The sequence below is a fragment of the Jaculus jaculus genome, chromosome 9 (genome assembly GCF_020740685.1).
Source record: "Jaculus jaculus isolate mJacJac1 chromosome 9, mJacJac1.mat.Y.cur, whole genome shotgun sequence".
NCBI lineage: Eukaryota > Metazoa > Chordata > Mammalia > Rodentia > Dipodidae > Jaculus > Jaculus jaculus.
Genome location: NC_059110.1, coordinates 70,263,351 through 70,335,439, shown reverse-complemented (window position 1 = coordinate 70,335,439; position 72,089 = coordinate 70,263,351). Strand labels below are relative to the sequence as shown.

The window sequence follows — 72,089 nt, the reverse complement described above, 5'->3', positions numbered from 1 at the left end:
GTTGGGCAGTAACCCTAAGAACCACAGGTGTGGAAAGATCAATGTAAGTTGGGAAAGAGAGAAATGATGATAAAGGTACTTTAGAGTGTGGGTTACCCTGTGGTCAGTAAAGGCTAAGAACTCTAAGCCCTAACAGAGTTATGTGTTTGTGAGAAGAGATAGAAACTGGGTCATCTTCCCATCCACTTCTACCTCCCTTGGGTAAAGGATGCCTCAGTCAGTGTTATCCTCATTCTTCTGGTTACAGTTAGGTGTGGCAGGGAAGGTCTCATAGTACCTGAGGGTTATATTTAAATGGCAGCAGAAAGATGATCTGTAAGAAAAATAATTCATACTGTTCTTGATCATACATGCCTACTAGGGAAATGTAGCAGAAAAAGTGATTGGGGGATGTGGGACTGAGGCAGTCACTAAGAAGGTGAGTCAATAGGGTCTAGGAGTGATCCTGAAGGTATCTAGGGAGGAGAACCTCAGGTGGAGGAAGAGCAGGTACAAGAGACATATCTGGCATGCTGGGGCAGCTGCTTCCAGCAGTGTGACCTAGAGTGAGAGCAGAGGGGTCTGAGTCAGAAAGGTGTGCCAGGTCACCTCTATGCATCCTAGAATGCTCTGTGTGAGACAGAAAGCCACTGGAAGGGTTTCTAGCAAAGATGTGATGAGATTTAAAACAAGGGAAGAAAGAAGCAGCAGAAATCACCAGGCTTTGCAGGAAGACAAGTGATGAGAGCATGGTCACACTTGTTTGCACCTCCTTGCTCAGGCTTTCCAACCTCTTTCCATGAGGAAGAGGAGGTTGTACAGGGGCTTGATTTCTACATAGCTCTTATCTAGTTGAAGAATATGGGGGCTCTGACATAGGGTCACTTCTACAAGCTTCTCTACAGTTTACATTAGCAGAGAGTTTTAGATAAAAAAGACAGAAGACACACTGCAAATTTATTTTATTTTATTTTATTTTTTATTTTTCAAGATAGATCCTCTCTCTAGGCCAGGCTTACCTGGAATTCACTATGCAGTTTCAGGCTTGCTTTAATCTCACAGTAATCTTCCTATCTCAGCCTCTTGAGTGCTGGGATTAGAGGTGTGCATCACCATGGCCAGCACACTTCGACTTTTATTTGGATACTGTAGAATAAATCTAGAGTTAGATTTTCTTGGAATTTACTTATTCTACTTGTATACCAACAATATTTTTGAAATTGTGCCATCATACAAACTTGTTAGGTTGTTTAGTTTTAAGCCATAAGGACTGATTTAATTGACACAATATAAGGTGGTCTATTTTTTTTCTCTTTCTCACAGCTTTTTTTTTTATTATTTCTCTCATTCAATAGTTACAATTATAAAATCATCAACATTTATTAAATATGACTTTAAGATCTACCATCATGTGACAAGGGATTTCTAACTTTTTAATTTAATTTTATTTTTTTAAATTTAATTTATTAGTTTTCTTTTCAGCAAATACAGGCAGTTTGGTACCATTGTTTAGGCTCATCTATGATCTACCCCCTCCCATTGGACCCTCCTTGTTGATGTAAATGGGTCATGCATTGTGGAGTTAGTCCACAGTTATTGGTATGATAAATGTCTCTGCAAATCATGACCCAACATGTGACTCTGACATTCTTTCTGCCCCCTCTTCTGCAAAATTTCCCTGAGCCATGTTGGTTCATTTTTGGTCTGCTTCAGTGCTGAGGTGTTGGGGGCCTCTGAGGCTCTGGCTCTCTGATTTGGTAGGAATAGATTTTTCTCTGTGTTGGTATCCTTCCCCCTTGTGCTGGTATCCATAGAACCGGGATTCTTAAGCCACATCTGAATAACACTATTACCCTAGGAACTTGTGATTTACTTTTGGTACTTTGGTAGCTATATCCTGACTTTGGGTACAACGCTGACTAACAAGTTACATAACAGGCTGCAGAGTGGGGACTTCATGCTGGAATAAGGAGCTTGAAGAAGACCACTAAGCCATGCTGGTGTCAAGAAGCAGTAGTAATTGAATGGAACACGGGGGTTGGTGGAGGCAGAACTTTGTCTTCTAACAGCTCCTGGCTATAATGAGGTTTTAAAAAATACAGCACACTCTTGCAGAGTGACCATGTGTTGAAGTCAGGTTCACATTGCTGGCATAAAGCACCCAACCAAGAGCAGCTTGTGGGGAAACAAGGTTTATTTTGGCTTACAGACTTGAAGCGAAACTCCATGATGGCAGGGGAAAACGATGGTATGATCAGAGGGTGGACATCATCTCCTGACCAACATCAGGTAGACAACAGTAACGGAGAGTGTGCCAAACACTGGCAACGGGAAACTGGCTATAATACCCATAAGCCCTCCCCAACAATACACCACCTCCAGCAGGTGTTAACTCCTAAATCTCCATCAGCTGGGAACCTAGCATGCAGAACACCCAAGTTTATTGGGGACACCTGAAACAAGTCACCACATTCCATCCCTGACCCCTATAAACTGATAACCATCCATGATGTAGAATGTAATGCATTCATCCAACTTCAAAAGTACCCATAAATTTAATCAATCCTAATGTTTAAACATTCCCATAGAGATGTTTTTACTGAGCCATAACACCAAAATCTCAAAAAAAAACCCACATAATGGCACAGAATACACATTCACACTGCTAAAGGATGGCATTGGGCAAAGCAAAGAAATATTCATCCAATACAAGATTTAAACAGGACAAATATCAACTCTGTAGCTCCAAGTCCAACAACTCTAGTCAGTCACAAGTCTCCAAGTCTGATAATTCTAACCAGCAACAAGTCTGTGAAGTTCCAATTCCATCCTTCCAGCTAGGCTACTCACAGTACTAGAAAACTTCATCTGTGGATGGCAGCCCTCCTTAGCAGCTGTCTTGTGGTCCTGTCTTCGCCACTGAGTCTCCAGGACAACTCACAGTCTATTCCCATGGCTCCATTGGTTGTCCATGCTCACAGTCTATTCTCATGGCTCCATTGGGTATCCATACAGGCATCCAACAAACCTGATTCACACTGCCTGTGGCCATTTCCAAAACACAAGACCATGTTGCAAATTCAATGACCCTCTCTTTTCTGCATTTGTTATACTCCATAATACCAGATGGGGTGCCAATTTGTTAATCCGGTGTGTTGGGGGGGGCTAAAGCAGACTTTGAAGAACAGGATACTCCTTCAGCATTTAGTCCCCTTCAAAAGACTGCATTCTTTCTGCTGTCCTCTTGCAGGTCAGCTGGCCCAATCTCAGTGGTTTTAGTTTCATACAATTGCAGCTGAATGGACAGAAGTTTTAGCTCAAATATTTCATTTCTGTGCCATATCCCTCTGCTCACATCAGTCCATTTATACACCAAGCAACCCTGCACAAGTTCTTAGAAAATGGGCATAACAGCAAGCTTCTCATACAAACTGCTTGTAGCCCAGCCCAGGAAAAGGTCTTTCTCACCTTTGTAAGCCAAACCCCAAACCTCAAAGTCCATAGTTCTTACTGGATTCAAGTCTTTCAACTCTGACCAGAATAGTCCATCAAGCTGTACTTACAGCACTGCAAAGCATCTCTTGGGCCAAGATTTCAAATCCTTCCACATTCATCTGAAAATCAGCTCCTTAAGGCCAAAGTCACACAATTAGGATTCAAGCAGCAAATGACACCACTTCTTGGTACCAACATTACTGTTACAGTCAGGTTCATATTGATGGCTGAAAGCACCCAACCAAGAGCAACTTGTGGGAATAAAAGGTTTATTTTGGCTTACTGGCTTGAGGGGAAGCCCATGATGCCAGAGGATAATGATGGCACAAGCAGAGGGTGGACATCACCTCTGGACCAACATCAGGTGGAAAACAGCAATAGGAGAGTGTGATAAACACTGGCAAAGGAAACTGACTATAAAGCCCATAAGCCTGCCCCCAACAATTCACTCCCTCCAGGAGGCATTAATTCCCAAATATCCATCAGCTGGGAACCTAGCATTCAGAACACCTAAGTTTATGGGGTCACCTGAATCAAACCACCACACCATATAAATGATGTAATGACCAGATACTTTCAGAGAGTGAGACCCTGTTCTTCTCCAGTAGTATTTATATTATCACCAGTCCTGGCTTGTTTACTCTTAGGATTATTTTCAGTGCCAAAAATTACAACATTCAAAAAATGTGTCACAAACACAGTAAAATTGAGAACTTTTCTAGCATTATCAGTTAGAGACATAGCCAAACTTCTTATTTTCTACAAAGGATTGACAGAGAAAACAGCCAACACTAAAAGAAAAGCAAAAATTCTTTATGATTTTAGTTTTGCATGCATACAAGTCAATCTAGAACATTGTTCTTGTTCTACCATCTTTAAAGTATACATTATCAATGTGTAAGATGTGTTATTAAAATTTCCATGTGTTAGGAAAACATTTATTTATCCAATGTGTAAACTTTCATCCTTTCTTAAAGCCCATACTTGGGGACCACCAAACCAAAGCCAGACACTATTAGGTAAATAGCCACAGTGGTATTTTACCTTATTATTTAAAAATAATCATTATGCATTTTTAATCATTTACTTATACAGTTAGCTCAATAACTTATTTACTTAAAAGTCTGAGCATAAGTCTTCCTCAGAGAGTAGGGACTCAATAATATCCTAAGTTTCCACTGCTACTAAAATTAACTGTCCTTTTCTTTAAGAAATAAACCTGCTCAGGCAACTCATGAGTTGGACAGTCAGCAAGTGTGAGCCACCTACAGCTTAACTTTCAAGCTCCCCACTTCACCACACTCTCACAGGTGAATCATTGTTGTTAAATGGATCTTTGACTGAGAGGCATTTAGACAACTACGCTTAAAACAATCAAGTTCTCCCTGGTACTTGTGATCAAATAGGAAATCAAATAGAATAACCCATTGCAGCATCAAGTTATATAGTCAGGGAAATGAAAATAGCTTTGTAACCCACTTATCTAGGTGCCTGGATAAGGGCTCTGTGAGAACAAATCACATGAATGAGCAAATAATAAGCAGCTATATTTTAAACCATTCTTTCTCTAAAGATTCCTTGAGAAATTACTGTCTTCTTCATTGTTGGTTCTAAAGTGAAGATGAAGTCTACTCAGAGTATGTGTACAAGTAATTTCTCATCAAAGCGCGGCAGTGTGTTTCCAATTACCTTCTAGAGAAAAATTGCAACAATTTAAAGACCAATTTTAGCCATAAGATGAAATCAGTTTTTCTGAATTATTTTAAAGCTATTCATTTCTTTGAAATGAGTTTTTCTTTCATTTCCCTACTCATTTTTAATATCTGCTAAGGAGCAGTGAAATAGACCAAATATGAATAGCAGAAATATGACACAAGGGATGTAGAGATGAAATAAAATTATTTTTTTTATTTTTTAGAAAACAAAGTATTTTCTCACATGTCGTAGCTGTACAGTGAATGCTTGTGTGATTAAATATATAAGCAGAATATTGAGAATGAGAATCTTGCTATTTTTAACTTTCCTGGAATTAGAACCCTTCTAGAAATTTTGCCTCACTAAAGGAAACCACTTTTAGTGTTTTGGGAGAAAGAGAAGCTTACCTGGTGCTTATCTGTTAGCTTGAACATGATAAGACATCCTTACAACAAATGAAGGGGAGTAAGCTTCAGAATGAATAGTCGGTCAGGTAAACACTCATATACTTGTCTGCTGTTGTTGAAGGCATGATAGGGCCCACTGAGAGGTTGGCATCATCTCTTGGGATGTGAGGACCGTGAGGTGTGAGAAAAGATATGGGATTCCTCGCTGACTTTGTTCCAAGTGTTACTTCTACCAAGTTAGGGTGTGCACATTGTTCTTGTTTAGGGAATAACGCTAGAGCCACCTTCTCTCTGTCACACGTTTTCTTCCTTTGCTACATATGTGGAAGCTCACATTGTTTTGTTATCTTCTTGTTGGTATTCAGCTCCTACATTTCTATCAAGGTCATTGTTCTCAGCCTTATTTGCTCATAGAAAAAAAACACATAGTAGCTTTTGAAACTACTCATGTGTTTGTCTTAACACTAGAGATCTTGTTTTATTTGACCTGAGCTGCAGCTTATGTTTGAGATTACTTTTTGTGTGACTGGATTTACATAAGTACCAGAGAATTGAACCCTGGGGAGCAAGTCTTTGCAAGCAAGTTCTGTTAACAGCTTGCCCACCTCCTTAGTCAGGATTATTTTTAAGTTCCAAGCTGACTCTAATTTACAGCCAAGATTGCTAGCTATGGTACTAGGAGATAGCTTCAGACACATATTTTATATCAGTGCAGAAATTCTTAGTTCAGAAGCCCTATTTGTCTGCTGTGCACTGTGAGAAGTGAATAGGAAGAAAGATGGTTGACTATATATTAAGCATTTTGTGACACAGTTCTTTAATTAACCATCTTATTTGCAGCCCAAACCTTCCTTCTCCTATATCTCCTGAACTTAAATTGAGTTATCTAGTATTGCTGTATACTTTACTGATTTTTATTTCTCTTAGTTATTTTGGGTGAAGTGCATCTTTCCATGTTTTTCTTCCTCATTTTTTTGAATCAATTATACTCCATTTTCCAAGAGTCTTTAGGGTTTCTGGCCCATTAATATGCACTAGTGCTTATTTTCTGCATTGTTATAAAATTATGTTTATCACTTATTTCTCTTTATTTCATTGAATTTGTTCATACTGCCAAATTTATCCCTTCTCACAGCTCTATTCTCTATTAGTCTCCCACCAAAATAGATTTGTAAAATGTAGAAGTTGTTTTATAATTTATTACAGCAAGCCTAGTTTTGTTTTATATAATGGGTTGGTTTATTTATGAAGCATAAATTCTAGAGAGTATAAATTTTAGGTAATTTTTTTCTTCTTTTCTTGGGAAAGTTTTTAGTTTTTTATTAAATTTTGTTTGAATTAAAAAAGATCTACATTAAAAAAAATACTTACTTGATGAGCTTTTGCTTATCCTTAAAACATATTTCATGTTAACTTGATGTGCTTCTTTATGTTTAAGCAACATTTATCTAGATTTTAAGGATTTCATTTTTTAAAAAGTTTTTCTTTAATTTTTTGTTCATTTTAATTTTTTATTTATCTGAGAGTGGTGGACAGAGAGAGAAAGAGGCAGAGAGAGAGAGAGAGAGAGAGAGACGGAGGGAGGGGGGGAGAGAATGGGCTCGCCAGGGCCTCCAGCCACTGCAAATGAACTCCAGATGCATGCACCCCCTTGTGCATCTGGCTAATGTGGGTCCTGGGGAATCGAGCCTTGAACCAGGGTCCTTAGGCTTCTCAGGCAAGTGCTTAAACACTAAACAATCTCTCCAGCCCTCCTTTTAAATGGGGAATTGAAGTAAGTTAAATTTATTTTCATCACTTATGCACATGGGCTGATATCTGTTATCTGCTCTGTACTTTTAAAAATATTTATTTATTTGCAAGCAGAGAGAGATAGAAGAGAGATGGAGAGAATAAAAATGGGCAGGTCAGGGCCTCTAGCCACTGTGAACAAACTCAAGATATATGCACTACCTTGTGCATCTGTCTAACTTGGATATTGAGGAATCAAACCTGAGTCCTTAGGCTTTGCAGGCAAGTATCTTAATTGCTGAGGCATCTCCTCATCCCCCTAAATCTGTGTTTCACAATTTGTGCTTCCTTGTCCCTGGTGAAGGCTTTCACTTTCGCATCATATATTCTCTGTCTTTACTTGTCTGATTGCCCTGAAAGATAAATGTCTTTATAAACCGTTTTAGTCTTTTAGGTATTTGAAATGACAGTTAATGTGTTATTAGTCTTTTTTTTTTTCCAGTTGAGATTTTTTACGTGCAGATAACAGAAGTAAAATCTAGCTCAGTTATGCAGAATTTCTTCCTGTAATGACATGGCTAAGAAGTGCTCACAGCATAAAGAAGAAGGCAGCAGGTGTGCTGGGAATAACTGCCAGCAGCCACAGCATGAGGTAGGCCACCTCCATGACTAGCAGCTCTCCTAGAACCTCTGCTGCCTCTGTGTGTCCTAGATACTGGCCTTCCATCTGTCCAGACATTGACACCAGCAATTTCTGACTGCTTTCTGCTTCTGGATTCCTGGCTTATACCAGTATCTCAAACAAGAGTCCATGGTGGACATGCTTATCTCTAGCCTGTGGCAGAGCTGAAAGGCCATTTTGGGAGGACAAGTCTCTGGCTTTTTGTGCAAGATCCTGCTCACACTGTTCTCCATGTCTGCCCAATATTCATCCAATCTCTAGTTTTGTTATAGTCCATTCTTAATTATTTGATAAATGATGACAAAACTAGTTATCACTCATAACCACCAGACTGTATAAAATTATGGGGTACATTGAAAGGGAGGAAATGAGAAATCAGTTAAAATATTCATAACAAGGAAGTATCAAACGTTATGGCTTTTATTCCTTCCATTGGTCACAGAACTATAGATTATTGCTCTCAGTAAAAGTTTCCATAGTGGAGATATTTTGCACCTCCATTGTGCAACACAGAAACCACAAATAGCAAGTGAACACTTACAATGTTACTAATAAAGCCAAGGAACTAACATTTTAGTTATGCTTAATTGAAATTAATTTAAACCTCATTTGCAACAATCACATATAGTTGGTGACTATGTTACCAAACAGAACAGCTTGAAATACCATGTACTGTTTTCATTGATGCCCACTATACTTATTGACTCACACCCTTTATTGGCTTTGTTCCTTGCTCAAGTTTAGCATAGTCCCGAAATGTGAGAAAATTTTAAGACCTAAGTAGTCATCTATTCACAATTCATCATTAAACATGTTAGGAAAGTGCCCTGTTATTATGAAAAATAAACAACTTTATTTCATTAAGATGATTCATGTCAGTTACTAGAAAGTACTGTCATACAAATTTTTACCTGTCTACCCAGTGACATAAGAGCACAAATAGCTTCCTAGCAGTTCAGCGAGATGGTTCTATTTTGTTTGTTGTGATCAAGACATTAAAATTAGTGGATAATAGTAAGAGAATATATAGAATTTTTGAAAATATGTTATTAGTTTTCATTCTGAGAGGAATTGGCCCTTTTTACTTCTTGTTTCATGAATACATATTGCAATTATGTGAGGAAAAGGCCATATAAGGCATCCTGTAGAGCTTTAGTCTCTCTTGGAAAGGTTGTGTCTCTCCATTGGAGTGACCATGTTCTGTAGCTCATCATAATATTCTGTAATCCAGGTGCTTTCAGGTGATGGACACATGGTAAAAACAGCATCTGTTTTTATTACTTTTCCCCTTTACTATTAGTGAGTTCCTTGGAAGAGGCGATGTCATTTGGGATCCATGCCTTGGTATAAGCAAAGCAGTAATGATGGTACTTGCCGAATCATGGTAAGAAGAGAAAGAAAATCCAAATAAAAGAATGAGTTGGTACTGTTACCAAGATAGTTAACCTTTAGGTAGCTGGCTGCTATGTAGGTAGTTATCTCCCAGTGTTATAGTGTTATATTTGGCATGGAAATCATGGGGAGTATATGTTGAAACAAACCACTTATATCATGAACCAGAAAGCAGCGAGCCTGAGAGACCATGGAATCACAAGCCCTTTCAAAAGTATATGCCAAGTGACCTAAGGACTTCTTATAATGCTCCACTCCATCTAAGGAGTGGAATTGGTAAACCAGAGACAGTCATCGCTTGTTATAGCTTGTTAGACTTGAACTGCAGATGTTTCATGTTTGTCTAATGGTTATTGAGTTTGCATTGGTCTAGTGTCTTCTTGTTATGCCTTATAGTAATGCACATGTTCATACTGTGCCATTATGTGTTAGAAGTATGTGACTTGTTTTGATTTTATAGGACTCACAGTTAAGAAGGAGGAGGAAAATGAAGAACTATAGCTCTTATTTCTTCAGAAGCATCTCCCTAGGTGAGGGGAGAGGTAGGTGAATGCTTAGGATCCCGGGATATCACTTGAGGAATCTTCCCTTGGATGCTGAGTGTCTTCAGCCCTTGTCTTAGGTATGTGCTGTTTCTTTTGGCTTTGAGTAATATGCTTCCATAACCTACATCCCTCTTCGAGCTGTGGTACTCTCCTTGCCTCCAGCTACAATCAGTGGCTTGTAGTCATCGTCCATTGGGAGAAGTTGGTCTCCTCCCAATAACATTCTTGGGAAAGGTGTCAACATATGTGTGTGGCAAGTCCCTGCCTATGGTGGTTTGAATGTGAAATGTCTCCCATATGTTTCCATAATCCCTGCCTGGTGGCAGTTTGGGAGATGGCACTTTAATAGAGGAGCTGTGTCACTTGGGGAAGGCCTTGGGATGTTATAGTTTAAACCCCCTATCCAGAGAAAGCTTGGTCTTGTGGCCACCTCCCAGCTACTGGGGTAAGATAATTTGCCCAGCTACACTTTCTCCATCATGATGTAGCTTACCCTGGAAACTGTAAAGCTGAAATAAACCTTTTAAACCCTATAAGCTGCTTTAGGTCAGGTGTTTTGTCCCAGCAATGAGAAGGTAACTGCAGAACTGTGTGGGTGAGAGTAGGGGGAGTCGTTCTGTTTATGGCTGTGTGATGGCTTATTACAATCACTATGAGAATAAGGTTTTGGTGCTTAGTATGCCCGATCACATAAGTTGAAGAAATGCCATGGTCCGAAAATGCCCATTATTTTTTCAGGATCTGAGTAAGAAATGGGAAAGAGACATTCCATAAAATTTTCATAAGTTTGAGCCAATTAAAAAAGATTCTTGGGCTGGAGAGAAGGCTTAGCAGTTAAACGCTTGCCTGTGAAGCCTAAGGACTCCCGTTAGAGGCTCCATTCACCAGGACCCACGTTATCCAGAAGCACAAGGGGGTGCACAGGTCTGGAGTTTGTTTGCAGTGGCTGGAGGCCCTGGCGCGCCCATTCTCTATCTATCTGCCTTTTTTTCTCTGTCTGTTGCTCTTAAATAAGTAAAAATAAACAAAAAAATAAACAAAAAAATTTTTTTTTAAAAAAAAACGAGATTCTTTTCTGGCTAGTAGGGAAGGATTATGCCAGTTTATGTTACAGGAGGGATAGGTCCCTAAACACAAGTAATGAACTGTTTAAAGGTATCATAAGAAGTCAATTCAGAGGTATGCAGATAAATGTTAAAGACAGAGAAGGTCATAAGCGAATGTAGTGGACAGAGGGTGTAGGAAAAAACCCCGCAGGGGGCCCCCACGCTCTGCCCAGATAAGGCGACACCCCAAATCACTCACGAGAAGCGGTCTTGATGCAAACTGCAAGAGGATTTTATTCCAAGCGCGCTGGGGCCCACAGTCGTACACCGCACAGGGGCAGAGGACTGCAGAGCCCCGAATGCAGGAACAGGACAGTTTTTATAGGGTTTCTAACAAAGCCTGTGCATTAGACCAATCATTTTCTAATATTAGGAGCCCCGCAGGGTGTTAGCCAGTCAGTTTGTGCCACCCCATAGTTTCTAAGCCAATTAGTTTATGACCTTGGTGGTCAGCACTTGTGCAATTCCCTAGGTGGGGGTAGTGGAGTATGGTATCAGCCTTCTATGACCTTGGTGGTCTGAGGAAGGCTGCTATAGCTTATGGTGCGAGTTACTAAGGCTTACAGTGTGGGCTATTAAGGCTTATAGTGTAAGGCTTATAGTGCAGGCTATTTACAGAAACCAAATAAGTGGTTCACTTCATTACTCATTTCCCATCCTTGAGGGCTATCTCATGCCCTTTTTACCTAGTTTTATATTAGGAGCGGGCTCTGATATAATGAGAAGAGGGATTCTTTACTTGCTTCTAACAGAGAGTAAAGCCTGGAGTTTGAGGTATGCAGGGGGCCCGCTTAAGCTCCCTTTGGAGTGTGATAGTATTTCTGAGCTTCTGAATTCTTGGGCCTTTCATTTCCCACTTTTTCTCTTGTTAATAGTTCTAATCCTAGAACTTGGAAGGACTAAATGTAATTTTTCTCTCTGCCCTGAAGGCCCTTATATTGTATTGTTGTCTAAGCATCATGATCTGGACCGCACTCACTCGTTCTCTAACAAAAGTAAAAATCTTATTAAGTATGCAAGGCCCAACTGAAAGCATCAGGAGCAAAACCATTAAGGGTCCCATCAGGGTGGAAAGCAGAGTAGTCATCCAGGAGGACTTGTTAAACCATCCCTGGTCAGTTTCCCTCTCCCTTTGACACTTTTCTAGTCTTTCCCTGAGTTTGCTCATGGAGTCTCTGATAACTCCTGAGTGATCTACATAAAAGCAACATTTTTCCTTTAAGGCTGTACATAATTTACCTTCTTTTAGGAACAGTAGGTCTAATCCCCTCCGGTTTTGTAAAACCACTTTAGATAAGGAGGTCAGGGACTCCTCTAGATTACTAACAGATTTCTCTAAAGCTTGAAGATCCTCATTTATGACAGCATGTAGTTTACCAAGCCCTCTTTCTAATTGTTGTGGTCCCGTGACCAGGGCTGTGGTCCCCGTCCCCACACCGGCGGCTATCCCTAAGCCAAGTATGACTGCTAGGGTAAGGGTTACAGGCTCCCTTTTGGATCGGGTGGGATGATAGTCATATTCATCGATGACTACTTCCTCAGGATGGTAGTAAACCCGGGGGACAAGCTGGACCATAATACAGAAATTTTTGGGTGGGTTAAAAACTGAAGTAGAAACACAGGGAGTCAGCCCAGTATCACATGCCCACCACCTGTTATACCCTGGCACTAGATATTGGTTGTCTGAAGTCTGACTATAGGTCAGAGTAACATTACAAAGATGTTGGTGGGATGGGGGGGGCCTTTCCTATACATGCCCCCCTTCCTGAGACCTCGGGGATAGTCAACTTGTTTTTGGTCCCCCATGAACACCAGCTATTATGTTCTTTAGTTATATTAAACTCTCCCATAGTTGCCATCCCCTCATAGTAGGGTGGTCCTGAGGATAAACAAAACCAGCAGGCAGAGGTAATGTTGGGGTTGGTGGTGTTTATGGTGAGGAAGGCCCCTTGGATTAGGCTAAAGAGCCTCTGTCTTGTCCCGTGTGGGGCTTCTGAGAGTGGGCTAGTCAAAGGGGTTCTAGTAGTCATTATGTGATGGGTCTTAGTTGCCACTGTGGGTGGGAGCTTGGGTAATGCCATTTTAGGGGGTCCCTGTTCTACTAGAACTTTATTAGGTCCTACTGGTCTTGGGGTGGGAGGCTCTATTTTAAGTCGTATAGTAAAGGTTAGGCCCTTATCCCATCCTGTCATATAAAACCTGAGTCCCCAAGTTTTTCCTTTTATCCAGTCTCGGGACTCTCGACCTTGGGGGGTGAAAGAGATGCTGAGAGGAACTGCTTTTTTCCCATCTAATCCTTCCTGCACAGTAATCAGGTCCCAGGAGGAAGCTGGGTGCCAGTAGGTATTACCTGTAGTTTCATAACCCCAGTGTTTACAGTAGAACTCTTTTGTCCCTCCATAACTTTGTTTAGAAGTTTGGGGGCAGACATAAAATGGAGTATGTTGCATCTTACGTTGGGCTGGCCAAGAGCTGCACCCCGGGTTGTCTGCCATGTATTGGCCTTGGGAGATGACCCCTTGTGTGAGTGCCCGCTTTGCCACATGAGAGTGGACTTCTCTAGAGACCTCCTCTGGGGTGAGCTCTGGGATATCCCAAAATTTTATCTCGGCTACCAGGTCACAGATGTCTGGTGTCAGGACAGGCCACCAAGTCCAGGGGGGCGCTTCCCTAGTTGCAGTCCATATTATATCCCCCGTTTGAGAAAGCACTTGCTAAGTCAACTTTTGGGGGGCATGGGGATTGGAGGCATCACCTGGCTGGAGAAGGAGAAGCCACATGGCGAAGCCTAAGTTTAGGGGGATTGTCTGTCCTCTGGGCTTGCCATTCGGGGCCCGGTGGCGGAGCAGGCTTGACATGAGATGCATGGATCCAGGCGGGTATTCCTTTAAATTTCATGGCCGTTGGAGTGGTCAGTAGGATGAGGTAGGGGCCCTTCCACCGAGTCTCAAGGTTTCCTGCGCGGTGGCGTCTGACAGACTGAATCTCCCACCTGGAAGTGATGTGGGACCTGTAAGTCTCCTTTTCCTGAGTAAGCCTCCCAGAGTCGCTTCCACGCTCGTTGTCTCACCCACTCGAGCGCCTTGAGCCTAGAGAACAGAGGCTGGGGAAGCGGCACATCAGTACTATGTATAGAGGTTATTTCTACCAGTGGAGGAGGCCCTCCGTATAGCAATTCATAGGGGGTCAGTCCAAATTGTCCAGGTGTGTTTCTAACCCTAAAGAGCACAAAGGGTAGGAGAGCTATCCAATCATTAGCGCCAGTCTCTGCGGTCAATTTGGTGAGGGTCTCTTTAATGGTTCTATTCATCCTTTTTACCTGTCCTGAGCTTTGGGGTCTGTATGCACAATGTAATTTCCAATCAATCCCCAATACTTTGGCCAGTCCCTGACTTACCTGGGCAACAAAGGCTGGACTGTTGTCTGATCCTATTACCTTGGGTATCCCAAATCTTGGGAAAATTTCTTCCAGTATTTTCTTAGCCACCACAGTTGAGGTTTCTTTCTTGGTAGGATAAGCCTCTACCCATCCTGAAAAAGTGTCTACAAAAACTAGTAAATACTTATTACCATACTTAGCTGGTTTTACCTCAGTGAAGTCCACTTCCCAGTGAGCACCTGGGCTGTCTCCCCTTAGCCTCTTCCCAGGAGGCATTCTTGAGGGATTAGCATTGACCATCTGGCAAGGTACACAATGCTTGACTACTAAGCCAGCTATCTCTGGCAACCTCAGAATATGGTAAGGAGACGTCTGCAGCAGTTTTTGTAGATGTTTGGTTCCCAGATGGGTTAGGCGGTGTATTCGTTGAACGTACTCTAGTCTCTTTGCTTGAGGTAGAATCTCTTTTCCCTCTGAGGTAAAACAGGCCCCCTCTGGAGTTTCAGAGAACTGGCCTAACTTTCTAACTTCTTGCCAGTCACTTGGGGTATATCGTTGCTCACTTTTTTGGTTCTTTGGCTTTTTTATTATGGGCAGAAGGTTGACCCCCTGGGCAGCCTGCTTGGCCACTTGGTTAGCCATCTGGTTTCCTTTGGAGATAAAATCTTTGGCTTTTTGGTGGCCAGGGCAATGCATAATGGCCAGTCTTTTGGGTAGATGTAGGGCTTTTAGCAAACTTAGAATTTTTCTTTGTTTTTAATTTCTTTCCCTGCTGAAGTAAGTAGCCCTCTCTGTTTGTAGATGGCCCCGTGTACGTGTGCAGTAGCAAAAGCGTACCTGCTGTCCGTGTAGATATTTACAGACTTTCCTTCAGCTAGTCGTAAGGCCTGTGTGAGGGCCATGAGTTCAGCCTTTTGTGCTGAAGTTCCTTCTGGCAGACTGCTGGCCCAGACTGTTCGTGTTCCATTTACTATCGCCGCCCCAGCCATCCTCTTACCTTCTACAATGTAACTGCTTCCATCTGTGAACCAGGTTAATGTTCCTCCAGTCAGTGGGACATCTGTGAGATCCTTTCGGATCCCAGTTTCCTCAACCAGCAGCTGATGACAGTCATGAGTCACTGTCTCATCAGTTTCTTCAGGCAGAAGAGTAGCGGGGTTGAGGATGGCAGGAGGGGCAAATGTTATCCTGTCGGTGAGGAGCAGGCTCTGGTAGTGAGTCATACGGGCGTTAGTCATCCATCGGTCTGGGGGCTGCCGGATAATGCTCTCCAGGGCATGGGGGGCAATGACAGTTATCCTCTGCCCTAGAGTTAGTTTATCAGCATCTTTGATCAACATGGACACCGCCGCTATGGCTTTTAGACATATAGGCCATCCATTAGCCACGGGGTCAAGTTTCTTTGATAGGTAGGCAACGGGTCTTCTCCATGGCCCTAAGGATTGTGTTAGGACTCCCCGGGCTATCCCCTTACGCTCATCTACGTAAAGGGTGAATGGTTTGGTCACATCAGGGAGGGCTAGGGCAGGTGCACTTAATAGTGCCTTCTTGATGGCATCAAATGCCCCCTGGTGTTCAGAGGTCCAAATGAATTTTCCTTTCTCTTTAGTTAGTGGATAGAGGGGGGGCAGCTAGGGTTGCAAACCCTGGGCCTCGGGGAGGGGCTCCAAGCCCCGTCCTCCCTAGTCTTTATCTTCTCCAAGGGTTAGGACCCTAGGTCTTTTGCTGTTTTTCTTAGGGCAGTCTCTTGTCCAGTGCCCTTTCTCCTTGCAACAGGCACATTGATCTCTATCAAGTTGGGTCCTGTTGCCCAGGTTCCATATCTACCTAGGGCCTGTTCTAGACTTTCGAAAATTTCTCTCCCTTTCTCCTTTTTTTCTACCACTGTGGCCAGGATCCTGGTCAGATTTTTCTCTTGTCGTCTATTGCACCTTTCCTCTCTCTCTTTCTCACATCTCTCTTCACGTTCTTCTCTCTCTCTTTCTCTCCTTTGCTCCTTTTCCTCTTCTGTCTCCCTTTTGTAATATACCTTTTCTGTCTCTTTTACTAAATCACGCAGCTCAACTTCCTGTAATCCCTCCAATCTCTGAAGTTTCCTTCTGATATCAGGAGCTGACTGTCCTATGAAAGCTAATGTTACTGAGCCTTTTTGAATCTCAGAGGTGGGGTCAAAGGGTGTGAACCTCCTAAATGCTTCCATGAGCCTCTCAAGAAACACTGAGGGAGCCTCCATTGGCATCACCTCTCTTACCTTGACCAAATTGGTGGGCCTTCTGGAGGCACCTCAGAGACCCGCCACCAGAGCCTGGCGATAGATTTTTAAGCTCTCCCTACCTTCAGCTGTATTGTGGTCCCAAACAGGGCGAGTCAGAGGGAACCCCATGTCTATCTCATGTTGCAGCTGCGTGGGCCGCCCGTCGGCCCCAGGGACATTTTTTCTGGCCTCTATTAAAATTCTCTCTCGTTCCTTGGTTGTGAAGAGTGTCTGAAACAGCTGTTGGCAATCATCCCAGGTAGGCTGATGAGAAAACATAAGAGATTCCATCAGCCTCGTGAGGCGTTGGGGTTCCTCTGAAAAAGGGGGATGGTTAGCTTTCCAGTTATAAAGATCTGCAGAGGAAAAAGGCCAATATTGGAGGGGTTGTAGTTGGCCCCCCAGCATGGGAGGACCTGCCTCGCATAGCGGCAGTGTTACAATTCCATTTGCTCCCCCCAGGGTAGCATCTCTCCGGCTCCGCATCCTTGCGGCCGGTCTTCCCATTTCCAGGAGCTCGGGAGGGGCAGAGGAAGGAAGCCCGGGCAAGCCTGGAGGCAGAGGCTCAGGGAGGAAGGGGGGCGGAGGCATGGGAAGGGCAGAGGGCGGAACTTCGGGAAGGGCGAGAGGCAGAGGTGTGGGAAGGGTGGAGGGCGGAACTTCGGGAGAGGCCAGAGGACCTCCCTCAGCTCCCTGGACTAGGTAAGGGGGGGAGGGGCAGGCTGAGTCTCAGGCCAAGCCAGAGGTTCCTCGATCTCAGGATAGATGCAAGGGGGAGGAGAGGGTTTTTTTGCATTCTCAAGAGTCAGGACTCTGGAGCTTGAGTTCCTGGGTTTATTCAGCCATGGCCTGACCCATGGCGGGGGGTTGTCCATCAAATCCTTCCAGGTGAGGATATAAGCCTCTTGGTTGGGACAGGAGCCTGGTCCATTCTGAAAAATAATATCTTTAACAGCCAGAATAGTCTCAGAATTAAAGGTTCCTTCTGATGGCCATCCGACCTCATAAGTTGGCCACTCAGAGGTACAAAGCATTTGCCAGGGTCTCCTTCTAACCTCAACTGACAAATTATGGGCCCTAGACTTAACTTCAGTCCAATGGTCAAGAGTCAAACTAAGGGGCATTGTCACCGTCTGTCCTATTTTAGAACTATAGACAAAGACACAAAGAACAACAACAACAACACACACAACTGAAACTAACAAATCCATACACCAGCAACCCGTCTGCGTCTTCCACAAGCAGGCAAAAGAATCGGACGGCCGTGAAGGAGGAAGCTTCCACTCTAACAACAGTACCCGGTCCTCTGACCGACAGTAGGAGACTGCCAGGCATCCCTGGCTCTCCTCACCTCCCAGGGCATCCCCCAGGGTGGCAGCCTGTGATCCTCCTAGCACGTCTGCTGATCACGGTCCTCTGGTCATTTACGGCTCTAGAGGACAACTGCAAATCAAACCAAGCCAAAAGCGCGTGTCCCAGAAACCAGATACTCAGAATACAAACACCGGCCGGCACACACTCACTCCAGAAGGGGCCCCTTTACCTCCAAGTCGGTTCTCGGGTGTGTGTGGGGGCCTTCACATCCTGGACGAGCCCCCAATGTAGGAAAAAAACCCCGCAGGGGGCCCCCACGCTCTGCCCAGATAAGGCGACACCCCAAATCACTCACGAGAAGCGGTCTTGATGCAAACTGCAAGAGGATTTTATTCCAAGCGCGCTGGGGCCCACAGTCGTACACCGCACAGGGGCAGAGGACTGCAGAGCCCCGAATGCAGGAACAGGACAGTTTTTATAGGGTTTCTAACAAAGCCTGTGCATTAGACCAATCATTTTCTAATATTAGGAGCCCCGCAGGGTGTTAGCCAGTCAGTTTGTGCCACCCCATAGTTTCTAAGCCAATTAGTTTATGACCTTGGTGGTCAGCACTTGTGCAATTCCCTAGGTGGGGGTAGTGGAGTATGGTATCAGCCTTCTATGACCTTGGTGGTCTGAGGAAGGCTGCTATAGCTTATGGTGCGAGTTACTAAGGCTTACAGTGTGGGCTATTAAGGCTTATAGTGTAAGGCTTATAGTGCAGGCTATTTACAGAAACCAAATAAGTGGTTCACTTCATTACTCATTTCCCATCCTTGAGGGCTATCTCATGCCCTTTTTACCTAGTTTTATATTAGGAGCAGGCTCTGATATAATGAGAAGAGGGATTCTTTACTTGCTTCTAACAGAGAGTAAAGCCTGGAGTTTGAGGTATGCAGGGGGCCCGCTTAAGCTCCCTTTGGAGTGTGATAGTATTTCTGAGCTTTTGAATTCTTGGGCCTTTCAGGGTTTCATGTTTGAAGGAGGACAGTTGTGCTCTTGTCTGGATAGAGGGATGGCATCGCCACACTCATTTGGGTCTGTTCCCTAGTTTTTTTGTTATTTTCCTGACCCTACAGGCAAGTGTAAGCACCACTCAAGTAAAGATGAAACACAGGAATAAATATTACTCGCAGTTCTTGATTTCCAAGAGTAGAAGAACACATGCAAAACCAACAGAAAAGCAAAAGAGAGAGGAAAACAGAAACACATTTAAAATTCATGTTGAAAGAGTGGAGCTAAGTTTGGATCTGGATACACTATTAGGGAAGGTAGGGGAACTTACCTTGTTAGTAGTCACCTCCACCTTCTTGCCTTTCATTGCCACCTCTGTCCTGGGTAAGAGAGTCTGGCTGCAGCAGCCCCTGCCTCGCACGAGCCAGGCAAGACTTTGGGGCTACAGCCTGGTGGCCTCTCAGTCAAATTGATTGGCATAGCCAGCTGTCAGCAACACACACCAGAATGAAAAAGTAAAAAGGGGAATGGAGGGTAGTGAGCTTCTTAGGAAAGAAGAGGATTTTGGAAAAATTTAGTGTTCTTTATTTTATGAGTGAGAGACTGAGAACAAGAGTGACAGAGAGAGAAAGAATTGCATACCAGAGCCTCTATCCACTGCAACAATGCCAGGTGCAGGTGCATCTTGTGCACATGTGTGACCTTGTACACTTGCATCACCTTGTGTATCTGGCTTACCTGGGTTCTGAGGAGTCAAACCTTGGTCCTTAGCCTTCCCAGGCAAGTGTCTTAATCACTAAGCCATCTCTTCTCCAGTCCTTGGTGTTATTTTGAATTAATGCTTATAAAAGTTTGCCTTACCTCCTCACTTGATAACTAAGTTACAGGTCATCCCGAGAAAAAATAAAAAGAGAGGCATCTGGACTAAATGAGGTCATAGAAGGAATGGACCTAACAGATATATACAGGACATTTCATCCAAAGGCTGCACAATATACATTCTTTTCAGCAGCACATGGAACATTCTCTAAAATAGACCATATATTAGGACACAAAGCAAATCTTAACAAATTCGGGAAAATTGAAATAATTCCTTGCATTCTATCTGACCACAATGGAATTAAACTACAAATCAGTAGCAAGAAAGGCTATAGAGCATACACAAAATCATGGAAACTAAACAATACATTACTAAATGATGAATGGGTCAATGAAGAAATCAAGAAGGAAATCAAAAAATTTATAGAGTCAAATGATAATGAGAACACAACATACCAAAATCTCTGGGACACAATGAAGGCAGTTCTAAGAGGTAAATTTATAGCCTTAAGTGCCTATGTTAAGAAATTAGGAAGGTTGAAAGTAAACGACCTAATGCTTCACCTTAAAGCCTTGGAAAAAGAAGAACAAGGCAAACCAAAAATCAGTAGACAGGAAGAAATAATAAAGATGAGGGCAGAAATTAATGAACTAGAAACAAAAAAATCAATCCAAAGAATTAATGAAACAAAGAGTTGGTTCTTTGAAAGGATAAACAAGATTGATAAACCCTTAGCAAATCTGACCAAAAGAAAGAGAGGAGACACAAATTAATAAAATCAGAGATGAACAAGGTAACATCACAACAGATTCCAGAGAAATGCAAAAAATCATAGGGACATACTATAAAGCATATACTCCATAAAGTATGAAAATCTGAAAGAAATGGATGATTTCCTTGATTTATATGACCTACCTAATATAAATCAAAATGATAATCACTAAATAGACCTATAACAAACATGGAGATCCAAACAGTTATCAATAATCTCCCAACTAAAAAAAGCCCAGGCCCAGATGGATTCATTCCTGAATTTTACCAGACCTTTAAAGAAGAGCTAACACCATTGCTTCTTAAGCCTTTCCAGGAAACAGAAAAAGAAGGAATTCTACCAAACTCCCTTTATGAAGCCAGCATCACCCTGATACAAAAACCAGGCAAAGATAGAACAAAAAAAGAAAATTACAGACCAATCGCCCTCATGAACATAGATGCAAAAATTCTCAACAAAATATTGGCAAACAGAATACAAGAGTATATCAAAAAGATCATTCACCCTGACAAAATAAGCTTTATACCAGAGATGCAGGGATGGTACAATATACGCAATGTATAAATGTAATACATTATATAAATGGGTTGAAGGACAAAAATCACATGATCATCTCATTAGACGCAGAGAAAGCATTTGACAAAATCCAACATCCCTTCATGATAAAAGTCCTACAGAGAATGGGAATAGAAGGAACATATATCAATATAATAAAGGCTATTTATGACAAGCCTACAGCCAACATATTACTAAATGGGGAAAAACTGGAAGCTTTTCCACTAAAATCAGGAACAAGACAAGGGTGTCCACTGTCCCCACTTTTATTTAATATAGTTTTGGAATTCTTAGCCATAGCAATAAGGCAAGAGACACACATAAAAGGGATACAAATTGGGAAGGAAGAGATCAAGTTATCATTATTTGCAGATGACATGATTCTATACATAAAGGACCCTAAAGACTCTACTAGCAAGCTGTTAGAGCTGATCAAAACCTACAGCAATGTAGCAGGATACAAAATAAATACACAGAAATCAGTAGCCTTCATATATGCTAACAACAAACACACAGAAGATGAAACCAGAGAATCACTCCCATTCACAATTGCATCAAAAAAAAGTAACAAAGTACCTTGGAATAAACCTAACCAAGGAAGTAAAGAATCTCTACAATGAGAATTTTAAAACACTCATGCGAGAAATTGCAGAAGACACTAGAAAGTGGAGAAACATCCCTTTTTCCTGGATGGGTAGAATCAATATCGTGAAAATGGCAATCTTACCTAAAGCAATCTACACATTTAATGCAATCCCTATCAAAATTCCAAAGGCTTTCTTCATGGAAATAGAAAAAACAATCCAAAAATTCATTTGGAATCACAAAAAACCTCGAATATCTAAAATAATACTGAGCAACAAAAATAAGGCTGGTGGTATCACCATACCTGATTTTAACCTCTACTACAGAGCCATAGTAACAAAAACAGCATGGTACTGGCACAAAAAGAGACATGTAGATCAGTGGAACAGAATAGAGGACCCCGATGTAAGCCCAAGTAGCTATAGCCACCTGATATTTGATAAAAATGCCAAAAACACTCATTAGAGAAGAGACAGCCTCTTCAGCAAATGGTGTTTTGAAAACTGGATATATATCTGCAGAAGGATGAAAATATATTCTTCTCTCTCTCCATGCACAAGAATTAAGTCCAAATGGATTAAAGACCTTAACATCAGACCTGAAACTCTGAAACTGCTAGAGGAAAAAGTAGGGGAAACCCTTCTACATATTGGTCTTGGCAAAGACTTTCTGAATACAACCCCTATTGCTCAGGCAATAAAACCACAGATTAGTCACTGGGACCTCATGAAATTACAAAGATTTTGCACTGCAAAGGACACAGTGAAAAAAGCAAAGAAGTAACCTACAGAATGGGAAAAAATCTTCGCCAGCTATATATCTGATAGAGGATTAATATCTAGGATATACAAAGAACTCAAAAAGTTAAATAATAAGGAATCAAACAAGCCAATCAAAAAATGGGCTATGGAGCTAAATAGAGCATTCTCAAAGGAAGAAATATGAATGGCATATAAACATCTAAAAAAATGTTCTACGTCACTAGTCATCAGGGAAGTGCAGATTAAAACTACATTGAGATTCCATCTCACTCCTGTCAGATTGGCCACCATCATGAAAACAAATGATCATAAATGTTGGCGGGGATGTGGAAAAAGAGGAACCCTTCTGCACTGCTGGTGGGAATGCAATCTTGTCCAGCCATTGTGGAAAACAGTGTGGAGGTTCCTAAAACAGCTAAAGAGTGATCTACCGTATGACCCAGCTATAGCACTCCTAGGCATTTATCCAAAGGACTCATCTCATTTCCTTAGAAGTACGTGCTCTACCATGTTTATTGCTGCTCAATTTAGAATTGCTGGGAAATGGAACCAGCCTAGATGTCCCTCAACTGATGAGTGGATAATGAAGATGTGGCACATTTATACAATGGAGTTCTACTCAGCGGTAAAGAATAATGAAGTTATGAAATTTGCAGAAAAATGGATGGACCTGGAAAGGATTATACTAAGTGAGGTAACCCAGGCCCAGAGAGCCAAGCACCACATGTTCTCTCTCATATGTGGATCCTAGCTACAGATGACTTGGCTTATGCATGAGAATGAAAATACTTAGTAGCAGAGGCCAGTAAGTTAAAAAGGAGACATAAAGGGAAGAGAAAGGAAGGGAGGAGGATACTTAATAGGTTGATATTGTATATATGTAAGTACAATGATTGAGATGGGGAGGGGATATGATGGAGAATGTAATTTCAAAGGGGAAAGTGTGGGGGTGGGGAGGGAGGGAATTACCATGTGATTTTTTTTATAATCATGGAAAATGTTAATAAAAATTACAAAATTAAAAAATATATATATTAAAAAAAGTTTTGTCTTACCTCCTCATTTGATAACTAAGTTATCTATCCATATATATATATATATATATATATATATATATACACTACCAGTGATCTCCTTCTGAGAGTTTCCAGGTTCTTGGTATCTTATCTAAGAATAGAGAAAAATACACACAAATATTAAATAACAAGAGTTAGTTTGCAGTGACAAGAGACTTTAGCACACTCATAATCCCCCCTCACATAAATAAATAAACATATAGAGAATTTAGTAATATCATTAAAAACACTTAAGAACAAAATGATAATACACTGCCAAGCAGAACACCAGAATGCTTTGGTGGGACAGTACTCATGGACCCAGGTTATTATCCAGGGCTTCTTTTTAAGGAGTCTGTAAAAAAGTGGCCAATTGCTAAAGGACATAGTTTGGGTGGCCTATTTTTCACAAAATATGAATTTTTTTTTTTGGTTCTTTATTTTGACTGACAGACCTGAGTTATATAATGTTTTCTATACCTTATATGTCCCTTTTCATGAAACATCTGTATCTAATCTCATATGCAAGCCCAATTATACATAGGCATAAGGTGGGAAATAAGAGATTCTCCTTAAAAGCTCACTAGAGTACACTCTTCCTTACTGTACATGTACCGAAACTCAGTCCATGATGGATGGACCCCTATCCCAGGGGCATCTTAGAACATATGTAAGCATAAACTGAGGATGGCAAGTACGTACTCCTGGCCAGTGGGGAAAGAGAAACTTAATTCCATTGTTTGAAGTGGGGTGTATGTGAAGCTTGATATGTGTGTGTGGAGGAGTGGGGGGTCCTAGGGAGCCTAAAGGTTGGTAAATGCATTGTTTGAAAACGGTCTGTTTATTGCATAGGCCCTGGCATGTGCTGAGTTGCTAAACTGTTTCCTATGCTTTCCTACCCCATGTTAATCCATTTTTCAAGTACTAAGTCTCTTCTGCTTCCAAAAAGAATCTTTTGAGGCAGAGTCTGATTATGTAGCCCATGCGAGACGGACAGGAATCATGATCCTCCTGCCTTTTGGATTATCGGCATATGCCACTATGCCCAACCTTCAAATTTGTGTTTTTTAAAATTTCATCCTATTTTTCTAGTGCTTAATAAAAGAACTGGTTTTTGGAAGGGTATTCCATCATACCTGTAAACCACAGAGACATTGCATAATGAGTATTTTAAAATATCTTATTTGTGCTTGACTTGAAATTAGGTTGATTTCAATATTTGAGGGACATAATACTTTTCTCATAATTGTAAATATATTTCAGTGCCTGCTTTGTGTTTAGAGTTTTATGCAAATTTGACTTTATTTCCTTTGTAGGCTTTTAAATAGTAATAAATTTCTAAATGTTTAAAGGCTTATTATTTAATTTTTAATGAAAATAATATTTTCCAGGATTTTGAGGCAGTTAAAGAATAACAGGACTCCTTCCACTCAAGAAGAATGCTTTCTTATGATAAAACATGGGAATTGTCCTTGGGGCTATAAGGAGAGAATGTGGGTCATTTAACTTTGCTACAGGTCAGAAATATCAGAAGGGGCTGTTTTTTTCTTTTTTTAAAAAAATATTTTATTTATTTACTGAAAGAAGATATATACATACATATACATATATATGGAGAGAGAGTAACACACACAGAGAGCAAGCACACATGAGAGAGAAATACAGACTGTAGTAGACAGCTCCAGGTTGATGATATGAACTTCTAGATCAGGTACAGTTATGGAGGAAGGGGTATTTGTTTATGTTTACAGATCCAGGGGAAGCTGCATAATGGTAGAATAAGGTGGCCTGCCTTCACAGGTCCAAACAGAGAGAGAGAGAAGTCACAAACCAAAAGCCAAAAGCCACACAGCACACTTCAGGAACTCTAGGAGGAACAAAGGCACTTTTCATATCTTTAAATTGGAATCTCAAATCGACCACCACACCTGAGGGCTGGACCCTAAGGTCCACCTCCTCCAGCCAGGTAGCTGCAGATCCAAACTACAAACTAATAAAACACTGAATATATTGGGGGCCATTTATTCAAACTACCACACAGTGAGAGTGTAAGTCAGGCCCCCTGGCTGCTGCAAACAAACTCCAGGGGCATGTTCTGCTTTGTGCATCGGGATTTGCATGGGCATTGGGTAATCAAACCCCAGATGTCAGACTTTAGTAACAAGTGCCTTAAACTGCTGAGGAATCTCCCCAGCCAAGGCTCTGGCCTTTTCTTATCTCTTGTCACTGGGGTATCCTTCTATTCCCTTCCTGGAGTATTAAGAATTTTGGGAAAATTGCCCTTTTCCAAAAAACATGGCCCCAAACACTCGATATCAGGACTGGACTAACTAGTCCAGCAGCCATCCAGGGCACGAGGGGGAGGGGTGTCCTATCAAAGACCCTAACCTGGATCTCAAGGTGGGCTTTTTTATATCCAGAAGTCTTTTCTTGCCTCCTTTGGCATGAGCCCTGCCTTCCTTTCCTTAAGTTCTACCTATAACTCAATACAATTTCTTCAGCAGCATCCTACCGGCGTGCGCCACCACAACCGGCACAATACAATTTCTCTAAACCTTATCCTCTGGACTGTGGATTTCAATTCTTAGGATTCATAAAACAAGAATTCAAAGGCCACTGACTGACTCAGTGGAAGTTTTGTGTGACCGTTGAATTTTTCAGCACCATAATACTGGAATTACAGCACAAGAAAGGCTCCAGCATTCTCCAATATATCCCACATTCCTGCCTCAATGTCTCCTTATGGGCACTCTCTCCTGATGATGTTGATGAATTCATCATTTGTCTTTAAGTTTCATTGGTGGTTCTGGGTTAGGTTTTAGGGCTTCACTTCTCTAGTTGTTGTATCTTTCTAAGAAGCTCTCAGATTCAGTCTCCAATTCCTCTCCTCCTCCTCCTCCTCCTCCTCCCACTCCTCCTCCTCCTCTCTTCTTCTTCTTCTTCTTCTTCTTCTTCTTCTTCTTCTTCTTCTTCTTCTTCTTCTTCTTCTTCTTCCTCTTCCTCTTCCTCTTCCTCTTCCTCTTCCTCTTCCTCTTCCTCTTCCTCTTCCTCTTCCTCTTCTTCCTCTTCTTCCTCCTCTTCCTCCTCTTCCTCCTCTTCCTCCTCCTCCTCCTCCTCCTCCTCCTCCTCCTCCTCCTCCTCCTCCTTCTTCTTCTTCTTCTTCTTTTTCCCTGAGTTAGGGGTCTCACTCTCAGCTCAGACTGACCTGGAATTAACTATGTAATCTCAGGGTGGCTTCAAACTCATGGTGATCCTCCTACCTCTGCCTCCCAAGTGCTGGGATTAAAGTCATGCACCACCACACCTGGATCCTTTATTGTTGTTTAGAAAAACTTTTTATTGGCAACTTCTGTACAAATAGACAATATACCAAGATCATAATCACTTCCCAACACCCTTTCTTTTCCCAATCCAAAATCCCCCCTCCACTGATTCTTTCACACTAATCTCTCTTCTATTTTGATACCATTAATATTTTTCCTCCTACTATATTGGTCTAGTATAGATAGCAGCAGCCACTGTGAGGTCATAAATATCAAGGCCACTTTGTATCTGTAAGACAGTATTGTAAGCACTCCTCCCTTCCTTTGGCTTTTACATTCTTTCTGTCATCTCATCTGCAATGGTCCCTGAGCTTTGGAGGGTGTGATAGAGATGTCTCACTTAGTACCGAACACTCCATTGTCACTTCTCAGCACTTTGGTGAGTTTTGAGTTGCTCCTGTGGTCACTACCATCTGAAAAAAGGAACTTCTCTAACCCAAAGTGAGAGTAGAATCAATATATGGACATAAAAATAGATATTTAGAGGGCAGTTTGGTGGGCATAATTAATATATGCATTTTGCCAGACAATAGTAGTGGTGCCTCCCCCAACCCAAGGCTTATGACTTCCTGAGCCATACACTTTTAACTAGGTTTTCAGTACTAGCCATGAATTTCCTCCCATGGAGCAGGCCTCAAGTTCAATCAGAAAGAGTTGGTTTCCCCCATACCAGACATTCCAGCATTGCACCAGTTAGTACATTTGGCCTGACTGACCAGCTGTAAAGCTTACAGGGCTCACTGCTGGTTAAGACCTTGTGGTGGTTTGATTCAGGTGTCCCCCATAAACTTAGGTGTTCTAAAATGATAGTTCCCAGCTGATGGCAATTTGGAAATTATCCAATGCCTGATGATAGTTGTTACATGTATTTTGTTTATATTTCTATATGCTTATTATAAGAAGTCTTGACTGGTACTTCATTGTGGCTGATAACAAGACTAATTGCCCTATTTTCAAGAGGATTTTTTTGCTATTTAATTATATTTAAATGAGAAGAAATTATCCACATATAGTATTTCCCCTAAGTCCAGGGCACTGGTCTTCTGTGTACCACTTTGGCCTTAAGAAGATGGTTGGAATTTCTTTTCATGCCTACAGCTGAGCCTGTGTGAGAACCCAAATCTTCCAGGTACACTGTCTCTCTTAGCTGTTGTAAAGAGTTGACAGGCCTTACCCTGTGTCTACCTTTCTTTCCTGACAGTTCTGACAAAGAGCCAAGTAACCCTCCTGGGATGCTCCCTTCCAGATAGTTGAGGCATAATTGAAGAAGGCCCAAGGTAGGGTAATTGCACAAAAAGCTCCCTGTCCCAGGTCCAGAGACTGACAACCCAGATCACATCACACAGTCACATACAGATGTCTCTTTTCCAGGAATGTCCTCTGGGCATATTTATTTATTGATTGATTTATGAGAATGAGGGAGGGCAGAAGGGAGGAAGGGAAAGACAGACAGAGAGAGAGAGAGAAAAGGAGAAAAAGGGTGTGCCAGGGCCTACAGCCGCTGCAAACAAACTCCAGATACATGCACCACCTTGCATATCTGGCTTACATGGGTCCTGGAAAGTCTAACCTGGGTCCTTAGGCTTTGCAGGCAAGTTCCTTACCTGCTAAACTATCTTTCCAGCTTTGGGTATATATTTTGATTCATTATGTCCCCTATGCTTATGGGAGTAGTCAATGTACTTGCTTTAGGTCTAAGGTTTTATTTTGATAATTAGAAAACTTACTATGATTTGAACTTAACAGGGCTAAACAGTGGGATAATTTACTTGGTCAGTAGGGTAAAAAGCTAACAAAGATTTTGAGTTGACTTCACTAAACTTAACTGTTTTTGTCTCATAATTAACTTGTATACTGTTTCTCTGTTATTTTTGAAGCCTAATTATCACAGTGAAATTTAAATTCATGATCATAAAGGAAAAAATTACTAGGTCCAATATAGTTTATATAATAGTAAAAATAATGGTGCTAATATGGCTTAGAAATAAGGCAGCCTTTTCCTGATAGGTAGTTAAGTAAGACTGGCTCCCAGAAGCATGGATACCATCTTGTCTTCTCTGATGGGACTAGAACTAGAGTCTGATCCAGTCTCATCCAAGATATCTGTAATTAACAACTTCCTCATCCCTCCTCAGCAACCTTAACAGCTTCCTTTCTCTTCCTCAACCATAGATGATGCTTCCTAAGTTACTGTTCCTCCTGGGCCCACTTGCCAATCATGTTCCTCTCTATACAGCTGAGCCTGATGATGAGGCTCATTTTAATTGGATGTGTGGTCCACATAAATGGGCCTGAATGTTTCAACCTTTTCTCTTCTCCTAGGAAGCTTTCCCCATGGAGAGAGACTTTGCGCTATGTGAGGATGATTTCCTCATCTTCAGCCAGGCTGGGAAGGGAGAGAACTACTTTTGGCTTGGGAGTTTCCCTGCTTTGCTTTCTTTCTTATCTTAACTCTCCCCAAACTAAATCTCACAGTTCACCCTTCTCTGAGTTTGTATTTTCAATTATTGGCTAACATGAAAAACACTTGAGAGCTGTTAGTGTGGGGGTCCTAATCCCACTCATCTCTCTCCTGCATTATTATGATTGAAGTTAAGAGATTTTTTTTTTATCACTAATACTCTGTTTCTTCTCACATAGATATAATCATTTGTGAAGGTTTCATATCAGGCATGAGTTCAGCTCAATTAACACTTCAAAAATAGACAAATATGACCATAGGAATGTCTCCTTAGCAAATATTCCCAAAACCTGTTTATAGATTACTGAAACTTTTTTTTTCTTATCTTTGGTTTTAGAAAGCAAGTTTTAGAGGGAATTAGAATCAACATAAATTAAAGTAAGCACAAGTTAATATTTATTTTGCTTTTCTGCCCCCTGTCTTTTAGATTGTTTTCTTCATATTTCTTACATCTTTCCTTCCTGTTTTTGCAGGAACTCTTTCTTCTTCAGGCCTTTCACTGGTTTGAAACAAAGTAAACATCAGATGAGGTTTGGATCTAACTCTACATTGGCAACATTGAGGGGCTCAGCCTTACACCAAACTTTTACATTCAGGTCTGCAATGACCAACATTTGTCTGTACTGACTTGAATCTCAGAGAATGAATAGTAAGTCATCAGAGAAAGCATCTTTCTCATGGTATTGTATTCTACCCCTTGAAAACATTCTGAGCAGATACAGCAACACTAGGGAAACTGAAGTGAAGAGTGGGAGGATCCAGTCACTTCTCTTCTGCATGACAAGATGTGTCACTTCTCCTTTGCTTCTTAAAGTAAGAAGAAAGCTGGTCAAATTAGAGCTTTCAGATTGTAAAAGGCACAGAATGTGTAGAAATATCCTGAGGCATCATCCCCCTGTTACCCCACAGGGACAGACTAAAGCTTACATGACCCCATAGTCAATACTATAACCTCACTGAAGAGGGTCCTCAGGGTAATGGGAGCAGGGGCAAGGGAATAAGAGATTATAACCACACACACACACACAGACACACACACAGCAAAATTAAAAATTATTATAGAATAAAAAGTGACAAAAATAGAGCTTTCAGGTGGGTTCTGAAGGTAATATCTTAAAAGTTGAGATGCTCTGGTCAAATATCTAGCATTGGGAACTGAACTATTGTTTATTCCAGTTAGTTCAAGTGTCATTGAATATTGTATGTATTTAAGGTTTGAGAAATTAAAAAGTGTTGTAAAGATTCACTGCATAAAAACATTGATGTAAATATCTTTGTAGGCTAATGGAAGGCTGACATCTTCATAAGGTGCATTCTAAATTACAAAGTGAGGCTATGTTTAAGAACTGCTCCCCAAGCCACTTTCTCAGGTCATGTTATTTACCTGTCTCATGAAGACTGTTTTTTCTGCTTTTATCTGTGGCTTCTGTGTTCATACCTAAGAAAACCCTGAGTTGTGATAAATTGCTAGAAGTTATGATATAATTTATAAAAATTACTGTAGTCATAATTATAGCTTATTGTAGCAAAGCAGTTACATACTAAGTATAGACCAAGGGAGAGACAGATGGTTAGAGAACCAGAGTTTAAAACATACAACTTCCATGTGTTCTCTCATAGTGGGGTCCATAGTCTAAACCCTGCCTAGAGTAATATGCAACAAATATTCCCAAATACATGCATATTGTTACATGTCTCTGTGTAACACAGCCATGGTGCTAGCAAGTGTGCTGAGACTCAGTCGCATAGACCTGTGGTTGGCTAACTTAGAGGCAGAGCTGACACTCTGCCTCCCAAAGCCGCCATTTGAATGATTAACAGGTCTATACAGAGCTATGCAAGAATCTGACCTAAGGTAAAGGAGACACATACAAAATGCAGGCAGAGAAGCTTCTGCTTATAACTTATAGTTTATGCTTTCATAACTACAGTCCATCTAGGGGAACAGCTGACACTATGTGACACAAAGCTTCTACCCTAAGTCACACAAAGATTCCACATAAATTAAGATACTCCACTTAGGAAGGACATTCCAAAGAGTGGAGAATGCCTTCCATGATGTAGGGTCAAAAGCAAGAACTGTCTTTTGGCAGGGTTAAATTCTTCATCACACAATACCAGAGTTAGCAGCTCCCTTTGGATGACTGTAAGTGGAAATAGCAGAAGATATCTTCATTCTTTATTGGATAGGAAGTATTTGTTATTTCATATTATGGAGATGTGAGTTTTTATGTTGTGTGGGTCATTAGATGCTCACTGGACTTGTGTGTTGTTTGAGGGTTGTTACGTATTCTCTGGACTTGTGTATTGTGTGGGTCATTAGATGTCTTTGGGTTTGTGTGTGGTGTGGGGTCACTAGATGCTCGATGGAATTGTGTGTTGTGTAGGATTAATAGACTGCTCCCTAGGCAGATAGTTCTTATGAAGCCTCTGGTAGGAGGCATTTATCATTTGGAAAATATTAGATTCCTTACCATCATGCATCACTAATATTCAGCAAATGTACATTTCTTCAAAGACCAAAAAAAGTCCTTACTGAAAGCATTATTAGAAGAAATTAATTCCGTGCTTGTTGCATTGTACTTGCTTGAGGACTTGAGAAAGCAGTAGCAATCCCACATTATCCTTAAGTATATTTCCACTTGTTTGAAAAAACACACCCATTGTTAGCGAGGAAATGACTGTGGAGCAGTGAGGGAACAAGTATAGATTTTGGAAACTTTGTGGATAAATTTTTTTTAAAAAAAGTGTTTTAAGGTAGCATAGGATGGCCTGGAATTTACAATGTAGTTCCAGCAGGCTGGCTTTGAACTCACAGTGAACTTCCTACTTCTACTTCCAAAGTTCTGGGATTAAAGGTGTGTGGCACTATGCCCGGCTGTGGGTAGAGTTTTGTAATTGAAGCTCATTGTCTCTTCTAGCTCCACAATGGCTGTCACCTCTCTCAGCTTTGTCCTGTCTCTCCTATTAGGGAGAAGATACCCACCATGACATTTTCTGCAGCATTCTCCATCTTGGTTGTCAGAGCTCCTTCCTTCCAGGTGCTCAGGCTAAAAACAATGTCAGCTTCTGTTTTAGTTCTTACTGTGCAATGGGTATTGTTTTAAACTACTATTTATTACTTCACAGTTTTGTTGGTCAGAGATCTGTGCCTGGCATATCTGGACTGTCTGCCAAGGATCTCACAGGCCAGAGATTAGGTGTCCATCAACTGAATTTTTGTCCAGAGCTAGAGATTTTCATGCAAGAACTTGTGACTTGTGGTTGCAGAAATGAAGTCCTCATTTTCTTTTTCTTTTCTTTTTTCTTTTTTTTTTGAGGTAGGGTCTCAGTTTAGCCCCGGCTGACCTGGAATTCACTATGGAGTCTCAGGGTAGCCTTGAACTCACGGCGATCCTCCTATCTCTGCCTCCCAAGTGCTGGGATTAAAGGCATGCACCACCATGCCCAGATTATCCTCATTTTCTTGCAGGACTATTTTTAACTCTTAGTGACTTTTCATGGGATTTATCATAACATGGCAATTTATATCTCTGAGCCAGGCCCATGGCCTCTCTAATCTACTACCTTCAAGAGGAAAGCATATTCAGAGGTTAGGAATCTGAGGGACTTTTGGAATTCTGCTTATCATCAAGTGGTTGTATTATTTGTACTACTTAGTAAAATTAACATGTAGTACTTTTGTAATCTTAAAAAATGGGGGTATAGAGACTTCCGGCCAAGATGGTGACTGCCTAGCTGCACTGCAAATACTGGGGAAAGAAAGGCAAGAAATTAAGGGTTATCAGGGTCTTGAAAGTGAGAGGGTACAGAGTGGGGAAAAACAGGGGATCGCGGATCCCCTCTCGGGTGTGTAGTCTACCCCCCCATACAGCCGCCGCACCCCGCGCCACAAGCAGCTGTGCTCCATTCACACGCCCGCTGGCCCGCTGCGCTGTGCTCTGATAACACACTCGTGGGGCCCTCCACTGCTGTGCTCTAAGAAACTATGGTTTCCAACCCAAACTACTCGACCCAGCAAAAGTCTCCCTCATAATAGATGGTGAAAGAAAAACTTTCCATGACAAAACTCAGCTTTACAATTATATGAACACAAAACCAAACCTACAGAAAGTATTCCAGGAAATTCTCCAAAGAGAAGAAACAACCAAACACAAATGTCTACAAAAAGCAGATCACAAAAACCAAACCCAGAGTAGACACAAAAAATTTCAAATTGCATGAAAACACCAACACACCTCTACCACCACAACATGGCAGGGATCAAATCAAATCTCACAGTCATCACCCTAAATATTGTTTTTTTAAAAAATATTATTTATTTATTTATTTGAGAGCGACAGACACAGAGAGAAAGACAGATAGAGGGAGAGGGAGAGAATGGGTGCGCCAGGGCTTCCAGCCTCTGCAAACGAACTCCAGACGCGTGTGCCCCCTATAAGTGCTTGCCTATGAAGCCTAAGGACCCCGGTTCGAGGCTCGGTTCCCCAGGTCCCACGTTAGCCAGATGCACAAGGGGGTGCACGCGTCTGGAGTTCGTTTGCAGAGGCTGGAAGCCCTGGCGCGCCCATTCTCTCTCTCTCCCTCTATCTGTCTTTCTCTCTGTGTCTGTCGCTCTCAAATAAATAAATAAATAATGAACAACAACAACAAAAAGACAGAAAGATCCCAAATAAATAGCCTAACCATCCACCTAACGGCACTGGGACAACAAGGAAAATCCAACCCAAAGAGCTCCAGAAGGAAAGAAATAATTAAAATCAGAGCAGAAATTAATGAATTGGAAACCAAGGAAACAATTACGGCAATTGACAAAACAAAGAACTGGTTCTTTGAAAAAATAAACAAGATTGACAAACCTCTGGCCAATTTCATCAAGCAAAAAAAGAAAAGGAGAGGCTCCAAATTAACAAAATTCAAAATGAAAAAGGAGAGATCACAACAGACATAAGTGAAATTGGGAGAATCATCAGGACTTACTTCAAAAACCTCTACTACACAAAACTGGAAAATGTGGAGGATATGGATAAATTCCTGGACAGATATCTTCTACCAAAGCTAAACTCAGAGCAGATTAATCACCTCAATGAACCCATCACACTCATGGAGATTCAAAAAGTAATAAAAAACCTCCCCAAAAAGAAGAGTCCAGGACCAGATGGAGTCCAAGCCAAATTTTATCAAACCTTCATGGAAGAACTCAAACCAAACTTCCTAAAACTGTGCCACACAACTGAAGAACAGGGAAAGCTACCCAACTCCTTCTATAAAGCTAGTATCACCCTAATCCCAAAACCAGGCAGAGATGCCACATGAAAAGAAAACTATCAGCCTATTTCCCTAATGAACATAGATGCAAAGATCCTCAACAAAATACCCGCAAACCGAATCCAACAACACATCAAAAGCATTATCCACCTTGACCAAGTGGGATTTATCCTAGGAACACAAGGGTGGTTCAACATACGGAAATCTGTCAATGTAATACACCACATAAACAAGCTTAAACATAAAAACCACATTTCGATAGATGCAGAAAAGGCCTTTGACAAGATACAAAATCACTTCATGATCAAAACATTGGAAAGAATCGGCATGGCCGGTTCACAACTTAACATAATAAAGGCAATATACATAGCTCCAAAGGCCCAAATAATACTTAATGTAGAGAGACTGGAGGAATTCCCATTAAGATCAGGAACAAGACAGGGATGTCCTTTCTCACCTCTGACTTTTAATATAGTTCTGGAAGTCCTAGCTCAAGCGATAAGACAAGAGAAGGAAATAAAAGGGATAAAATTTGGAAAGGAAGAAGTTAAGTTAGCTCTATTCGCTGATGACATGATTATATATGTAAGAGACCCCAGAGATTCCATCCCAAAACTCCTGAAGGTGATTAACTCCTTTAGTAAAGTAGCAGGATACAAAAATCAATGCACAAAAATTGGTAGCATTTCTGTATGCAAATGACAAAGATACAGAAAAAGAAATAAGGGACATAGTCCCGTTTTCAATAGCAAAAATATATATATATATATATATATATATATATATATATATATATATATATATATATATATATATATAAAATACCTTGGAATAACATTAACCAAGGAAGTAAAAGATCTATAAGAGAAAAATATAAAAACTCTCCAAAAAGAAATTGAGGAGGACTTGAGAAGATGGAAAGACCTCCCATGCTCCTGGATAGGCAGAATTAACATTGTGAAGATGACAATCCCATCAAAGGCAATATATAGATTTAACGCAATTACAATTAAAATCCCTACAGTGTTCTTCACAGAGATAGAAAAAATGATCTCAAATTTCATATGGAAAGGCAGAAGGCCTCGTATATCCAAACATATCCTCAGCAAAAGAAATAGCTCTGGTGGTATCACCATACCTGATCTAAAGCTATACTACAAAGGCATAGTAATAAAAACAGCATGGTACTGGCATAAAAACAGGAGTATAGACCAATCGAATAGTCTTGAGGACCCAGATTTTGGGTCAAGCAATTATAGCTACTTGATATTTGACAAAGGCCTAAACAATATAGGATGGAAAAAAGGTAGCATCTTCAACCAATGGTGCTGGACAAACTGGATAACCGCATGCAGTAAACTAAAATATGATCCACACATTTCACCATGCACTACACTCAAATCCAAATGGATCAAAGACCTCAACATAAGACCAGAAACTCGAATACTACTGGAAGAAAATTTAGGAAGTACTTTCCATGATATAGGAATGGAAAAAGACTTCCTGAACAAAACCCCAGTGGCTCACGTTCTTAAACAGTCACTCAACCAATGGGATCATATGAAGCCGAAGAGTTTCTTTACAGACAAGCATATAATAACCAAAGCCAATAGAATACCCACAGAATGGGAGAAAATATTTGCGGGTTATCCAACTGATAGAGGCCTAATCTCTAGAATCTACAAAGAACTCAAAATTCTAAACAATAAGAAGACAAACACCTCACTCACAAAATGCGGCACAGAGTTGAACAGGCAGTTCACAGAGGAAGAAATACAAATGGCAAACACACACTTAAGAAAATGTTCATCATCCCTAATCATCAGAGAAATGCAAATTAAAACAAATATGAGATTCCACCTTACCCCAATAAGGATAGTGAACATCAAAATATCGAATGAAAATAAATGCTGGTGAGGATGTGGAGAAGCAGGAAAACTCATTCACTGTTGGTGGGAATGTAGGATGGTACAACCACTTTGGAAAGCAATATGGAGACTCCTGAAAAAGCTGACTATAGAGATACCAACAGACCCAGTTACACCCTTACTGGGCATCTACCCTAAAACCTTCAAACCAAAAGCCAGAGAGATTTGCTCAACCATGTATATAGAGGCTCAATTCCTAATAGCTAGGAGCTGGAATCCACCCAGATGTCCTTAAGTAGAAGAATGGATAACTAAGATGTGGTATATCTACACAATGGAATTCTATACAGCAGTAAGAAAAAAAATGACACAAAGAAATTTGAGGAAAAATGGTTGAACCTGGAACAGATCATTCTCAGTGAACTTACCCAATCACAGAAAAAAAATCGACACATAGTCTCACTCATCTACAATATCTAACCTGAATCTACCCAAGGTACCTTACATACCCAGCAAGCACCTCATGGACTAGACACTAGATGAATGGGGAGGGAGGGGAGGGCATCAAAGGGGTGGGAAACACTAATCTGGACCCAAACGGCAATGGTACCATAAAATTCTACTTCCTAAAAGGCAGACCAAATGGCTAAACCTTCACTAGACCCTTACAGGAAACACCTGAACCACAAGACACTGGAGGGTAGGATCAAGACTAACCTAAATGTTCTACATCTTCCCTCCCTTCCTCTCCCCCCACTCCTCTCTAACTCTTGTATATTAGTTATGTTTTTCCTCATTTTCTTAGTGGGCACTGACCTGTAACCCCCACTTCCAGCATGGGGCTATCATCCACAGTGAGCTTTTGATCAGAGAAACCTAAAAGGTTTCCCAAAACAATGACAGACTTTTGTCAGAGTACTTGATGACCCACCGAAGGTCAGTGGTAAGACCCTATTGCTGAAGACTCCATACACAGCTGACGCGTAAAATTGAATGGCATGGCTGGAAGCCAGGAGAGAGTCAGTCCCCAGACTGTCCGTGTGTCTAGTGCCAGAAGGTGCTACATGGGTTACTGGGGGAAATGACCAATATCTGTCTAAGCAACTCATGGTCTAACCTGATTAGCAACAAATAACCTGTTGTGATGCCCACACAAGTGCAATAGTGGCACACAGTCATGGTGGGGAACCAACTGCTCTTGATTTGGCTAACTGATCCTCTCAGTGGTACGAGACCCATAGCTGGAGCTGGGAAACAAGTCAGAACCATATCTCAACATAAGCCCACTCTCCAATATCAAGCTACCATTAATCATGGGGTACAAGAGGGCCTACAACTATTAAATTCTCTATTAAAAAAGTAAGTGTTATCTCAATTTTCCGGGTGCTAACTTACTCTCCGTTGGAGAATCTGCTTCTCTTTTTCAGATATATGCAGATCCTAAGGAGAGAGCTGCCCCAACATACCTCAAAAGGGGCCCGACTGAAACTAAAGAAAATTGGCAAAACAAGCAAGGTTGCTGTTTTCTTGATGAACCAGATACCAGCACAAAGGGGAAGGAGACCAACACAGAGAAAAATCAACTCCTATCAAATCAGAGAGCCAGAGCCTCAGAGGCCCCCAACACCTCAGCACTGAAGCAGACTAAAAATGAACCCAACATGGTTCAGGGAAATTTTGCGGAAGAGGGGGGTGGAAAGAATGTCAGAGTCACATGTTGGGTCATGATTTGCAGAGACATTTATCGTGCCAATAACTGTGGGCTAACTCCACAATGCACGACCCATTTACATCAACAAGGACGGTCCATTGGGAGGGGGTAGATCATGGATGAACCTAAACAATGGTACCAAACTGCCTGTATTTGTTGAAAAGAAAACCAATAAATTAAATTAACAAAAAAAAGAAGCGAAAATGAGGGGGCGAAGCTTTAATGTCCCACCAATTTTAAAAATGTAGTTAATTAAAATATTCTTGCTTTAAAAAAATGGGGGTATAAAATTAGCAAAACAGAGACTAAATATTCAAATAAGTGGAATAAGACAACGAAAAATTTGAAGTTCAACATGCTAAAAACGTTAAATCAAAAGAAGTGTAATAACATGGTTAAAATGAAAAAATTGTGGTTAAAATAAATTCAAATCTGTAAATAATGCAGTAATATGATTGTACCTTGTGGTGGCTTGATTCAAGTGTCCCCATATACTTAGATGTTCTGAATGCTAGGTTTCCAGCTGATGGAGATTTTGTAATTAACACCTCCCAGAGGAGGTGTATTGTTGGGGTTGTGCTTATTGGTGTTATAGCCAGTTTCCCCATACCAATGTTTGGCACACTTTCCTGTTGCTATTGTCCGCTTTATGTTGGCCAGGGGTTGATGTCCCCACTCTGCTCATGCCATCATTTTCCCCTGCCATCATGGAGCTTCCCCTTAAGCCTATAAGCCACAATAAACCTCTTCCCCCTCCCCCTACAAGCTGCTGTTGGTTGGGTGATTTCACCAGCAATGCAGACCTGACTGCCCAGTAAAGTGGTACCAATGAGTGGGATTGCTGCAAGACAACTGACTGTGTGGCTTTGGCCTTTTGGAGCTGATTTTCAAGAGGAATGTGGAAATATTTGAAGCCTTGGCCTAAGAGATGCCTTGCAGTACTCTAAGTATAGCTTGATGGACTATTCTGGTCCGAGTTGAAAGACCTGAATGCAATAAGAACTATGGACTGTGAGGTTTTGCTTATGAGTGTGAGAAAGAGATTTGCTTGGACTGGGCTAGAAGCAGTTTGTGTGAAAAGCTTGCTGTTATGCTCGTGTCTGGAGAAGTTGTTCAGAGTTGCTTTGCATAGAAATGAGAGAGGGATATAGCACACACCCACCCTCCCACCCCAAAATTCTTTGGGAACTGCTGGCCATTCAGCTGCAATTGAGAGATTAAAACCTTTGAGATTGGGCCAGCTGACTTTCACTGGGGCAATGAGAAGAATGTAGACTCTTTTGAAGGGGCCTGAGTGCTTAAGGAGTGTCCTGTTCTTCAAAGTCAGCCTTATTCCCTCCCTCTAGGATTAACAAATTTGCATCCTACCTGGTATTGTGGAGTATAATAAATGCAGAAACGAGAGGGTCACTGAGTTTGCACCATGGTCTCATGTTTTGAAAATGGCCATGGGGAGTATGAAGCAGGTTTGCTGGTTGCTTACATGAAGACCCCATGGAGCCATGAGGATCAACTGTGGATTTCAGTGGAGACCTACTAGAGATGCCAGGACCATGAGATAGCTTCCAAGGAGAGCTGCTGGCCCTCAGTGAAGTTTTTTAGGACTGTGAGTAGCCTAGCTGGAGGGGCAGAATTGGAACTCCAGGGATTTGTTGCTGATTAGAATTATCAGATTTGGAGATTTATCACTGGCAAGAGTTGTTGGACTTGAAGCTACAGAGTTTGATGTTTGCCCTGGTTGTTTTAAATCTTGTATTGGTTGAGTATTTCTTTGCTATGCCCAATGACATCTTTTGCAGTGTGAATGTTTATTCTGTGCTATTATGGGTTTTGGGGGGATTATTATTATTGTTATTTTTGGTATTATGGCTCAGCTAAAAGACCTTGGACTATGGGGATGTATGAACGTCATTGGAATTGATAAAAACTATGGGGACCTTTAAAATTGGACTGAATTCATTGTATTTTATATTGTGTATGGATATTAGTTTATGGGGGTCAGGGGCTGAATGTGGTGGTTTGATTTAGGTGTCCCCCATAAACTTAGGTGTTCTGAATGCTAGGTTCCCAACTGATGGAGATTTGGAGATTTGGAAATTAACACCTCCTAGAGGGAGTGTATTGTTGGGGGCGGTCTTATGGGTGTTATGAACACTTTCCCCTTATCAGTGTTTGGCACATTATCATGTTGGTATTGTCCACCTGATGTTGGCCAGGGGGTGATGTCCACTCTCTGTCATGCCTTTGCCTTCCCTGCCATTGTGGAGCTTCCCTTTGAGGCTCTAAGCCGAAATAAACCTCTGTTGTCCCACAAGCTGCTCTTGGTTGGGTGAGTTCTACTAGCAATGTGAATCTGACTGCAACACACCTTTAAGCCCAGCACTTGGGAGGCAGAGGTAGTAAGATCACTGTGAGTTCAAGGTCACACTGAGACTACATAGCGAATTCCAGGTTAGCCTGGGCTAGAGTGAAACTCTCCTTAAAAAAAGAGAAAAGAAGGTATTTTATTAAAAAAAAAAAATTAAGAGAGCCAGGCCAGGTGGCACACACCTTTAATCCCAGCAACTGGGAGGCAGAGGTTGGAGGATCGCTGAGAGTTGGAGGCCAGCTTGAGACCACATAGTGAATTGCAGGTCAGCCTTGGCTAGAGTGAGACCCTACCTCTGAAAACGAAACAAAAAAAAAAAAAAAAGAACAAAAGGTTGGAATTGAAGACATTAAGTGATTGCTTTTTGCCCATTTACTAGATAAACTAGACATATCTGCATTGTCTACGTAGCATGAGATTTTCATTATTTCTACCTAAAGATGTCTCTTTTTGTTAATGACAAATGTGCTTTTCTTTAAAAAAAAAAAAAGCCTGGTTTTCTCAATACATCTTTAAAGATTTTTAAATTGTCGCATATCTGGTCAAGTTGATGTTTTTAAGAACTTCATTTTTAATTTGTAATAAAAAGTTTATTTCAAAACTCTCCACAAACTACAAACACCTGTTAATAAAGGTCTTAAATAATGAAAAAAAAATCAATGATGCAGAGGCATATACAAAAGGATATAGAATGTTCTCAAGCACAGCAATTTCTGTCCCATGGATTTAGGGCATATCAGCCTCCCTAGCATGAGGATATGGTCACCAACTGCTATAGTTTAGATCTGGAATGTCCACAAGAGCCCATGTATTAAAGGTTTGGTCCCTAGATTAGCATTATTAGTATCTGGTGGAATCCTTAGGAGGTGGGTGCAAGTGGGAAGAAATCTCAGGTCATGTGGGATTTCTTTCTCTCTTCCTCTCAGCTTTGGATGGAAAGTAGCAAAGTTCTGGAAGAGCAAGTAGAATTAGAAATAATATTGTGACTATTTTTGGTGGTCTCAATCTGCTATAGTTTCTTCTGAACTATCTAAAGCCACTGATGTTTTTCACCCCAGAGCCAAGGGAAGCAGGGATTTCTGTGCACTATATATTGTGAGAAAACAGCTTACATTGCATATACTGATGGCACAAGAATCCAACCCCTTGGATTCCAGACTTTCACTGCCTTTAGCAGCTAACAGGCTGAAGTATAGAATATGAACTGACATGTAAGAGCAAAGCTTACCCTTTGTAGCCACTGCTCAAGAAGATGAGTGGTCAGCAAGCAAGTGTCATTTAGAACTGTCCTCTGCTGGTCATGGCAACAAAAATTGCTTGAAATTTATTTGTGTTTTGTTATGAAAAATGAATTAAAGGCCCCTCTCATCCATTTCTACAGAAGTTACTTATCCTCACCTAAATTCCTATAAGTGCGATTCTGACCAGTTTCTCCTGTTTGCTTCAGGCTCTTCCTGAAGAAAGTGTTTTGATGGGCAGACCATTGCTGGAATTTGCCATTCTAGCCAAATGGCATGAACTTGTTTCTTCTTGCAATGATGATGGGTAACTGGATTTCTACCTTATATATTCATAGAACTGCTCAAAGATTACAGTTGAGGTCTTTGAGTTGTTGCCAATAAATGGCACCCTTCTTCCCAAGGAGGCTTCTGAGTAATTTGAAGAATAAAAGTAGAAGAGGATAAAATGAAGATAAGCATGTCATTCTTCATAAGGAAGCAACTATGGAGATAGTCACTGGGATCCAGAATTAGGCTCATTTCTGATCTGGGGGATAAGAGGACAGGACTAGGACCTTGGTCAGAAAGCAGAGGGGAGAATTGCTCTCCTGGCACACTTTCCTCGAGAAAGGTGAGTGGAGACGAGCATGTACAATCAATCTATTTTCTAATTACCATACCTCTAAACTTGCCAGTTAGATCCTGTTCATTATATATAATTAGAACAAGTGAGGTAAGGGGGAGAGTTAATCTAGTTGAATTCTTTTTCAATAAATCAAAACAATAAAACTTCAGAGTTGGGAAAGAAGCATTTCCTTCTATCAGTTACTAAGAGGAAGAATCAGGAAAGTCCCATGTAACCAAATCCACCTCTAAGAGAAAAAACAGGAGAAACCATAAGCACTTTGACTCCCCCTGCCTGCTTGCCCCTATCTATTTGCAGACACTGATACATGCCACGAGGTCATGAGAGTAAACCTTAGTGTTGCAAGTACAATGTGCTCTTCTCAACACCTGAAGACAGCCTCCAGTCTAGGACTTTCATTATTTTCTTATATTGTAAATGCTTTGAAATGCTCAGTGATGAAAAGGAGGCTTTCTCCTGACTACACTCAGCACAGCACTGAAAGCTGTGGGGTGTGGCAATCTCTATAGCCAATTGACTCATTGAAAAGGTTGACATAAATTTTCAAAAATACTCATTAGGGAGTTAATATTCTATTTGTAGCTGAATTGTGACAAATAAATCATTTGCTAAACTTCATAAGGCTAAACTTAATAGGGTGAAAACATGGGAAATGCACAGGAAAACTACCAATCCTAACCCCCTCCAAATCAATACTTTTCTTCTAAACATTAAAATGAACATTGGAAAACTGAGGTGTAATAAATTCTTCCAGAGATGACTTTGTCAGCCTGACAAAGAGATAACGTGAGGTTTGTTATGCTAAGTGCAATTGGACAAACTTGTTGCTGGCCAAGGACCCAGCCAGAACTTTTTATGTGCATGAATATTCAGTGATTCATTCACCAAATGATACACCAAAATCTGTCCAGCCATGTAGTGTTCTAAATTTAATTCTGAAGAGCAAAGAAAAGATCATGGATTTTAAAGAGGATAACAGGAAAGAAATCATGAGATGAGTTGTTTTCATGGCTCCACATAAGCCTGAGTTTTCAAGAACAAACTTCTGACTTTAATGCTTTCTGATGTCAAAGAGTGTTAGCAACATAGTCATGAAATCCATGAAATTATTTTACTCATGAACTATTGTAACAAATAAAAAGAGACCTTGACAGAACCAGACTCAATTCAGAACACAACAAGAAAACCTGGGGGTTTGTAGCTAAGGAGTGAGGCAGGGTCTGTCTGTGATGAAAAGTTCCTGAGAAAAGGAGACGCTCTGGTTAGAAAAGGCAGCAGTGACTGAATATGCCCAAGGGATATGTTGGACATGTTCAACTTTATAATTGAGGTTGAGGAACTGAATCAGATACCAGTTATCAGACATCCAGTGTGAAGTTATTGCTAAACTGACTTATCAGGACTCTTGGAAATAACAACTTACAAAGATGGCCACTCAAGGCTGAGACCTGCATGGCTAGGTGAAACCTTATGTGAGTCAGATCAAGAAGAGACCTTTGCAGTGATTCTAACCAATATTTCAGACAGAAAAACAATGCGGCAAAAGATTCAAGAGGCAAGGACATCTCTATTTTCTTTTTTTTGTATTCTGGGCACAACTGTGGCACAACAGAAGTACATAAAGATCTTTCCCCATCCATTTTCTTAATACAAAATATTTCATTGACAAATACTGAATCTATGCAAACTATACAATATGGTTATTTGATATGTATTCGTTGTATGATTATCACAATCAAATTAACACACTCATCACCACCAATGGTATGTCTTAAAACCTCAAACCTTGTTTACATTATAATTGAAAGTTGGTACATGTAGACCAACACCTCATTTCCTCTATATCCTAAGTCCCTACAACCACCACTTTACTCTCTCCTATAAAATTGAATAAATTTTAGGTTCCACATATAAGTTAGATCACGTGATATTCATTTTTCTGTCTGGCTTATTTTGCCTAACAACGTTATTTAAAGCCCTACATGATCTGGCCTCTGCCACTTCCTCCCTTCAGTCCTCTTCATCTTTCTGCTGCCACTTGTAATTAACTCCATATGTCACATCAAATTCCATCTCCTGGCCTTAGTATTTTTCAGCAGTACCCAGGTGGCTCAATCTTTTAATCCATTTACACATCTGTTTACCAACGAGGAATCCCTGAAAAATCTGCCTAGAATACTAGCACTGTCCCATCCATCAAACTCTCTGTCCTCTATCTGGCTTCATTCTGAGTGCTTCTTAGCCTCACCAATATTATATAACATGGCTTGTTTATGGTCAAAATCCCACCCTGCGATGTGAGCCTCATAGGAAATAGACTCTGGTTTACTCACTGAAGAGTTCTTGACAACTGAAGAAATATTAGGTGAATATTAAGTTTCTTGTGTTTCTATATTTTGGGGCACTCTGCATGGCATGCAATCAGATTATATTTTTCCATCTAACTGAAGACTCTCTGCTATTGACAATCTGGGTGTTGTAGTCAGGTTCACATGGCTGGTAAAAATCACCCAACCAAAGAGGGTTATTTTGGCTTATAGACACAAGGAGAAGCTCCATGATGGCAATGGTAAATGGCATGAGCAGATGGTGGACATCACCCCCAGCTAACATAAGGTGGAAAATAGCAATAGCTATAACATCCATAAGCCTGGAGGTATCAATTCCCAAATCTACATCAGCTGGGAACCTACCATTCAGAACACCCAAGTTTATAGGGGACATCTGAATCAAACCACCACACTCTGCCCCAGGCCTCTATAAACTGATATACATACATGATGTAAAATACAATGCATTCAGTCCAACTTCAAAAGTCCCCATAGTTTTTATCAAACCCAGTGATGTCTAACATCCCCATGTCTTTTAATTGAGCCATAATACCAAAAAAAAAATCCCCCCCAAACCCATAATGGCACAGAATAAACATTCATACTGCAAAAGATGGCATTGGGCATAGCAAAGACATATTCAACAAACACAAGATTTAAACAGGAGAAACATCAAACTCTGGAACTCCAAGTCCAACGACTCTAGTCAGTGACAAGTCTCAGCAAGCCTCTGGGGTTCCAATTCGTCCCTCAAGCTAGGCTACTCACAGTCCTGGAAAACCTCATCAGGCCCACAGCTCCTTACCAGCCATATCATGGCCCCAGCATCTCCACTCGGTCTCCAATGCAACCCACAGTGCACAAGGAGCGAGCCACTACACCAGATTTCTTTTGTTCATTTCTTATTGCTGCAATTTCATATTCATTTTTTCTTGTTGCATGACTAAACAGGATGATGGTAAAGATGGTAAGCCAGCATTTACTCAGCCCCGCACTGCTCAGCCTGGGGAGCTGACGAATTTTCAGTGGTGGATCGGCTGCTTTTGTCGTCCTGTGGCTTAGGGTTCTCTGGGTGTCTGCGTTGGTAGTTGAAGTTGCAGCGGTACCCACTGTTGAGGTGGCTGCTGATCTTGGGCGTCATCTTGATTTTCCTTGTCTTCTTCATTGCATCCTCTCTTGGCTGTCTTTGGTCCTGGTCCGTAACTCCCATACATATTCTGTCTCACTGGTCTGCCTTGCTTTCTTGCACCCTGGTTGTCAGCACCCTCCATTACTTCTCCCTGTGCAGGAGGGTTGGAATACTGTGGCCCACGCTCTAGGGCCTCCTCATATAGTCCGGTGGTTGCTTGCAGCAGGGTCGGCATTGTTGGGCCTGGCCTTCAGGAGCGCTCTCCGATCCTTCATTCTTTCCCCCACTCTCACTATTCTGGTAATTCTGCTGGTAGCTAAGTGGAGGACCCCTATGACGTGGATAGCGTCTATAACGGTTATGATCTGCTGCAACTTTACTGCCGTGACCTGGACCTCCACCAGGGCCTGCTGCATTTGCTGCTCCACACCCTTTTCTCCTTCAACAACATCAAACTCCACAGTCTCTCCATCTCCTACACTGCGAAGGTGCTTCCTGGGGTTATTCTTCTTTATGGAGGTCTGGTGTACAAATACATTTTCATTGGTGTCATTCCTGTTGATGAAACCACATCCATTCCTTACATTGAACCATTTTACTGTTCCCAAAGCCTTCCTTGCGATGACCTTCTTGTCCCTGCCAGCAGGTGCCCAGGTGTGAGGCCGCCAGGCCGCCAGGGCCGCGGCTCTCTGCACCTCTGCCCATGGTGCCCGGCTTGGTGCCGGGGACTCTGAGGGCAGCTGCTGGGTCAGGGCTGCAGTGATGGGGTGGTGGTGACTGGGTGGCTGCGGCGCCCCGTCCCCCCTCCCCCCCCACTGGTGTGATGGTAACTAGGCTGTGGCGGCTGTTGGGCTGCTCAAGGCTTTCTGGGGGTCGGGGTCCGCTCTCTGCTTCTGCTAACTCTTCCCTTGACTATTGATATTTGTGATTTAAAATTAACTTTGGGCTGGAGAAATGGATCAGCAGTTAAGGTGCTTGCTTGAGAAGTTTAAACACCGCAGGTTTGTTTCCCCAGAACACATTTAAAGCCAGTTGCACAAAGTGGAGCATGTGCCCATTCTCTCTGTTTCCCCTTTCTATACATCACCCTATCTGATTGAAAATAAATGAAAATATTAAAAAGATTAATATAAAATGAATTTTGACTTGTGTTTTGTAATAAATAGGCAATAATAATGAACGGATTTTCTGGGTTCTCGAGTTACTCTAGCAAACTATAAATGGTGAACATAGCTTGTGCGAACCACTGATTTATAGCAACAAAATCAGATGGAACCTGGTATAACTTTGCAACCCACTACTTATAACTTCTTGTGAAGTGAGGGAAAAGGGAAGTTCTCTGAGTCTGAGCTTGTGAGACCTAGCCTATGGGTCTACCTTAATTCTGCTTTGTGTCGAATAGACTTAAATAGTAGAATACCCAGCTGGTTCAAGAGAATTGGTTAATGTGGGAAAAATAACATACACATTTGATAGAGTGCTGAGGTCAATTCAAAGAAAGGCAGTTGATTTTCACCATTTATTTGGTGTCTGAGGTGAAGTATTGTAAGTGTGACTATAGATGGAAAAAGAGGAGTTTTTTTTTTTTTCTTCTGTATATAGACTGAGGCCACATGGAGAGATCATACATAAGTAGTGCAGCTGCCACTAGGTGAAGTTTGACCTGACTGACTAAGCCATCCTCAGACAGACAAGCGAGCAGCCCTCTGATTCCAGGCTCTGCTTTTGAATAACTCCACACGAAATGCAGAGAAGCAGAGGGGAGCTAAGCTGATTCATTCCTGAAAATAGAAGATTTAGAAAACTAAGAGTAGTTATCATTTTACTCTGCTGAGTTGTAAGGTAATTTATCATGCTGCCACCACAGCTAGAACAACCTGCTGAATTCAACCGTACTTTCTGCTGTTCTGCTAAAGCCTTGAGAAATGAGTTACATGGAAGAATCTAGATTTATTCCTAAAACCAGTTCTAGAGGGAAGAGATATTGATCAGTAAATGAAATATTACATCAATAAATGTTACAAATAGCATGAAAATTATAAGTGAAATGTCTAATAAACAGCATTATATGCTGAAAATAAGGCGCTAATCAAAGAGAGGTTCTACAGATATGGGAAAAGATCTCATGTTTATGCATTAGCATTATGATGGTAATAAGCTAATCTATAGATTCAGTAAAATTCTTTTCATAACTTCAGCAAATCAGCTTTGTAAAACTTTAGACACTCATTCTGAAATTCATATTGAATTGTAAGGAACTCAGAATAGCTACAGCAGTTTTGAAAAAGAGCAAAATAGGAGAGAATCTTCAGTTCAATAGCACAGAATTTGTACTAGCAAAAGGACAGATAGATCAATGGAACAGAGTTAATAGATATAAAAGAACCGTATACATGTATGGTTATGCAATTTTTAGCAAGTGTGCAAGACCATTTAATGGGAAGGAATAGTGTTTCCAATAAATGGTTCAGGACAACTGAATAGCCCCATAGGAATAAAAACATTGTTCCTTTATCTCATACTATATGTAAAAGTTAACTCCTTTGGACCTAAATGTAGGTACCAAAACTACTCAACTCTAGATGAAAAATCTTTATAACTTGCTAAGTCAAGTGAAGAATGACAGGTATGACAGCAAAAAAAAAAAAAAAAAAAAAAAGAAAGAAAAGTAACAGCAGAAAGAAACAGACTCATCCGATCTCATTAGAAAATGTTGTGCTTCAAAGGATAGCAGTGAGAAAGTAAAAAGCAGGCTGTGGAAATAGCTCAGGGGATATAGGTGCTTGCTTGCAAAGTCTATTGGCCTGGGTTCAATTCCCTAGTTCCAACATAAAGCCAGTTGCACAAAGTAGCTCATGTGTCTGGAGTTCATTTCCATTGGCAGAAGGCCATTGGCACACCATAAATCAAAAATAAAAATATTTACAAAAAGAAACTAAAAAATTGTAACTGTGGAATGGGAGAAAACATTTCATATACGTATTTGATAAGGGGACTTTTATCTGGAATGCATACAGATTTTTAATAGCAATAATGAAAAGGTAACTTGGTTTTAAAACCTTCAGAGGTTCTGCAGAAATGTTTCTCCAAAGGAAACATACAAAAGTGAAAAGATGCCTCTGCATCATTAGTTGCCTGAAAATGAAAGCACGTTTCATGATAAGCCATTACTGCTCATCCATTAGGATGGCTAGCATTCAGAGTAAGATCATGACAAGTGTTGTTGATGATGTTGATGGACAGCTGCAATTTTAATGTGTCCCCTCCAATATTCAGGTATTTACACAATCACCAACATGATATTAAGAGGTGGAACCTTAGTAAGGTAATTAGGTCAAAAGGGCTCATCCCTTATGAATGAGAGCAAAGCTCTTATGAAAGAGGCTTCATGTAGCATTTGGGTCACTTGCCTTTCTATCTGCCACCATGTGAAGACACAGCATTCCTCTTCTCCAGAAAGTGCCACAGTGGGATGCCTTCTTGGAAGCAGAGTAACCCTGACAAGATGACAAAACCCATTAGTGCCTTTATCTTGACCTTCTAAGCCTCAGAACCATGAAGAAATAAATTTACATTATTTACAAGTTTCCCAGCCTTGGGTTATTTTGTTACTGTAGTACAAATCAGCTAAGATAGACATGTGGAATTCTACAATGTAGTAGGAATATACCATTGTGCAGCCACTTTGTGAAAACAACAGGACACTTCCCTAGATGGTTACCCTGAGTTACTATATGATTGACCATTCTACTTCTCAATACATACCAAAGAAATTTGAAAACATGTTTACAACAAACACACATGTGGTTCATAGGAATTTTGTTTGTTTACTTGTTAACTTAGACATGGTCTCACCATGTAGCTTAGCTGCCCTTGAACATACAATCCTCTTACCTCAGCCATCCGAGTGTTTGGATTATATGTGTGTGCAACCATACTTAGCCAGCAGAGTCTGTAGTAGTTTGAATGAAAATTAGCCCTTATAGGCCCATACATTTAATACTTGGTTCTCAGGTGATGATGCTGTTTTGGGAAAGTTAAGGAACTTTTAGGAGATAAAGCCTTGCTAATGAAAGTGTGTCACAGGCGGCAGACTGGAAGGTTTTGTAGTCCAGCCCCACTTGTTCCTCTCTGCTTCCTGCCTGATGGTGTGATGATAGGGCTCAGACCTCCTATTCTGGCCTGCCATGCTTTCCCCACCATGGAAGGCTCTATCCTCTGGAATCTGAAATCTTCTGGAACTGTAGGCAAAAATAAAGTCTGTTCTTCCCTGAGCTGCTTGTGGTAAGACTTGTGTTGACAGCAATGAGAAAGTATGGAATGCCTAGTCATAGCAACTAGTTCTTTCAATAATAATTCATTTTAAAAATTATTTTATTTTTTTGGTTGAGAGCAGAGAAAGATGGAGAGCAAACATGAGAGAGAGACAGAGAGAGAAAGAAAGAGAGGGAGGATGGGAGCCAGGGCCTCTTGCCACTACAGAAAAAACTTCAGATGCATGTGCCACTTTGTGCATCTGGATTTACTTGGGTACTGGGGAATCAAACCCAAGCCATTAGGCTTTACAAGAAAGTGCTTTATCTGCTGAGCCATCTCTCAGCTCTAATTCGTCTTAATAACTCATTAAATCCATTTTGGCTCCAAATAGCAATGGTTCTGTTACTTTGTACTTTTACCAACATGTCTATTGTCAGATAGAGAAATCCACATTGATGGTGGTAATGCAATGAGATCTCTTTTATATGTCTCTAAGTATTAAGGCTGATTATCTTTTCCTATTTATTAGCTTTATTGGTTTGGCTATTCTTTAAAGTTGCTCTTTGTATATTTTAATTCATATTTTTTTGAATTTTGTTTTCTAAGTAGTTTGTTGGTATATTTGGAGCTCTTATTCTGGGCACTCAGGATACTCATCACTTCCTTGTAGTTTTTTAGGAGGTTTGTTAACTACTATTTTACAGATGCTTCAAGCACACCTTCAGGACTGGAGCTTTTACATAAATGTGTTAAATTTAAATCTGCAAAACTTCTTATAGATAATAGCTTTAGACTAATAATATCACATGCTTTGCATAACGTAGGTAAAATTATTTTATAGCTCTTGCCTTATATATTTATTTTTTAAATATTTAATTTTTATTAACTTATATGACAGAGAAAGAGGGACGGGGAGAGAGAGAAAAAAAAAGAGAGGGAGAGGAAATGGGCTCACCAGGGCTTTCAGTCACTGCTAATGAATTCTGGATACATGCACCCCCTTGTGCATCTGACTAATGTGGGTCCTGGGGGATCAAAACTGGGTCCTTTGGCTTTGCAGGCAAATGTCTTAACTGATAAGCCATCCCTTCAGCCTTTCCTTATATATTTAGAATATTATTTTTCTAAATCTAAATGAAATGTATATTTAATATAGAAGAGTAATATGGCAGAAAAATCATGAAAACATTATTTATAATGCAATGACTCATATATTATCAATGTTCACTTTTTGGAGCATTTGTAGTTCTTGAAAATGGTTTAGACAGTGAACCTTTTAATACAAAAACCCAAATAATATATTTTCAGATCCAACAAAAGCCTTAAGTATTTCCTCCAATATTACCTAAGTACTCTGAAACCACTGTAGAAAAATTGATTGGAATTTCAAGTTTTAAGACATTTAAAATATTAACTCTGCCCAGTCCACTTGGTCATAGAGAGGTTGGTGCCTGGCAGAAGTAGGCTCCACACAGGCTGAGACCAGTGCTCAAAGGGATCAGGTTTTGCCCATCCCACCTTGGAAGCAGGCTCTTCCCAGCACACTGGCTCACAGAGAAACTAAGACAGAGTGGGAGCAGTCATATTCCAGGCCATCTACTCACAAAGACCAGTGCTACATTTGTGGAGAGTCTTGAGGATTGAGCTCAGGGCCTTCCTAGAGCTTAGGCTCTGCCATGAACCAGCAGTCCTCTATAGATGAGTTTCACAAGGATAATACAAGAAGTCTTTTTCATCTAGGTATAAAAAGTATTGCAGATAAGTAAGTGGGAGACACCTTTGCAGCTCAGCTATAATAGCTACAAAAAACACATTGCTAGTGAAGTGACCCATATTAGGGTCCCCCAGAAAATGAAACAAAATCTTGATTAATGCTAGAAAAATGGAGAAGATGAATCTGTGCCAGATGTGAAAAAAAAATCAATGAAACATCAAGAATATGAGGGGGAGGACTTCCAGTTAAGATGGCAGTGTAGGTACCACACCAAAGCAGTGTAGAAAGGAAAAGCCAAAACAAACCCCAGCAAAATACACACTTTTACTAAAAAGTGAGGTGTATAGGAAATTGAAACAGCAGCAGAGAAGTAGGAGAGATCCAGAGCATCCAGAGCCCTCATGGGCTGGCAGAAGCTGCTCCGGCAGGGCACGTCCATGTGCCAGACTGCAGCGGCGGTGCTCGGCTTGAGCAGCAGGAAAAGCCAGGTGAAAAGATTTTCTACTCACACCGGAGCTCTCTGCAAACTCAAGAAATGTGAAGGGAGAACGGTAGTGAACAACTGAGGAGCAGATCACAAGGTAGAAGAACATGTGGAACAGCGAGCAAACTGAGCAGCATCGGCTCCGCCCCTTCCCCACCGTCAGTGCCCAGCCCTTGGGAACAGAGCAGCAGTCCAGGGACCTGGCCACGCCTACTTGAACTGATAGACCACCAAACAGGGACCCAATCAAGAGTGCAACTGAGACCAAAATCATCCCAAAAGGTAACTGGGATTATACCAGGTCAGCACCTGCTTAATAAACCTGGTATAAATGCCTGAACCAGAAGTGCTAATTGCACCTTCCATATCAGGATACATTATATGTTAAATCAGATGGATGGTCAAATTTGCCATTCTTAAATAAGCTGTATTTTGGGCTTGTTGCTTGTTGTTTCTTGAATTATAGTGGCTTTGTTTACTCTTCTGTTATACATTAGGGAAGGGTCTCACCTGGTCACAAGCTGACTTGGAACCCTCTACAGACCAGATATCTTAACCGCCTGTGGTCAGGATTAAGGGAGTGGGTGATGCACCACACAGCCTAAGGGACAGAGAATCTGGTTGTCATAATACCTACTCTTGAATAAATAATCTGTGCTCTCTTTCCTTGACAGTGTACATTGTTTAGTTAAATTTTAAAATCTGCCTGTATTTTGTTCCTCTTAGCCTACTTGAATACTCTCATAGCAGGCACACCCAACACATAGTCACTTTTGTAGATACTCTGAGAGTCTTCAGAGCCACACCTAGAACATTAAGCTCCTACCCTGAAGATATATAACAACAGATTGATTGGTACATCTCAAAATACCCAGATAACTGGAAAATCCAATCATTAAATAATCCAAGATACAAAAATATATACATTATAACACAAAAAACACCAAAAATTAAGATAATATAAACCCACCAAAAATTATTAATGCAACAGAAATGACCTCTAGTGAGAACAAGTTAGAGGAAATGCCTGAGAAGGATTTCAAAAGAATGATTATAAATATGCTCAAAGAACTCAAAGAAGAAATCAAAGGAAGCAAAGAAGACACAGGATGCCAATTTAATGAAATAAAGAGGTGAACACTAGACATAAATAAGGAAATAGAAATAATAAAGAAAAATCAGTCAGAATTACTAGCAATGAAGAACACAGTTAATGAGATAAAAATCACATGATTATCTCATTAGACCCAGAGAAAGCATTTGACATAATCCAACATCACTTCATGGTAAAAGTCCTACAGAGACTGGGAATAGAAGGAACATATCTCAATATAATAAAGGCTATTTATGACAAGACTACAGCCAACATATTACTAAATGGGGGAAAACTGGAAGCTTTTCCACTAAAATCAGGAAGAAGACAAGGGTATCCACTGTCCCCACTTTCATTGAATATAGTACTGGAAGTCTTAGCCATAGCAATAAGACAAGAGACACACATAAAAGGGATACAAATTGGAAAGGAAGAGATCAAGTTATCATTTTTTGCAGATGACATGATGCTATATATAAAGGACCCAAAAGACTCTACTAGGAAACTGTTAGAGCTGATTAAAACCTACAGCCATGTAGCAAGATACAAAATAAACACACAGAAATCTGTAGCCTTCATATATGCTAACAACAAACACACAGAGGATGAAATCAGAGAATCACTCCCATTCACAACTGTATCAAAGAAAATAAAGAACCTTGGAATAAACCTAACCAAGGAAGTAAAGGATCTGTACAATGAAAACTTTAAAACACTCAAGTGAGATATTGCAGAAGACACTAGGAAGTGGAAAAACACCCATTGTTCCTGGATTGGAAGAATCAATATGGTGAAAATGGCAATCTTACCAAAAGCAATGTATACATTTAATGTAATCCCCATGAAAATTCCATAAGCATTCTTCACAGAAATAGAAAAAACAATCCAAAAATTCATTTGGAATCACAAAGAACCTCAAATATATAAAATAATACTGAGCAACAAAAATAAGTCTGGTGGTATCACCATCCCAGATTTTAGCCTATACTACAGAGCCATAGTAACAAAAACAGCATGGTACTGACACAAAAGCAGACATGTAGATCAATGGAATAGAATAGAGGACCCAGATGTAAGTCCAGGTAGTTATAGCCACCTGATATCCAATAAAAATGCCAAAAATGCTCATTGGAGAAAATACAGCCTCTTCAGCAAATGGTGTTGGGAAAACTGGATATGTATCTGTAGAAGGATGAAAATAGATTCTTCTCTCTCTCCATGCACAAGAATTAAGTTCAAATGGATTAGAGACTTAACATCAGACCTGGAACTCTGAAACTGCTAGAGGAAAAAGTAGGGGAAACCCTTCAACATACTGGTCTTGGCAAAGACTTTTTGAATACAACCCCAATTGCTCAGGCAATAAAACCACAGATTAATTACTGAGATCTCATGAAATTAGAAAGATGTTGTACAGCAAAGGACACTGTGAATAAAGCTAAGAGACAACCTACAGAATGGGAAAAAATCTTAGCCAGCTATATATCTGATAGAGGATTAATATCTAGGATATACAAAGAACTCAAAAAGTTAACTAATAAGAAATCAAACAAGCCAATTAAAAAATGGGCTATAGTGCTAAATAGAGCATTCTCAAAGGAAGAAATACAGATGGCATATAAGCATCTAAAAAAAAAAAATTTCTACATCCCTAGTCATCGGGGATATGCAGATTAAAACTACATTGAGATTCCATCTCACTCGTGTCAGGTTGGTTACCATCATGAAAACACATGGTCATAAATGTTGGTGGGGAAGTGGAAAAAGAGGAACCCTTCTACGCTGTTGGTGGGAATGCAATCTGGTCCTGCCATTGTGGAAATCAGTGTGGAGGTTACTAAAACAGCTAAGGATTGATCTACCATATGACCCATCTATAGCACTCTTAGGCATATATCCTAAGGACTCATCTCATTTCCTTAGAATGCATGCTCAACCATGTTTATTGCCACTCAATTTATAATAGCTGAGAAATGGAACCAGCCTAGATGTCCCTCAGCTGATGAGTGGATAATGAAGATATTGCACATTTATACAATGCAGTTCTACTCATCAGTAAAGAAAAATGAAGTTATGAAATTTGCAGAAAGATGGATGGATCTGGAAAGGATTATACTAAGTGAGGTAACCCAGGCCCAGAAAGCCAAGTGCCACATGTTCTCCCTCATATGTGGATCCTAGCTACAGATGATTGGGCTTCTGTGGGAAAAGGAAAAAAAACTCAGTAGCAGAAGCCAGTAAGCTAATAAAGAGATACAAAGGAAGGGAAGGGAAGGTGGGAGTGTACTTAATAGGATGGTATTGTATATATGTGAGTAGAAGAATAGATTAATGGGGGTGAAAAGGCCCAAAATTAGGTCAGGGGAGGAGTTTGAGTAAAGGGAATGTGGAGGAAGGGCTAATCAAAATCTGAGAGGATATATGTAAATCAAATGGAATCCTTCAGTTTTGGACAATGGAACACTCAGGAGCCATAGAACGTTGCTAGAAAATTTTCAGTGCCTGGGATGGGATACCTTCCAGTGAGTTGTTTGCCAGGGACGTCCCTGATGTCCCCCAAAACATTACAGGCCATTGCTAAGGCCCTTGGTTTCCCACCAGGAATAGATGGTAAGATCCAATTGCTGAGGACTCCACATACTTGGACTGCAAGACCATTGAGAAATCCTGCTGGAACTGAACTGATAACCTCCTCCACGTAGACTGCTGACAGAAAGCTGGAAGAAGCCATTCTACATGCAGTTCAATGGGAGAAACATATACCACCAGTGAAGATACTCAACAGTGGATACTGCAAGCCTTATAATTGGCCAACCAGGCCAAATGAGCCAACGGGTGTTGGGTGCTGAATGGCCCAGGTGTGAGGCCTAGTGGAACTTCCTGAGCCTAGGTAGAGTTTGGGGACCTGTCTCTGGCCAGCTAGGACTCAGCAGGACACTTAATGTCTTCTGGCCTGCCACTTCCACATGGCAATTGTAATTACCATTTCAATAGTTACAGTTTACTTTTGGCCCTTACCTCTCCACCCTCACCCCCCCCCCGTCCTAAAATCCTCACCTTGGTCCCCAACATGATATAGGCAACTGCTTATAGCAATAAAGTGAGTTTTTTTGTGAGTTCCTGCTTCAAAAAGACTCCCAACTCAGTGTCGTTTTTCTCTGGTGGCCAGGAGGTGTTTCTGAGTCGTCATATGCTCATCTTCCTTCTCAACCCCTAGGGAGGAACCAACAGGCCTGGTCCTTCCACAGCACTACCTGCCTGGAGAGGAGCCTGGCATATGGCGCCTAACGTGTGGCTCTGGGAACCCGGCAGACTAGTGCCCTTGATTGAGGAGGTAATTGGTGTACATGTGCAGGTGAGCGTACCCTCATGAGTTATAAGGCAATCTTCATATTTAATGTGCTAAACTTTGCGTCTATAACCTGTACTTGTTGACATCTCTTCGTTCCCTTTATTTTTCCCTTCACTTTTGGTTTACCAGCAGCTTTTGTATTTCTAAATGGGTCCTAGCAAGTTGCATCTGCGGCTTTTATATTTCTGTAGGTTTGTGCTTCTCTCTCTCTCTCTCTCCTTGGGCCTGTAAAGGCAAGACATCTTTTTCTGCCATTATGGAACTTCCCCTGGATCTGTAAGCTTCAATAAATATTCCTTCCTCCATAACTGTACCTGGTCTGGAAGTTTATCTCAGCAAACCTAAAGCTGTCTAATGAGCTGAGATAAACCTGACCATATGAATGTTAATCTTTTGGAACCTTTGTTTTAAAGATTTATTTAGGCATGGACTTGGTGCCTACAACTGAAGGTGTCTTCTGGAGTGGTAAGACAAATTTATTTTATGGACTATTTAGATAAAAGTTAAAAAATACTGGGCTGGAGAGATGGCTTAGCGGTTAAGCGCTTGCCTGTGAAGCCTAAGGACCCCGGTTCGAGGCTCGGTTCCCCAGGTCCCACGTTAGCCAGATGCACAAGGGGGCGCATGCGTCTGGAGTTCGTTTGCAGAGGCTGGAAGCCCTGGCGCGCCCATTCTCTCTCTCTCCCTCTCTCTGTCCTTCTCTCTGTGTCTGTCGCTCTCAAATAAATAAATAAAAAAAAATACTAAGTACAGACAACATTAAACTTCAAGGCTTGGCTTATAAGCTTTCAAAGAGCTAAAAAAAAAAAAAAAAAAAACAAAACTATAGGGGACTAGGGGACTTTGTCAGAACTGGGCTACTGGCATAAGGGCTGGCTATGTACTGTTGCCCAGGCCCAGAGAGTTTAATCAAGGTTAAATTTGTAATAGACTAATATGCTTAGCTAGAGATATTGGATTAAAAGATTTAAGATGTGGGGCTGGAGAGATGGCTCAGCAGGTAAGGCACTTGCCTGCAAAGCCTATGGACCAAGGTTCAGTTCCCCAGGACCCACGTAAGCCAGATGCACAAAGTGGTGCCTGCCTCTGGAGTTCCTTTGCAATGGAGGCCCAGGAGCACCCCCCCCTCCACACCATCTGTCTCTTTCTCTCTGTCTCTCTGTTAAATAAATAAAATATATATTAAAAAAAAAAAGATTTAAGATGTGTTTTTGTTTTGTTTTGGTTTCTTGAGGTAGGGTTTCACTCTAGCCCTTGCTTACCTGGAATTCCCTATGGAGCCTCAGGGTGGCCTACAACTCATGGTAATCCTCCTACCTCCCGAGTGCTGGGATTAAAGGCATGTGACACCATGCCCAGCTGAGACTTAAGATTATAAGCTAGAAAACCTCAAGTAAATTAAAATTACAGGCACTAAGACTAATTTTAGGTTATGATGGTTCAATATACATTGTTTTCGTCTCTCCTTACTATACCTTATACCAGTTAAAAATGTTTACTCTATGCCTTTATATGTTAAAAGTGTTTAACTTTACATACATTAATATCTTAAATTGGGCAAGACTGTGGGGACGTTTAAAATTAAACTGAGTACAATTTGTAATATATAATAGTTATAAATATATTGGGAGCCAGGGGCAGAATTTGGTAATTTAAATAGATGGCCCCCTCCTGGGAGCTTGTGCCTGACCCTCCCCTACTGTGAAATGGTTGGCAATCCATCTCCTGGGAGACTGCCATGTGGCCCCCTTGGACTGACCCAGGTGGGGACAGGGGAGAAGTCCTCTCTCTCATGGTGACTGGGTTCACTGACCTTTTCCCATGCCTACTGGGCACCAGCACATGCCAGGGAAAAAATCTAAACATGCCATTAGTCATATGCTTCAATGTTTTGCCACTCTTGGACTGCCTGATCAAATTAAAACAGATAATGGCCCCTGCTTCATAAGCAAGGCCTTTATAGATTTTCTTCAGACCTAAAAAAAAAATATCTCACATCCCACAGGCATCCCATACAAGCCCCAGGGCCAAGCTATCACTAAAAGATATAATCAGACTCTCAAGTCTCAATCACAAAAACAAAAGGGGGAATCCTTACCCCCACATGACCAACTAAAAAAGGCCTTATTTACCCTAAATATTCTAATTTTTTCTAACAATTTATAAATCTACTGGGAGCCAGGGGTGAAATGTGGTAATTTAAATAAATGGCCCCCAATATATTCAATTGTTTATCTTAAGGTGTGATGGTGGGTTTCAGATTTCAATCTAAAGATATACAAAGTGTGCCTACCAGGAGTTCCTAAAGTGTACTGTGGCTTTTGGCTCTAGGCTTCTACTTTTAATGTCTAACTATCCTTCATACTCACATCTTTAAAGTAGCTCCTAAAAAAGTTCAAAGTGTGCCTCTCTTTAAGATCTTGGGCTTGATCCTTACCCTAGATACAGTTTCACCTGTTAGACACTCTATATACTAGGGTTAAAAGTTAAAACTCCTTTGGAGTGTAGATTTTCAATGGATTTATGTTACTTCTCAAAAATATAACAACAGTCAAAAGCATTGGGAAAATGCATTTAAGAGATATTTGGCACAACGATAATATTTCTTTAGATTTGATTCAGTTACATTCAAAGATTTTGTCTTTGCAAAATAATCATTTACTTTTGATGCAGCTAAAACTACTGATGACTTAATATCTGCTTTTAAGTCTGCCTTGCTTGGATAAAATTCTCTCACTTCTTGAATAGAAAGCTTTGCTGCTACATGTGTTTGTTTTTTGCTCATTCTGTGTCTGCTGCCCATACTCATTAAATGCCATTTAAGATCCTTTATGGATATCCTTGCAGAAGTACATGGAATACAGCTATGGACCCGACCCTGGCTTCCTGAAACATTATCTTAAAGCTCCTGCAGATCCTGGTAGTCAAAGACAGATAAGATTCTCTCGAGTTAGGTCAACCTAAGATAGGACATAAATGAATGAATTCATGAACCAATGATGGGTAAGGACTAAATATCTTAGGACAACCTAAGACAGACAGTCTTTCTGCACTGAGGCCCAGAGGAGCCCAGTTCATAAAAATAATAAAAAAAGAAGGGGAAATTGTTGGGAGCCATTTGGCAGCAAGACTTTAGCACCTACATGTAAGCAAGATTATACACATTCAATGTTACTGATAAGAGCTGGCCATTCCTTAATATTTATGTTTATATTGCTGAGATGAAAAGGTTTGTTTGTTTCCCAGCCTTGAGATAATCTTTTATGCTGAAAAGTGATTAAAGTACAAAAACTCTATAACAAAAAGGAGTTTTTTGATAAAAACTTATGTAAAGCTCATAGAATTTTTGTCCATGGGAAAACTTTATAAAAAAAAAAAAAAGACCCATTTGGGTACCTGCGAGAGACCTAAAATATTGGTCCCAACAAGAGGACACTGACAATAATTTCTCTAGGGAGTGTCCCACCCCTGAGGACTGTTCCTAGAATAGTCCTTCACCCTGCTAAACTAAATAACTCCCTCCCTTGTGGAGGATTGCTGGCTTTGCCTCTGATCTGGGCCTCTCTGGCTGATTGCAGTCCAGTTGTCCATATGTCCTTAAAAAACTGCTCAGCCACCTTTCCATCCTTGTCCAGCTTTTCCCAATGTTTCCTCTGGGCATTTGGGCCCTGCCTTCCCCTAATAATTCCAGTATAGATGTGGGATACATTCATCCTTCCTTCTGTATTTTTAACACAACTGAGCCCAGTGCTCAACACTGCCTGCCTTCTGGAATGGTTTATGTTTGTGGAGGCGGGATGGCCTATGACTTTCTGCCCACCAATTGGACAGGCCTTGTGCCCCAGCCACCTTAATCCCAGATATAGATATCATCCTTGGAAATGAGGCCCTCCCTATACCTTCTTTTGATTATAACGGAGGGAGACCTATCTCCAACAATAGCTAGATTCCCTGGCTGAGGTAGTCCTACAAAACAGGAGAGGATTAGACCTACTAACAGCCGAAAAGGGAGGCATGTGTTTGTTTTTACAGGAAAAATGCTGCTTTTACACCAATAAATCGGGAATCATCCAGGACAAGATTAAGAGGCTCCAGGAAGACTTGGAGAGGAGACAATGGAACCCCCAGGACAGCACTGTGGATGGGCTTACATGGCTTCTTACCCTACCTCCTCCCTTATCTTAGGCCCCTCCTTCCCCTCCTCTTTATCCTCACTGTTGGGCCTCGTGTAATTAACAAAATTATACAATTTATTCACCAGGAGCTAGAGGCAATAAAACTTCATCAGGTTGAGATACATTACTACAGGCTGGAAACTTAGGAATTAAGTTCCTCAGATGACACACTACCACCTCCCCTGCCCTCCATGTGACCAATGACAGGTAAGATCTCCAGAGGGGGATAACCTAAGGGAAGGGGCCATGGTGACTAATGCTCTTACAAAAACGAAAGGGGGAGATGTTGGGTGCTGAAAGGCCCAGGCATGAGGCCTAGTGGAATTTCCTGAGCCTAGCTAAAGTTTGGCAACCTGCCTCTGGCCAGCTAGGACTCAGCAAGACACCTAATGGCTTCTGGCCTGCCACATTGGTGTGGCAATTTTAATTACAACTTCAATAGTTACAGTTTACTATTGGCCCGTACCTCTCCCCCATGTCCTAAAATCCCCATCTTTGCCCCCAACATGATATAGGCAACTGCTCATAGCAATAAAGTGAGTTTTTTGTGACTTCTGCTTCGAAAAGACTCCCAACTCAGTGTGGTTTTTCTCCGTGGCCAGGAGAGGTTTCTGAGTTGTCATATGCTCATCTTCCTCCTTCAGCCCCTAGGGAGGATCCGACAGGCCCAGTCCTTCCCTCAGCACTACCTGCCCAGAGAGGAACCCGGAAAATGGGTGCAATAGTGACACGTCTGTCATGGTGGAAACCAACTGTCCTCCAATTGGACTGCAGGCCCGCTCCAAGGGAGGCAATACATCCCTGATATTGAAAACTTAAAATAGGGGTATTCGTGAGCCCTAGGGGGGTAATATCTGCTGATGTCTGGATAAGGGTATATACTATGCTTATCAAACTGCCCAGTTAGCACTTCTCTTAAGATTCATACCTTTATATTAATGCTACTTTCACTTTGGGTAGAGAATCTTCTCTTTTCAGACGGCAGAGACCTAGGGACGACTCAGAAGGTATTATGGTGCTGGAAAGAAGTGACTAGAGTACCGAGTAACATATCTATCAGACCTTCCAAGGCTCAGGGTCTAATGCGGAAGAGGTGGCGGCAAGAATGTAAGAGCCAAAGGAAGGGTAGGACTCCTCACAACGTTCTCCCTCCAGACAAAAAAAATGGCCTTGATATCCATGATCTCATAGTGCCTGACACCACCTACACAAGACCATCATAAGAGGAGGGAAGGATCACGGCATCGGTATAGAGGAGGGACTTCTTGAGATGGGGAGGGGATGTGATGGAGAATGGAATTTCAAAGGGGAAAAGGGGGAGAGGGAGGGTATTACCATGGGATATTTTTTATGGAAAATGTTTTAAAAAATTGAGAAAAAATTAAATTAAATGAAATTTAAAAAATAAAAATAAAAAAAGGAATATGAGGGGACAACCCACCATGATCCAATCCCAGTCTCTCAACTACACTATAATGGAAGCCAAGAGCATTGCTATGGGGTAAATATAAGAGTAAACATATAGGTAAACATTCAGAATCCTACTTCTAAAAATATTTATGACCATGCAGAAGACTCATATAAGAAGATGAATGAACTAAAGAAATTTATTCATGACCCTAACAGGACAGTCTCCAAAGTGAATGAAGCCAAAATGCTAAAAAAGTGCCAAGCATGAATTCTGGAAATGAAAGAAACAATAACTCAAATAGAAATCACAACAGACAAGACCATGCAGAAACGTTAGTTTTAGAGATGGAGGATAAAGGTAAGACAATAATACACAGAGCCCCATATTTAAAAACTAAGGAACAAATTTTAAATATATTCAAGAGACATGCTTTAGACTCCATGGGATAGGAGAAAAAACTGAGATAAAATCTAATGGAATTTAAGGATTATTCAATGAAATTATAGCAGGAAATTACTATCTTTAATGAGAAAAGTTGACATGCAAACACAATAGGCACTTAGAACATCCCCCACCACATGGCCAGAAAGAAAGCTCTCCATGACACATAAGTCAAGTGTAAAAATTACCAAATAAAGAAACAATACCAAATTCTGTACGGTGAAGATGCCAACTCATATACAAAGGCAAGAACATCAAAATAACTTCAGAGTTTTCATCAGCAGTCTTAAATCTCGGGAAAGCATGGAACAGTATATTGTGAACCCTTAATGTCAACAACTGCTAAACAAGAGTGTTATACCCAACAAAGTGATCTTTCATAATTGATGGAGAAATAATGGTATTTCAAGACAAACCCAAATTAATGCAGTTCAACCAAACCCACTTTACAGAAAATTCTGAAGGGATACTATACTAGGTAGATGAAGAAAAAGTCACATCCATGACAATACATGTGAGAATACCCACCAACAATGTAACAGAGTAACATAAGAGACCTGTGAATGAATCAGTCATGTTCAACTTAGAAAGACAACAGTCTCCCCAAACTAACTGGTCAGGCAGAAAATAAATACCAATGACCCAGATCATCAGAGCATCACCTAAAATAACCACAGTGAAGAGCATTTCAATTATAAGCTTAAGTACAAATGGCCTCAACTCACCAATAAAAAGTCATAGACTATCTGACTGGATTATTAAATAAGATCCAAATATTTGTTGTGTCCTAGAAACACACTTAGCTAGCACAGATGACCATAAACTGATTGTCAAAGAGTACAAATCAACATACCCTCCAATCAGAAACTAAAAACGAGTGAGTGTATCTAATCTTGTGTCTGATACAGTAGATGACAAACTAAAGCTGGTCAAGAGAAACAGAGGGCCACTACAGAGGATACACATCATTGGAAAGAAAAGACAATTATAAACATTTATGCACCAAATATTGTGGCTCCCAATTTCATGAAACAGACATTAAAGACATAAATTGTCACACAGGTCCTGAAACAATCATAGCTGGAGATTTAATACCCCATTCGTAAATTTAGATAGGTCCTCCAAACATCCAAAAATACTGAAGAGTTGTACCATGACAAACATAGACCTTCCATTGTATAATATCTGGTATGAGACAAGGGTGCACACTACCTCCTCTCTTCTTCAATACAATGCTCAAAATCTTTGCTAGTGAAATAAGAAAAAGGGATTCAGTAATAAGAAATAAAGAAATAAAAAATGTCCCTATTCTACTACAATGCTATGCCCAATCCTGTCTTTCATAGTGTGAATGTGTACTCCGTGTTTTTTTAAAAAATTATAGCTCACAGTTAAGATACCTTGGACTATGGGGATATATGAACAGTATTGAAATTGAAAAAACTATGGAGACTTTTCAATTTGGGCAAAATGCATTGCATTTTATATCAGGGAAGACCATAAGTTAATAAGGGTCAAGGGTGTAATGTGGTGGCTTGAATTAGGTGGCCTCCATAAACTCATGCATTTTGAATGCTTAATTCCAAGCTGTTGGTTATTTGGGAGGTGCAGCCTTGCTGGAGGAAGTGTGTTTTTGAGGGTAGACCTTGAGGTTTATTAGCCCTGAGCTTGCCAGTGTTAGGGGCTTATGTTCCTGCTGCTGTTTTCCATTTGCTATGGCAAAATTAATGTCAAGCATCTGCTAATACCATGTAGTCCCCTGCTATCATAGAGCATCCCAATGAGACTATAAGCCAAAATTTATAAAACAAGACTTTCTTCCCATCAGCTGCTTTAATCAGGTGCTATGTTCTAGCAAAAAGAAGGTAACTACAAAAGAAAATTGCTACCAGTGGAGTGGGGCTATTACTGCTAGAAATGTAACTGTATGATCTTTGGTATTTTGGAACTGATTTGTAGGAGGAATGTGAAAGTATTTGAAACCTTCATCTAAGAGATGCCTTTCAGTGCTCTAAGTAGAACTCAATAGAGTATTCTGTTCAGAGTTTAAAGGCTTAAACATAGTAGGAACTGTAGGCTGTGCAGGCATTCCTTATGAGGGGAAGGAAGAGCTTTGGTTTTACTGGACTAGAAGCAGTTTCTGTGAGAGATCTATTGAAATCTTCCTATGGCCTGAGAACTTGTGTAGGGTTGTGTTACATAGAAATGGACTGGTGTAAGCATAAAGATATGGCACAGAAAGAAATGAAAGTTTCAGGCTGGAGACAGTGCTTGTTCAGCTGCACTTATTTCAGAGAGTACCACCATCGGGAGTGACCAATATGTTCTGTACTAGGACAGCAAGGAAAATGCTGACTGCTTAGAAGGTGGGGGCACAAATGCTCAGGGAGTGTTCTGCTCTTCAAAGTTGGCTTTATACCCATCTGGATTACCAATTTGGTAGCCTACTTGGAACTATGAAGTATAGCAAATGCAGAAAGAACATGGTTCATTGGATTTGAAATGTGGTGTGTTTCTAGGAAATTACAATTGGATGATGTGGAGTAGAGTTGTTACAGACTCTCTGTGGAGGCCTGATGGGGCCATGAAGAGGAAACATAGGTCACAGTGGAGACACCAGCCAGGACTGTGCAATGACCACCAGGGAAAGCTGCTTGCTTAGAATGAAGTTTTCCTTGGTATGTGAGCAGCCCAGCAGGAGAGGCAGAGTTGGAAACTCAGAGAGCTTGTCATTATTTACAGATGTTTGACTTGAAACTACAAGATTTGATGTTTGCCGTGTTTGTTTTACATCTTGCATGGGTTCATATCTGCAGGAAAGTGAGCCAACTATGTAAGAGACCATACAGATTATATAAGAAAACTCTTAGAATTAATAAACACTTTCAACAAATATAAAAGAGCTAAAAGCAGCACAATAAATGCAATAGATTTCATATATTACAACAATGAGCTTGCATTGTTTATTAGGAGTTATTTATGAAGTTACTACTGAGAATTCATCAAATTAAGAATAATATCCCATTTACAATTGCTTCCCCTAAATTAAAGTATCTAGGAATAAGCCTTACCAAGGATATGAAAGATTTCTACAAATAAACTTTAAGACCCTTAAAACAGAAGTAAAAGAAGATATCATATAATGGAGAGGATTTCCATGGCCTTAAGTTGGCAAAATTAATATTGTGGAAATGATTCCATTACCAAAAGTAATCTCCAGATTCAATGTGATTCACATCAAAGTTCCAATGTTTTTTTTTTCCTCAGAATTAAGATAAACAGTTCCATAATTTATATGGAAAGACAACAGACCACACACAGTAAAATCAAACTTAAGCAGAACAAATACTGATGAAAGTATCACAATTCTTGACTATAGATGACACTATAGAGCCACCATGACATAGACAGCATGGTACTGGTACAAGCCAGACATACAGTCCTGTTGAATAGAATAGGTGATCCAGAGATACATGCACACAGCTATGATTATTTAAGTATTTAATTTTCTACTAAGGCATCAAAAACATCCACTAGAAAAGGGCTATTCAACAGGCATTGCTGGTAAAACTGGATATCTACCTGCGGAAGAATGTGATTAGACTCACATCTATCATTCTGAACAATTATCTATTGAAACGAATCAAAGATGCTAATTTAAACTACTACAGGAAAATACAGAGAATATACTGGAACCTATAAGAATGGATATGAACTTTCTGAATAGGAATCTAGTTGCACAGTAAATAGAAACAGTCCCAAGAAACATCAGATGGAACTAAATGAAATTGAAGTTTCTATACAGAAAAGAAAACCATTATCAGAGTAAGCAGAAAGCCTACAAAATGGAAGAAAATCTTTGCTTATACCTCAGAGAGGGCATTAATATCAAAATATGTAACAAATTGCAAAGAAAAAACCTGCCAGTCAATAAATAGGCAGGTGAAACAAACAGCTTTCAAAAGACAAATGACCAACTGATAATTAAAAAAAAAAAGTTCAACATTCTTAGCCATTAGGGAAACGCAAATTAAATCTAATTTGAGGCTCTATATTACCTCCATCATAATGGCCAATATCAAGAAAATAAATGATAACAATTACTACTGAGGATGTGGTGAGAGGGGACCCTTTTATTCAATGTTGCTGGGTGTGTGAACTGGTGAGCCCACTATGGAAATCAGTGTAGAGATTTCTCAAAAAGCTAGAAATTGAACTTCCATGTGACCTAGTTATATCACTCAATACTCAAAGGCAGAGATACTTGCTGTATTAGTCAGGGTTCTCTAGAGGAACAGAACTGCTAGAATGAATTATTTTCTAAAGGGAATTTATCGGATTAGCTTATAGTACTCCAATAGCAGAATCAAGGAACCTGGTAGCTCAGTCCACATGGCCAGATGCCTCAGAAGTCCTGATCTGGCACTGCAGATGGCACCAGAAGGTCTGGAGGCTTCCTAAGGAGCCACTGGGTTTCAATCCACCTGGGTCTTCAGTTGATACTGGTTTTCAGTCTGTGCTGGTCTTCAATCCACGATGGAAGACAGCAAGCAGCTCCAGCAGCCAAGTGGAAGAAAGGAAGGGACGCTTTTCACCTAGAGCTTCCTTATATGAAGTCCCCCTCTGAGCAGGCCCTTCTGCTCTGGGGTAAGGGCTCCCTCTGGGGGAAGGACTTCCTCCTTTAGTTGATCCTTCCTGGAAGCAGCCTTTGAGACCCACCTGAAAGGGATTTCTGTGGATTACTAAACAGATCAAGTTGTCAGCACCTTAACTATCACACTTGCATATCCATGTTTACTGTTGCTTTATTTACAATAGCTAAGAAAAGGAATCCCCCTAGATACCTATCAACAGATGAATGGATAATGAAAGCATGGTGCATATATACAGTGGGATTTTACTTAACATTAAAGAAACAACAATGTAATAAAATCTGTAGGAACGTAATACACTGGAAAAATAAAGGGATACAGGAGTGGATGTAGGGCGAGCAAGTAGATAGGAGAGCATGAGAGAGGACAAAGAAGGGAGAAGAAAGAGGGAGGGGGACAAAAGTAAACATAGCATGAAAGTTGAAAGGAGTCTATATGGGGCAAAAGGGGTAAGGAAGGAGTGTGATGGAGGAAAGGAATTCTATAGTGGGTGAAAGGGGCAAGGCAGGAGAGTAATGGCGGAAAGAAAGAGGAAAGAGAAATAAAACCAGAGCATTTTTGAATAAAACCCTGCTGTAGTCAGTTTCACACTGTTGGGATGAACCGCTAAACCAGACACAGCTTATAGGAGGAAGGGTTTATTTGTAGCTTAGAGATCCAAGGGAGGTTCCATTGATAGCAGAAGTGCTAGCTCCCTTTCACAGATCTACACTGAGAGAAAGAAAAACCACCAGCCAGCACTACACATAACCAAGCACACTCTAGGAACTCCAGGCAGAGCTTAAGCACTCTGCATAACTTAGACTGGAATTCAGATCCACCCTCAGTAACACTTTAGGTTTGGGTCCCAGTTTCTGTCCTTAATGACACTTCCTCTAGCCAGGCAGCTGAAATCCAAGTTACAAGCTTTAATAAACTCCTGAGTCTATTGGGGGACATAAATTCAAACTACCACAAACACCATTATGGAGCAATTTTAATTGAACTTAATTGAAACCAATAATTTAAAAATATCCTATTGATTATTTATTGAAAGGAGAGAGAGAGAGAGAGAGAGAGAGAGAGAGAGAGAGAGAGAGAGAGAAGGAAAGAGAGAGAATGGGCATGCCAGAGTCTTCTGCAACTGCCTACTAATTCCAGGCACATGTGCCACTTTGTGCAGCTGGCTTTATTGAGTCCTGGGGAATTGAGCCTGGGCTGTCAGGTTTTACAAGCAAGTACCTCTAACTGCTGAGGCAGCTGTCCTGCCTATGTATTTTTTTTTAAAACATTTCAGCCTGGCTAGCTCAGTTAGTAGAGCATGAGGCTTTTACAAAACATTTCAGCCAGATGTGGTGATACATCTTTAATCCCAGCAATTGGGACACAGGAGTAGGAAGATCACCATGAGTCTTAGGCCACCCAGAGACTAGATAGTGAATTCCAGATTAGCTTGAGCTAGAGTGAGACCCTACTTTGGAAAACAAAACAAAACAAAAAATCTTTTCTTAAAGTTTGGAACCTAGGCAAAAAAAAGGGGGGGGGATGCAGTAAAGAAGGACTAATGTATATTTGCCAAAAAATATCCATAGCAACATTATCCTTAATGGTGAAATGCTGAACACTTTCCTTCTCATGTATGGAACAAGAAAGGGCTATCTACTATCACAATGGAATAGGAGTATTCAGCATTGTACTGGAAAATATAACCAGTACAGTAAAGCAATAAAAAGACATTAAGGTAAAAAGACAGTATAGCGGTTACCTTCTATCGCTGAAACAAAACACCAGCATCAAAGCAACTTATGGAAGGAAAGGGTTTATTTCTGGCTTACAGTTCATCATGGTGGGGAAAGCACAGCAAGGACACACAGCTGGGCATCACATCTCTACAGCATCAGGGAGGAAGGAGTTAGTTTTCAATGGAAAGCAGGACTAGATTATAAAATCCAAAGGTCTTGCTCCAGTGACATACCTTTTCCTACAGGATTCCACCTTCCAAAGACTCCACTCCCTAAATACCACCACTAGCTGGGAATGGAGTATGAGGCCTAATCATAAACATATGAGGCTATGGGGGACATTTCACATTCAAACCAACATATTCTATCTCTGGCTCCCATAGACTCATGGCCATACAAGATGCAACATATAATCAATCCAGCTTAAAAAAATAGTTTTTTTTTTTTTTACCAGTATAACACTATTGAAAAGTCCAAAGTTGCATCTAAGATTCTTCACTGTGAACTCTCTAAAATCAAAATAAAAGTTACATACTTCAAACACATAATGACACAGAGTAAATATTCTCATTTTAAAAAGGATGAATTGGGGCTGGAGAGATGGCTTAGTGGTTAAGCGCTTGCCTGTGAAGCCTAAGGACCCCGGTTCGAGGCTCGGTTCCCCAGGTCCCACATTAGCCAGATGCACAAGGGGGCGCATGCGTCTGGAGTTCATTTGCAGAGGCTGGAAGCCCTGGCGCGCCCATTCTCTCTCCCTCTATCTGTCTTTCTCTCTGTGTCTGTCGCTCTCAAATAAATTTAAAAAAAATTATATATATAAAAAAAGGATGAATTGGGACATAGCAAGGATCAACTGGACCAGAGAGAAAGCCATCAAATTCTGAAGCTCCATGTCTAGCAACTGGAATATGTGATGGAATAATCTGGACTTCAAAAGGCTTGAGTAATTCTTCCCCTCCAGCTAAGCTGCTTGCTTCCCTGGCAGAAACCATGCCAAGTCAGCAGCTTTCCTAGGGGATAGTTCCATAATCCTGACATCTCCAACAGTTGGAGTTCTCCACTACAACCCACAGTTCACCTTTATAGTTCCATGATATCCCCTCACCCCAAATGAACTCCATACAGGGACTTCAAACTAGCCTCACATCACCTAGCAGTCATTTGCAGAAGGAACTCACTTCATAATTTTATTTCCTATATCTTAATGCTTCCACAAAGAGTACCAGGTGGGCTGCCAAACTTGTTTATTCAGGGGGAATGAAGCCTAACATTGAGGAGAGGAAACTTCTTCAGCATTCTTCTTTAAGACCCCCTTATTTCAAAAGAATCAGATCTCCTGTTGTCCCAATGCAGAGCGGCTGGCCCATCCTCACTGGTGGTAATCTCTTAAATAATTGCTACTGAAATTGCTGTGGTCTATGCCCTGTGACATTATTTTCTCTGTTATGAACTCTAGTTACTTTTCATATTATCCTGATATGATTTTTTTCTCTGTTAAACACCAACATATTACTTTTAAAATCAACTTTGCTTAAGTTCTCAGAACTTGGGCAAAATGCAGCCAGAAAGTCATATGAACCTCTAGCCCAGTTTCAACAAAGTCCTTTCTTCTTTTGTAATTTGTTTATGAGAGAGAGAGAGAGAGAGAGAGAGAGAGAGAGAGAGAGAAGGAGAGAGGGGAGTATATGGGTGATATTACACATTTAAATCACCACAGATAAGAAATAAAAAGTGACATTATTCATAGATGACATGTATTAAAGAAATGTGAAAGGTGTCAGAAGCAAAATGGAATTATGTCAACCTTGCCTGCTTTTCCCCTGCCTGCCTACCCCCAGTATGTTAAATTGGGAATTTGAACAAAGACTTATTAAATATAAATGCATGATAGTAATGATCACAAGCTTGCATAGAGCAGCCATAGCCTTCCATAAAAATGTATTTCCCCTGGGAACATATGCCCAGCCGTTATTGCTTCAGCCTTGGAATGATACCTACCTGCTCATTATTGTTCTTTGTTACCAAGTATTACTATTTCAAAAGAGCTGATGTCATTCTTCTCATTTTTGTTTGTAAAACTTTGCTTGTCTCTTCCACATCTCTGTAATTGCCCATAGTTTGCTGGGGCATGTGTGATCCCACTACAAGTTTAGGTTCTCCTTGTCAGCATGTAATGGTGTTCCTAGATAAACTTCATTGGAGAAAATATTAACTGATTAATACTTGATAAAATCATAATTGGGTATGATGTTTGCATCTTATGTATATGTAGTGCAAGAAATTTAAATTTTAATCTATATTGTGAGGTATGTATACTTTGATGTAACTCTGAAATATGTTGAGGACACATAAGGAATGAAAATAACATTTGGCAAAACAAAATAAGCCAACAAATTTATTTTTTGTACATTATTTAATTGTCAACTAAATAGATGTCTGAATGTGGGTGGGTGGTAAAGAGCGCAGGAACCATAGTTACTGTCACTTCTCAGGGAAGGATGACATGTTGACTGGTGGTGGACTAGGGGTCATGAGAATGAAATGAAGGTGGGACTAGGGAAGCCATAAATGCATGAAGTTTGTTCTTACCTAAATTCAGTCAACTTTGTGTTCAGTTTTGCAGTGTTCAGTCTACCAGAGGTTGGTATGTATTTTCCATGTTTCATTGAAAGATACGGCTTCCTCATTTTTCAATCTGACGTATCTTTATTCCATAGAAGTTTCTTCCCTGGATGAGGACACAACTAGAAATTTCTTCAGCTTAGGAAATTAGGGTGAGCCAGGTGGCCAGAAAGCATTACTTTTTTGTTTTTACTTCTATACAAGTAAAATTCATAGAAAAGAATACCTAGCTTTTCTTTTTATGTAGTGCAAACGCTGGCTAGTTAAGCTTACCTGTAAATCATTGTTTTTCATAAACTTCAACATTTTGTATTTAGTATATC

At 40.7% G+C, this 72,089-nt stretch overlaps 1 pseudogene; it reads right to left on the bottom strand.

Moving 5' to 3' along the window:
- Positions 1–45,694: 45,694 nt before the first annotated feature.
- Positions 45,695–49,747, bottom strand: LOC101597234 (annotated as a pseudogene).
- Positions 49,748–72,089: the final 22,342 nt, after the last annotated feature.